The sequence below is a fragment of the Genypterus blacodes genome, unplaced genomic scaffold (genome assembly GCF_046128005.1).
Source record: "Genypterus blacodes isolate CSIRO-AG114 ecotype Tasmania unplaced genomic scaffold, CSIRO-AGI_Gbla_v1 ptg000156l_1, whole genome shotgun sequence".
Classification (NCBI taxonomy): domain Eukaryota; kingdom Metazoa; phylum Chordata; class Actinopteri; order Ophidiiformes; family Ophidiidae; genus Genypterus; species Genypterus blacodes.
The window spans coordinates 10,153,597-10,214,544 of NW_027466957.1; the positions used below are offsets into that span (position 1 = coordinate 10,153,597).

The 60,948-nt window shown below is 45.2% G+C and overlaps 5 protein-coding genes across 5 annotated transcripts in view; all 5 read right to left on the reverse strand.

Moving 5' to 3' along the window:
* cacna2d3a (calcium channel, voltage-dependent, alpha 2/delta subunit 3a) overlaps nt 1–4,312 on the reverse strand; it is a 74,874-nt gene extending 70,562 nt beyond the window's left edge. The window contains exons 1-2 of the mRNA XM_076167031.1: nt 4,038–4,312; nt 3,545–3,626 (exon numbers count right to left, since the gene is read on the reverse strand). Of these exons, the coding sequence (XP_076023146.1) occupies nt 3,545–3,626; nt 4,038–4,177 (222 nt within the window). The 5' untranslated portion in view covers nt 4,178–4,312. The remainder of the gene's footprint in view (nt 1–3,544; nt 3,627–4,037) is intronic.
* A 10,556-nt stretch (nt 4,313–14,868) lies between these two features.
* Nucleotides 14,869–18,259, reverse strand: LOC143012928 (V-type proton ATPase subunit S1-like protein). Its single transcript, XM_076166270.1, has 5 exons — nt 18,164–18,259; nt 15,852–16,090; nt 15,602–15,652; nt 15,281–15,524; nt 14,869–15,105 (listed from the first exon to the last, which is right to left on the reverse strand). The coding sequence occupies exons 1-5, from the start codon at nt 18,257–18,259 to the stop codon at nt 14,869–14,871; spliced, it is 867 nt and encodes a 288-aa protein (XP_076022385.1).
* A 9,072-nt stretch (nt 18,260–27,331) lies between these two features.
* On the reverse strand, nt 27,332–33,350 carry b4galt3 (UDP-Gal:betaGlcNAc beta 1,4- galactosyltransferase, polypeptide 3). The gene is given in 9 exon segments (XM_076166181.1): nt 27,332–29,595; nt 29,598–29,666; nt 30,040–30,359; nt 30,748–30,852; nt 31,746–31,868; nt 31,947–32,137; nt 32,239–32,474; nt 32,649–33,196; nt 33,279–33,350. Coding segments are annotated over 8 exon segments (1,422 nt in total). The 5' UTR covers nt 32,932–33,196; nt 33,279–33,350; the 3' UTR covers nt 27,332–29,500.
* Nucleotides 33,351–34,894: 1,544 nt separating this feature from the next.
* On the reverse strand, nt 34,895–47,416 carry bgnb (biglycan b). Its single transcript, XM_076167159.1, has 8 exons — nt 47,200–47,416; nt 41,368–41,623; nt 38,340–38,452; nt 37,549–37,762; nt 37,321–37,431; nt 36,689–36,782; nt 36,267–36,405; nt 34,895–36,177 (listed from the first exon to the last, which is right to left on the reverse strand). The coding sequence occupies exons 2-8, from the start codon at nt 41,606–41,608 to the stop codon at nt 35,980–35,982; spliced, it is 1,110 nt and encodes a 369-aa protein (XP_076023274.1). The 5' UTR covers nt 41,609–41,623; nt 47,200–47,416; the 3' UTR covers nt 34,895–35,979.
* A 4,691-nt stretch (nt 47,417–52,107) lies between these two features.
* LOC143012929 (extracellular matrix protein 2) lies at nt 52,108–60,329 on the reverse strand. The gene is made up of 9 exons (XM_076166271.1): nt 60,212–60,329; nt 59,829–60,053; nt 59,411–59,501; nt 59,082–59,197; nt 58,331–58,463; nt 58,072–58,229; nt 57,763–57,902; nt 52,831–53,157; nt 52,108–52,516 (listed from the first exon to the last, which is right to left on the reverse strand). Exons 1-9 carry the CDS (start codon nt 60,212–60,214, stop codon nt 52,339–52,341), a joined length of 1,371 nt encoding a protein of 456 aa, XP_076022386.1. The 5' UTR covers nt 60,215–60,329; the 3' UTR covers nt 52,108–52,338.
* Nucleotides 60,330–60,948: the final 619 nt, after the last annotated feature.

The window sequence follows — 60,948 nt, forward strand, 5'->3', positions numbered from 1 at the left end:
GAGAGGGAGGTAGACGTGCGGCGGTTACTTTCAGACAGGCGCGGTGACGAGCTCACAAAAGCGATCGTTTGTCTCGTATCTCCCATTACCACCAGGCTCGAAGTTACTTCAGCGTGACATAATGTCCCAGTACTTTGTTTCCAGGAAGCCATAACATCAGCGAGGTGAAAACTAGTCCAGCCAACAACATGTGCGCTCACACACACACACACACACACACACACACACACACACACACACACACACACACACACACACACACACACACACACACACACACACACACACACACACACACACACACACACACACACACACACACACACACACGGGCTGGCTCACAGTCAGGTTGCTCAATGATACATGAAATTAAAGATTTCAACAGAATAGCAGTGAAGAGGGTAAAAACACACAGAGCTAATTCTATCTATCAGTGGGAGATGTTTAATGTGTCTCAAACAGAAGTCTTCTGTCCTGTGTGTGTATGTGTGTGAATGTGTGTGTGGGATGCATGTATTTTATGTAAACAATGCCTCATACATCATGGGCACAACACTAAAAGCTGATTTGTTTTGCAAACCAGTAGGTCAGCAGGTTATTGATCATACTTTCCTTTCTCATACACACACACACACACACACACACACACACAACCTGGCTGAGTATAACCTTGAAACAAGAGCCGTTTCCTATGGATACAGGAAGCAGGCAGAGGGGACGAAGGGAGAAGGACAGATCAGGACAGGAAGTGAAATGTGAGAGGGGAATCACGCCAAATGTTGCACAATTTGACGAAAGAATATTTTTAAATTTTCTATTTTGCCTTTAAAAACAAGCCTATCTGTAAAATCTATTGGGCTGATTTGTTCTTAACTAATTATTTAGCTCATTAATTTTCAAATAATGAGATCCTCAATCTGACATCTAGCATTATTATTACAGATAATTAGATTTTGAAGTTTGCTTGATTCTGAGAATTGATTCTGCAAACCTGAAGCTGCAGGCAGCGTCCATCAAACTGTATCTGGATTAACATCCGCACGCACGCGCGCGCACGCACACACACACACACACACACACACACACACACACACACACACACACACACACACACACACACACACACACACACACACACACACACACACACACACACACACACACACACACACACACACACACACACACCTACCTGAGCAAAAATAACTAATCTATCCTATGATTTAATGTAATTGTGACTAAATTATCTTTAAATTCAATTTGATTAAATTCCAAATCAATCGACAATCCAGTAAGTAGATGTAGAATCAACATTAAGGTTTGTCAACATTTTATCAACAGTATTTGTCTTTCATGGAGGCACAATGGGTGCAGGACCAAACTCCTGGTCCATCTTCCTCAGTTGTGGTGTCTCAGGCTGCACGAAAGTGCTACTACTGTCCCCAGGAAGGGTTTCTGAATGTGAATCCTACTGACTGACTGTTAAAACACTTTTTCTTTAAAACATCAGGATGGCGAAATGTGTAATCTAAAGAAACCTGACATCATCATTACACCAGAATTCACTCAAAACCCCACAGCTCAAAACTCCTAATCTACAAGTTATGTGCCAACTTTGACACCTCCGTGACCTTTGACCTTTGGAGGGCCAGCCAACAACTTAAGTCAGATAACTATTGAGATCGTGCCAAGCTTGCTAAGGTCACAACATTTTGCCACACACTCCTCACGCATCTGCAGTTGCGTGTGTGTGTGCGTGTGTGTGCGTGCAGAGGAATGGTTTTGTTACACTAGGGTCAGAGAGACAACTCAAGAGAGACCGAGTTCATCTGTCCCCAGCCCAGGGGAAACACAAACACTCACCCACACATCACACACACACACACACACACACACGCTCCAGTCTTTCAGTGCTGTCCTCCTCTTGCTGTAAAACAGTGTGTGTCCATCCCTTCTTTCTGCCTATTGAAAAGCATATCGCGCCTGGGGGGGTGGACAAAAGCGGCCACTCAGACTGTATGGACACACAATACTACACAGTGCATGTGACATAATTGTGTGTGTGTGCGTGTGTGTGTGTGTGTGTGTGTGTGTGTGTGCGCACGTGCGTACATACATTCTGCACATTTGATATTCTAATCCAGTGAGTGGGCACAGTGAGTAACACTGCACTTTCCGAGGTGCAACACACACCAGATTGGGGTGAGAAAGATGCACTTTTCAGACAAAGAGGTCTCCACTCTTTTCTTTGCTCAATTAACCCGGCGGCCTTCATTTGCATCTCATAAAGAGGTCGTCGCTCTGTGGGGGGGTTATCGACTTTTGGAAGGCACAAAAAGATGAAAAGGGAGAACAGTTTTACCCCCGTCAAAAAAGATAACACCACTCCTCCTGTTGCCTTATCAGAGGCTGATGGAATCCACACTATAAGCCTGTGTGTGTGTGTGTGTGTGTGTGTGTGTGTGTCCATGTGAGTGTGTAACTCCAAGTGTGCACTCTTGCATACGAGCGACAGACACGGGCTCCGGCTACTCAACGTTTCAGCAAGTTGTGCGACACCTAACAGCAGCCCGCCAGTGATTTAGACACACACACACACACACACCGAAGCAAGAGTGTGTGCGTGTGTGTGTGTGTGTGTGTGTATGTGCACAGAAGGCACCATGCTCCTGACCGGCAGCACCTTCTGTCCACCGTCTATCCATTAGCCAGTTCTAAGTTGTGCTTCATCAACTGACCCTCCATTAGGAAAATTTGCATTCCATCACTCAGAGCGGCGTTACATTAAAGCAGAGTGGGAGAGGGACTGATACACACTGTGGAGATACACCAAAAAGGTAAGGGGGTGTTAGATATGTGAGAAATGTTTTGTTGCTTAGCAATAAAAACGAATGCTTCCCTGACTGCGTGTGTGCGAGCGCGCGTGCGTTTGTGCATGGCAGAGCGCGCGTGTGTGTGTACTCGTGCATCTGTCTATCTCAGCCCTGGAGTGCCATACAGAAAAGGACACCAATTTAAAAAGGCACATGTACCAAACAAGCTTTTAAATCTGTGCCTACCTCCTGAACCACATGCATTATCAACTCTGGAGTGGCTTAAAAGCACGCGGCCTGCAGCTGAAGGAGAGGAAGAGTGACAATTTTCTCAACTCCAAAAATGATTCCACATCGCTGGTTTCTGCTGGAGAGCCGTGATCTTTCAGAGCCACGCAGACATTTGAAAAGGTTAAAAAAAAGGCATTTTTAAGTGATTGGATAAACTGAATAAAGGCATCAATCCACATTTGTTAAATAATTGTAATATAGGGAAAAGCGTGCTTATGTGGGGTCCACATACACACACACACACACATACAATCTGACAATTACAAAAGCAATTTTAGAAATGGGAATCTCCACTTCTGCACAATTTTGCACAATATTTAAGTGAACATCTGATAAATGTGAGGAATCTTTCCAGCGCTTAGCAGTTCCTGCCTGCATTTTCAATTTCACACCTGAATTCAGATTCAGCGACAAAAAAAATACACAAACTAAATACCCACCTTCTGCAGCAGCTGGGAGCCAGAGTACTTTGCAGAGATGGACTTCATTTCACCACCAAATGCTGAAGCCCACAGCTTCACCCTGCACACAACCACACACACACACACACACGGAGAGGGAGAGAGAGGGGAGACGCAAGTGGAGTCAATGAAAGAGCTGTAAACAACAATCTGCTGAACTGAGGAGTCACTTAAACACTCCTCTACATCTGCTTTTTTAATGATGTCAAAAGAGCATATCACAATTACTCACATATTCTATTGTTTAACTTAATCTAGTAGTAGTTTACAGGCGGAGAAAGACTGAAATTTGGAAGAAAAAAAAGAGACACTCTGGGTCGTGAACGCACCATGGAGGGGTCTTAGCTGTAAATGGCGCTACACGACGTCATTTCTTTGCTTCTCTTAAGCATTACTGTTCAAACTGAGCCAATTTATTAGTGTTAGCTCAAAGTTGGACATGTCTGCAGTGAGTGGTCCCCCTGCTACTTACACGGCCGGAGGGATGCTCTGGTGCGAGCCCCCCGCCTCGGTGACCCGGGAGCTCAGAGCGGAGGAGAGCAGCAGCAGACACGCACACCACCGGGCACCGGGCACCGAGCCGGGCACCGAGCCGCTAAGATCCACCCGCATCCTGGGCAGAAGTTCCCTCCCGACGCGCACACGGCGAGTGTTAGTGATGGAGGGGGCGCTTAATGTTGCCGCCGTGGCTTTGCTACTCTCCGGAAGATCCCAGAATGGAAATTACAGATACGAAATAAAAACAGAAAAATCACAAGAAGAAGAAGAAAAAGAAGAAGAAGGAAAACAATCAATGCTGGCTAATAAGCCATGGTCACGTGTTCGGACGGCTCTCCTCTCTCTTTCTCCCTTCAGCGTGAAACCCGAGTGAGCAGCGTGGAAGGATCCTAAGCGGCGCGACTTTATCCCAAAGTGCCGCGGCTGCTGCGTGGCCCCGCTGACCGGTGTGTGGCGCGGCGCGGTGCGGAGCGGCGATGATGTCCGAGCGGCGGAAATCAAATTGTTTAAAAAAAAGTCCAGCTCGACCCGTTTCAACGCGGGCGCGAACCGCTTGACCGTGTGACCGAGCTCACCCACGCCGGAGTCTGGAGTGGGTGCGTGGGGTGGGAGGGGGGCAGAGCGGAGACCGTGGAGAACATCAAACGATACAGAGCACCCGAGCACGCCTACTCCTGTTGACAGATGCGACGAGCCTCCTCTCTCTCTCTCTCTCCTTCTTAATCCCCCCCTAGCTCCCTCTCACCCTCACTTTCTTACTCACACACACACACACACACTCACTCTCTCTCTCTCTCTCTCTCTCTCTCCCCCCTCTCTGTGTCTCTCTCTTCTTTATTTTCAGGATGGAGTGGATGCCTTTATTGTTGTTCCTTACTTTAGTCCTCCCTCTCTCTCTCTCTCTCTCTCTCTGACTCTAATACGGGGCAATAATAGCACAGCCTTCAGCTTTCATGTTAGATCAGGTCATGCACTGTATGTCCAGTTCAGTGAAGCAAGAACTACTGACAATGTGCTGAAGAAAGCATGCGCGAGAGAGAGCGGGAGGGAGAGAGAGAGAGGAGAAAAGAGTGTGTGTGTATAAAGAGAGAGAGAGGGAAGTGAGGGTGACAGGCTCCCAGGCAGAAGGAGGGAATGACCAGATGATAAGTACGTTATGCTGCATAAAGGCATGTCAATTAAATGCACTTCCCAGCAGCACTGATGTGGCAGTGACAGTGTGTGTGTGTGTGTGTGTGTGTGTGTGTGTGTGTGTGGCTATTGGCAGCCGGAGTGGATGAGAGCCCACAAGCTACCGACCCCATGTGACGGATCACATTTCCCACAGAGCTGGAAGGAGCCCTGCAAAGTCCTGGAAACATCAGATCAACACCCAATGAATATCTAGACTGCCGCAGAGTGGTGGGTGGGGGGCGGGGGGGTGCCTCAGCCTCTTTCACGGCAGACGTCGCCCGGTCACCTTTGACCCCAGGGTCGTTCGTCAGTAGATGTATCGTCTTCAATGTTGGCGAGCCCATCAAGCATCATCACAACTGAGAAATCCATTAGTTCATGGACATTTTGGGCTATGAGCCAATGAGAGAAATAGAGAGAGAAAGAGAGAGAGAGAGATTTTGTGTTTCCCACATTCCCTGGAACACTCAAACGAAGCAAATACGCAGACAACTGGTTGTGATGGTTTGCTCACAGGGTTAAAGACACCCCAGATAGCTCCTGAACACAACGTTGCTGGTTTGTTTCACGCTGCTCGTGATATAATAGCAATCAAACAAAACAACACAGTGGAAACCCTGAAACTCTCATTTAGGCCTTTAAGGAGGCATTTAGTGGACGTTCCCACCGTTACTCTCTCAGTCTTACCAAACGCGTTAATCCAAATCCGGTTTCAGTGACAGGTGATCATTAGCGTGTCGGCCTTTGTGCAACAGACCAAGTCTAGTGTAGAGATGACCCCAGTTTGGAGGCAGATCAGTCAGGTAGAGGTTGTGGGTGAAAGATAAGAACGGTTTGTTTTGCACTAATGAGGGACTAAGGAAGTAATTAATGGAAAGAAAGAAAATAAAAGGAACATCCATGTCCATCCATGTTTTCCAAAATTAGGCCTGCACACCTGGATTAGAGCAGCAGTTTGTGCCCATTTATTTATGATATCATCCTCAGTGGAGCACACCAATCCAGTAAATATGGGGTTTCCTTCTGCTGAGTAAAGGGAAGGATGGCAATGTGAGAACAACGTATGTCATCTTTTATAGTCTGCAAACATGCATAACAATACCAATAACTGCAACATCATCGCATACAAATGGATCAAAGCAAGTCCAGATCAGATCCAAACAGACCTGGTGCCTCACTGCATCATGCTGATGAAAGACAATATGGAAATATAATGCAACCATAAATCAACACATTGACATTCCTGACAGCTTTTTTCTCTAAAGTCTAACACAGATCTGACATATTCTGACACACTCATTCACATCCCGAGGTCGTGAGTTAACCATATTGTGGCGTTTGCTTCAGGAGGCATTTTGAAAACATGAACAACAGCTGTCGCAACTATCAGGAGCCTCTTAAAGACCCATAACATATCAAATGAAGCATCTGCGCTGTGTTAACACTCGTGTTAAACGCACAATTATCTCAGAACGATGACACGTTATAGCTCCATCACCATTCTACTCCCCTTCTTGTGACTTTAAACTGTTTACTTTGGGAAAAAGACAAACATAAACTCTCGCATCTCTTTGGAGGAGAGCCTGTCCTCAGACAACCTGTCAGCAGCGTGAGGACGTCTCCTTGTTTACATTTGCCTCGTCCTCACGTTGACCTCGGGAGAGACGCACTCTGTATCTCCGGCAGCTCATCAGCACCAAGGTCAGACCTGTGTGTCGTCACAGCACAGAGGCTCTCTGGCTGGTTGCCGGTTGACATGTTTAGACTGAACTTCCAACTCTTGAGTTTTCAGGGAGGACAGATGACGTCACTTACTGACAACTGAACAGTTTGCATAGGCAGGGACGTGGCTATACTGTAGATAGAAGACAAATTGTCCCTCGCGGTGTCCGTCTCTGGCTGTTGCTCTTCTTTTCCACTCTTGGCTTCCGTCCCATTTGGCTCTGGGAATTCCAAACACCATAAATAATTCTTTGCTACCAGGCACAGAACTGAACCTGGTTCCAAAAATATCTCCCTTAATTCAATTAATAATGAGACGCAGACTTTTCCTCATCAGCTGTGGCGGCAAAACAGCGGTCTCGCTCGCTAGATGGAACACAGCCACTTACGGGATATTGCACCGTCATGGATCAAAATATCCGCCGCATGCAAGATTCATTGGCCTCAGAAGCAAGGACGACCTGCACAGAAGCTCGGCATGACGCACAGCAGGGGGGAGGGGCAGGCAGGAAGCTCGGCGTGAGGAAGAGGAGCTGGTGTGAGCTTAGACCTGCTCATTCAGGAGAGGGGAAATTAATGATCGGGCATCTCCGCTGCCACCACATTGCCGGTGTGTCCTTGAACTAACCATTTCACATCAAACCAATGAGGTGGAAATATTATTCACAATTTCTCCAAACTTTTCTAGCTGGGGATCATCATCATCATTCACTTCATCCTCATTCAGAGTGTTTTGCTGGAACGTAACGGAAGTTTGTCTCTTTAAAGAAGCAAAAGTGTTACACTCCTGCAGACACCTCCAAGATCTTCACAGCTGCTCCCCATATCCAAGTGTGTGTGTGTGTGTGTGTGTGTGTGTGTGTGTGTGTGTGTGTGTGTGTGTGTGTGTGTGTGTGTGTGTGTGTGTGTGTGTCCAAAGACAAACGGGAGACGACACGGAAGCCCGCACAGTCCCCCTGTGTCGTATTTTTGACAAGTGGTAAATAGTAAAAAGAGACAAAGAGCTCGTTCAGCAAAAAGGAAGAGAGTGGGTGGACAAAAGCAGAGAGAGAGAGAGAGAGAGAGAGAGAGAGAGAGAGAGAGAGAGAGAGAGAGAGAGAGAGAGAGAGAGAGAGAGAGAGAGAAAGTGAAATGAGAGCTTCAGGCGTTTAAAATAAAAAAAAGATAACAGATTAATTTGTCATCATAGAAATGTGACGGAATGAGATGCACATTAGTGAACATAATTGTGATTAAAAGCAATTATAGCGCATTCATGTATTTTGCAGATACGGATCAGAACATTGAGCCATTTATGGAATTGAAATTGCTGATGGAAGAATGCTAAGCTCCGAGGAATCTAACAGTGACACCAGTGACCAAACACTGCCATTAAAGTGTGAAATACTGGTGAGTGGCTCGTCTTCATGCTGCGTGTTCAAGCATCCATCCTCTGGCAGACAAACACAACATGAACCTTGACCTTCACGCACTCTAGAGGGGGCCGGTAAACTTTTGCCGCCACCAAAAACTCTGCCAGCTACAAGAACCACAATTAAGCGAGTAATTAGGTCATATATCAAAACAATGGAGAAGCCGGGCAGAGCAGGGATAGATGGAGGTGGAGGGAGAGGAGATGAAAGCGGCGGCGGCGAGAGAGCGAGAGAGAGAGAGAGAGAGAGAGAGAGAGAGAGAGAGAGAGAGAGAGAGAGAGAGAGAGAGAGAGAGAAGGTGGGGAGAGATGAGCGAGGAGAGACGGGAGAACAAGGACAGATGAGCTGCTGAGAAATGAGAGGCTCTGATAACACGGGAGGACACGCAGAGGAACGACTACAGAAGAGAAAGAAAACACCAGAGGAAGTGTTAATCATGTAAAAAGAAGGAATGGAACTGAAGATTAGACAATCTGGTGTTTTTGTGTGTATGTGTGTATGTGTGTGTGTGTGTGTGTGTGTGTGTCATCCTGCTGACAAAACAGCACAATCTTTACTCCTCTGGTGTGTGAGGAGATGCAGGCGCTGAGCTGCTGTTTCTGTCTGCTGCTGTCTCAGTTATCGCACATGGGCAATTATTTTGTACATATTTTACATCTCATTTCCAATTATTTCCTGTTTTTGTCACTCATCCCGTCGGGCTCCTGCTCCGTTTCATTTAACTGCTGCGTCACGGAAGTTTTTCATACACGCGCAAACGGACCTGCGCTCATGAGGCAAAACGTGTGTAGGTAAACAAACGTACAGCAAGTGTGTAGTGTAGACTGAGTGTGTGTTAGTGAGAGACACACACACACACACACACACACACACACACACACACACACACACACACACACACACACACACACACACACACACACACACACACACACACACACACACACACACACACACACACACACACACACACACACACACACACACACGTCTTAAACAGAGACTAATACTAAAAGCACTATGACATCATGCATAATTAAAGGCACTCTACCTAAAATAGAAGAGAGGGGGGAGGGGGTGAAGAAACAAGAGATGAGCAAGAAATGAGAGGAAGACAGGAAGAGAGGGAGACAGTGGGCGGAGCCGTGACGAATACAGTGAGAGAAACACACTGATTGTGTGTGTGGCACCAGTTCACTTCATGTCAGTTCTCTTTTCTGTCTTCAACCAAACTGTGAGAGAACTCAGGCAGCTGGAAAAAGAGAAACTTAATGGCGGCGGCGGCGTCATTATGTGGAAAAGTAGCAGACGGCTGACGGAGGCGTCTTCCATATTTGCATGAGTTTTTGCAGCCTGGTTAGGAATGGTGCTGATGTGCTCTATATTCACCACAATGCTCAGAACTGTTTCCGCCCAGAGCGTCTAATTCCATTTCACATTCCAGGCCTCTTCAATTAAAGAAAAAAAACAACTTGCGGTGACAAGTCCATCCCTTTCTCCATTATTCTGTCTCTCCTTCCCTTCAACAGCTTATTTCAGATTTGCAATCGCCTTTTTATCTTCTTCTGGTGTCTGGTTGGCTGTGCCTCAGTGCACCTTATTAAAATGTATATTTTCAAATCATTCTTCAAAGCAGAGCTGTTTGCCCAGAGAAGCAGAGCCGAGCGCCACGTTACAGGAAATTACAGTCGGACTGTTTGGACGCAGATAGTCGACTGCTGTCTGCTGCTTTCTCTGCGGTCCTTCATCAATGCAGCGCCACACCAAGTCATCAGTCAGATGAATAAACGTGACATACTTTACATCCATTCCATTAAGGTTTATCATCGTTCCTTCAGACTGCATATGGAGCCCAGACACCCCACATGAGAACAGAACTCACGCTGCACCTTATCATTTGTTCACATTAATCTCTGTAGAACTCAACCTGTGCAAAGAATTTAAACAGACGTCACCATGATGACTGAGGAAGTGTAACTCCTCTCTGTTCCATCCTTGGACTGGTTTGCAGAGCTCACAATGAGGCTAAAACGAGGTCACTCACTGATGGAGGATAGATCTGCCATTGGCTTGGTTGTGATGCTCCATTAAAAGTCAACTCGCCAAATCCTTCCTCACATCAAAGTGTCCCATTGGGCCAAATCAATGACTGACAGTGCAGAATAATCCCAGCTACTAAAGAGCTGAATAATATTATCTCTATTCACCCCTGTGAGCACACGGCAGATAAAAGGAGGAAGAGAGAGAAACGGAGAGTAAAATGTAGTAAATGTATTTACTGTATTCAGCCAATTTCTCTTTATTAGCTGAATTATGCCATCCATCCTGCAGGCAACTGAGTAAAAATAGCACAGATTCCTCAGAAAGGACCCAACTTTACCCACAATCCTTCGTGCCTTTCCGTCTCGTGGGTTCCCACAATGCAAAGCAGCTTAGACAGTGGGACTGTGCCACAGTTTGGATGCAACAAAGGACTTGTGTGGAGTACCCTGCGGGCCTGTGCTTTCTGCCTGGCAGCTTTACATATAAAACAGGCGGGCCTATCAGCCTCTGCACAGGCTGCGGCTGCAAAGTCCGAATCCCCGGCTTTGAGCACTCAGAGGAACTTGCTCTGGAGTTCTGCACGGGGAGAGATTAAAGCAAACACTGAACGGTGCGGCTACACTGTTCATGTCTGAGTGACGGAGGGAGACTGTGTGATGAATGTTTGCTCACATAAAAGTCCCAAACAAAACCTTTTCCTGCTGGTGAACAGCTTGGATGACGTCGCTTGAATATTTTGCATACTGATGGTTCACTTTGTTGTGCAGCTGTGGCAAAAAGCAGCTACTGACGCTGTCCATGGTGCTGAACTGACGAAGGAGCACATACAGGATCTCTGGATTTCGTTAGAACAAGTCTACACCATTTGAGTCGTGTGTGTACGCTTAGCTCACATCATAAAGCATTTCATGTGATGATTCGGAAATGCAACAAGAATATAAACGCAACAGACAAAAAGGACAAAACAGGCGAACACTGACATCTAGAGGATGATACTGTAAGTGCAATTATATTAAGTCAGACGAGACAAACAAAGAAAAGTGGATAAGAGGATCCTTGACAAATAATTATGAACCAGGCTTTTGAAGAATATGCAACCTGCCTGAATTTGGAACACCAGCAGTGTGTTAATGTTGAGACAAATACTTTATAAACCAGTTTGTTTAGTACATTACTAACCTGCCTTATCCTTGGGGGTATGTTGAACCAAAGAGCACAGAATTCCCAAATATAGACTCCTGGATGGAACTTTCCTCTGTGGACAAAATGAATATTGTATTATTTCATATTTCCATCAAACATTATTTGCAAAAACGGAATAAAGCATAATCATCTGGAACATAACAGCACAAAGGCTTTATTAAAAAAATCCAAATATCTTCTTAGAATAAAGAAAGGGAAAAAGAGAACAGTCTTAATAATATTATCTCTGTAATTCACTTTCTTGTGCGGATGTAAGTGGGCAACATATTCAATGTTTTTGCAAGCACATTTAGAGAGAACTTACATGAAGGATCACCTCACACACAGTCCATCCATTTATGAACGGATGATTCATGAGGTCATAATAATGGCTGCATTCCCTTTCACTGGTGTGTCCTGTCATCCCGCCACACCTAAATGGAACAGAGTCATCAGTCACATCTCTGCTCTTCCTCCTACGAGACAAAAACTATATAAAGCATGTCATGAATGAAGTCTCTCGACAAATACTCCTCCAGACCAAGATGTATGTGTATGTGTATGTGTACGAGATAACCTGCCCTGGATGCGTTTGTTAACAATTTTCCATCGGGTCTCGTTACCTAATCATTATATTTGACCATTTGGAAGCAAAGAGGGTTGTACAGACCGGCGGTTCCAGCTCAGCGTTGAGTGCGTTGTTAAACTGACATCTAGTGGCTATTTGATGACAGTGCATGCACATATTTGTTTTCGGTCTGGGGGTTCCAGAGTGAGTTCATGTATGTGAAGTGAACGAGACAAAAATGCCAAGCATAACGTAAGAAAGTGAAAGTTAAGTACTTACAGCTACCAGCGGTCCAACTTCACTCTTTGCTTGCTTTTGTGTGATACATTTCACACACAAACCGCTCTTCCTGCTGGATCACCTGGGATTGAAGTCACGTGACTCCTGTGTCACGTGACAAATTTTATCGCTTAAACCAAAAACGGGGGAACAACAAAGAATCAAACACACCTGATGCTTCTGATATTTCACTGTTGGAATAGCTGCTATACTACTGAATTCCAACTTTAACTGTAATTTATTCTAAAATATTGATTTATTCACTTTTTGCATGAAACTATAGCTTCTACCACACTGTGTAGCATCACATCAGAGTGGACTAAACCAACTGCCAGGGGTGGTGACACATCCATCCTGTTGGGTGGAGGACGTACCTAGTTCAAATCAGAGAGGGAGATTTGTGTTGTGTCACTACTCTATCTTGATAAACTTCATCTCAAGATATCTTAAATTGTTACACAAATAACTTGACTGGAGTGAATTTGAAGTTCTGTCTTCCCTGTTGTCATTTACGATTTGAGGGTTCAGCGTGTCGTCTATCACATCACAACAGCATTATTAAACATATAAACACAGCACACCGATTCCCCTCAATATCATTTATTGTTCAATCTACACCAGTTGGACCAACCGCCTCCACTCGTTTCATAGTTTGTAGGATACATTTATGACCAAAGAACACATTTCACACTGCTACAGATTGACAGAACTGCCATATCGAATGTTAAGATATCTATTTACTGTCATGCTGGGTGTTTTTTTTATTTATTATCAGTTAATGGCTGACCGATGCTGATACTGCTGCTAGTGTGTGGCTTCTGGTATAATAATGGTCTTTAGAAGTTCCCGGTGGGTTGGACGGCATTCCGTAGTATCGTCCTTCTATGGTAGGAAACTGTCCTGTCATTTACAGTTTGATGATGAAACTGGACCTTACATTGTTTTGGGCCATCTTGAAACAAATAAAGGTGTGTAATATGTTAATACTTAGTAGAAAAACTCATATGCGTTGATGCGTTCACCAATCCTCATAGCACAATGTCTTACTTGTACCTATGTGTATTAGTTGTGCAGTATTTGAAGATAGTAAACAGCTATGATCATATAGTGATCTTAATGTACCGTATCTACAGCTTTGTATATCCTTTTGGTTATGAGGATTAGCATAGTCATCCTGTACCTATGTTTTCATGGTTACATTGTATATAAAAAAAAGACCTCCGCAGAGTGACACTTCTGTACATGTTTGTTTTTATACATAGCTGTAACTTTAAGCCTCCATGTTCACATTGTCTCGCCCTTTTGTTATGGCAACTCCTTTATAGCTTCACTTTGGCAGTCAAACCCCCTCAGCGGTGCGTGTGGAGGATCCAGGGCCTCCGTGTCCAAATGCTCGACTCTCACAGAGCCGCGTCGTCCCAAAATCCGTCAGCGATTCCCTCCCCTGCCCTCAGTCAGGCCGTCTTTGTGCAGCATAAGTTCCTTGTTTTCGTCTGAAAAGTTTGTCAGTGCCTTTGCAGCTAACAAATGTTGTGCTAGATTGTAGAACCAACTTCCCCCTGTCCCCCTTTTTGCTTGGCTGGTGTGTGAAAAAGGGCATTTCACAGTAAAGTCCCAAGCAGCAGAGGTAGGGTGAGAGACGTCGGAGTCTCTGAAGGGCCTGTAAGCCTCTGTCCAGTCACTCCAGCCAGATGGTTCACAACTGCTTCCCCATATCTGAGCCTGTCACCGTGTCACTCCTGATTATTTTTTAAGCTGCAACTCATGCAAGACTTCCTGTTAACTCCGTCTGGAAACAACAACGCTACTCCAAATAACCAACCTTTGACGGCATGCAGCTAGTACGGCTATTTCAGCTTTAAAATTGGCTTTTTGAAGTGTAGTATATTTCTTGCAGCAGTGTTGGACACGGTATGCTGTGATGAAAGCAGGAAGGACTCGATGTGTCAGATGGAAGCCTGTAATATGAATCTTGTGAGCCATATAATACATACATATAATCAGGAGCATCTGGCGGGCGGCTGCCGTTAGCGACCGTTGTGGTTTTTGAACACCTGGCTGGAGTAAAAAAAAAAGGCCTAAATACATGGTTTGCCCTTCAGGGCCCCAAGGGCTCTCCTTGACCTTTGACATTAGGATCACGATCCATCTCTCAGGGAGCGTCCGGAGCATCCAGCGGCCTTATTCCAGGTCTGGATGCTAAGATGCAGGTCAATGAGGAAAAGAAGAAAAAGTATCCTACCACAGTCTGCTTTTAGAGACCACGTAGGAGGTTTTTCGTAAGCACAAGCACAGGTTGTGGTGTTGTTGATGAGATTCTGTGAAGGATACTCTGTTCCTCTCATTCACTTGCTCTCCCCTCTGCCTTGCTTTTCAGCTTTCCGCCTCAGTCTCTCCCGCTGTCGTCTTTCCTCTTCTTTGTCATTTCACAGGCTGTTCTTGTCCGGCAACTCGGCCTCTGGACTACGAGGGAAGTAGACCGTGGCTTTGTGCTCCTCGTAGCGGTCGATGTGCTTTAGGTGGACCACCATGTGCAGCGCATAGGCTAAAACCAGGAGAAGGATCAGAGACGTCACCAGGCCCATGAGGATGGCCGGTGTGAGGAACGTGGCGCAGTCGCTGGCCGAGGCGAACTTGTCGGACTGCACGTTGAAGGCCTGGATCTGGAAGAGGAGAGACGTTGGAGAGATTAAGCTGAACAAAAAGGTCACAAGGGGCTCTAAACGTGCACGAAACACTACAGGTGGACAGCGAAAGGCTCGGAAATGCACATGCACACCAGTAGGAAACAAGAAGGGGCGTGTACAAAACGCAGCCGGGCCGTGTACAGCAGTGTACCTGGAAGTCAGTGAAAGTGATGTGCCAGTTAGCGGACGTGTCAGTGTGGGAGCTGGGGACTAGCAGGGTGTCGTATTTGTGAAGGCTGCTGACGTGCTGACAGTGGTAGGACGAGGTGGCGGGAGCGTAGACCTCGCTGGCATTGAACGTGGCCTCCTGGGTCCAGTTGTAGTGGATGTGAACGCTGTCGAGAGTGAACCAGTTCTGACCGGCCGCCTCGTAAAACGTGTTGGACATCTGAAGCCTGGTGAGAGCCACAGGGAGGTTAGCCACGGAGACGACGGGTGTTTGAGAGCTATGAGGCGTGTGAGTGTGGCGTACCTGATGACGAGGCCTCGCAGGTCCTCCACATCTCCAAACCTTAATGAAAGCCTGCAGAGCAACAAAATAAAACATGATTTAGCTCCTGCTGCTTTGATTGACTTTGTATTCACTGATTAAATGAGGAATAAGTTATTAAAATGGAAGAAAGGGCTAATCAATGCAGATGTAAAGATGATGTATTTGTTCTTTTTGCTTCATCATAATCGCTCCCTAGAAGTCACAGTAGTCAAACTCTGTTCAGACTTACGTGGCTTTCTCCTTTGTGCAGATGGAGCCCTTGGTGTCCACGGGCGAGGTGGGGTTAAAGACCCGCTCAGTCAGGTCGATGAACGTGTGGTTCCTGTAGCGGATGGCCAGACGCTTTGCCTTGAACAGAATGCAGCTCTTCCCATTGTAGGTCACGCTCAGCGGACCATAAGGCCCCATGACGGACTGGAGCAGCTTCCTTTTACTGTGAGACATCCCGGGCTGGTGCCAGTTAAAGGGCTGCAAACAGACGAAGAAGAGAAAGGGATTAAGCTCAGCGGGTGCAAACATCACTGCAGCAAACTGGCAAACAAACGCAGGGGAGAAGACAGGATGCATTTTTGTAAGTGGCCTCTAGAGGGTGATCAAATTCTTAGAGAGGCGTACACGCACAGACACACACACTGCATACTGTGGAGCCTCACTGCATGCAGCCATTTGAGTCAGAGTGTCTTCTCCAAAGTGTGTGTGGATGATTGACTGTATACCATCGCCTAGGCGCTTTCTCATGCATGTTGGACTATTTCAGATCCCAGAAAATGCTCTTTCTCTTGTTCGGAGCAGTGTTGGTACTCAGGAAGAAGCAGTGTGTCCGAATTCCCCTGTAATGGTGCAGTAGCTGTGGGACTGCATTGATTGTATTGTGTAGGTGAAGTGCCGACACAAGCTTTTTTAATCACCTCGCTTAGAGGACAGGAGTGTTTGGGCTAAATCAGACACGACATGCAGACAGACTGAACTCATGTTAATGTGACGCATGTGAGCGAGACTTGGGAAACAAAGGCTGGGCTGACTGATTTTAATCCTGAAATACTCTTAACAGTACACAGGAACAGATAGTGTGAGGATTTAGTCTTTTCCCTGAGATGAAGTGGATGGTGGGTGTGAGTGTGTGGGAAGGGAAGCTTTACCTCTGAATGTGAGATCACAACGTGCCCCACATGCAAGGTCATGCATCAAGTGTGCCCGAATTAGAATGTTGATGTTGTCAGAGTGTGTGGGTAGGTGTGTTTGTGTGTGTGTGTGTGTGTTTGAATGTATGGAAGTAGATGAGGATGAGGATGAGCTGACAGTCGGAATGAAATGTACCTGCAGTATTCTCCTGAGTGGGCTTTCATCTTCAGGTGTCAAAATAACCTCTTCACTTTCTAAGCCGATCCCACCATCTTGCCCTGAAAGCACAGACACACACACACACAAACACTAATTACCGCATCTTAAAGCTTGGAACAGTTAACATGAAGCTCTTTGTAACGCTGCATTGCAGAATGCTACATAATCATAAAATTCCAGCCAATTTCCTATGCACACACACACACACACACACACACACACACACACACACACACACACACACACACACTCACCCACAGCACAAACAGATTGTGCACACACCTCGATGCTCGGGCTCCTGTCTATTTCCAGTTGTTTTGCGTCATCGCAGTGACTCATCAGCAGTTTGTTTCACAGTTACGGTACTATTGTGCCGTGTTTACAAATACTGTTAGATCATCTCGCCCCACAATCAGACTGTATAATTCATAAGGTGTTTAGTCCCCTATTATTATTACTTTTTTGCATTAATGCCCGCAAGTGCATCACACACGTCACAGACTCACACAGACACACACACACACACACACACACACACACACACACACACACACACACACACACACACACACACACACACACACACACACAGATTACTAAGAGCAGAAATGTCTCCAGTCCTCAGTATGATGATGTTGTTGTTCAGAAGGATCAAAGCAATAACATCAGCAACAAAAGCAGCGCAGCAGCTTTGATTGAATCATCATCATGTCACAGCTCATTTGATACTTACTTGCTGTGACTCTTGTTGCATGTTTGGGATTCTCTCTGCTGTGGGAGAAGACAGAAGACGCATTAGGGACACAAGCAGGACTTATGGACACATGCATGCATCATCTTCCATGTGTTTACTACACTTTTTGCTTCAACATACACAGAAGTACCGTATACAAGCATAGTGTTTGCACATCCATGCACCAAAGTGCGTTATCACTCTGTATAAACTCTGAATGCTTCACTGACACAATTGATTTATTTGCCAGAAAGAGAGAACGATTACAAAGTGGAGAGCACCTTTACTGTTTGATTGTGTGACTGACCTACATAGACAAGGTGGAAGAGAGGACACAACAGTCCGTTTCATGTGTGACCGGATGGAGCCTGGCCCAAACGTCCTGAAGCTAATCCTGACCTGATCCTTTTAACTGTCTAATCAAAGACGTAAAACACCAGCAAATGGGCTTACTGAGCGCCACTGACCTGGCCTGTTTCTGCTCGTAAGCGAATGGCCGAAGCCGCTGTCCCGTCCTTGTCCTGTCCGTCACAACGGTCTAGGGCTGGTTTACTAATCTCCATGGCTGTAGCCAGGTATAATGAGCTTTGATAGAGGCAAAGCTAAGACCTGTGGGAGTGGAACAACCTCCCCCAGTGATGGAATGAGGCAATTCTGCACTTCAGTCTGTTTGTCTCTCTGCTTTTGTCTCAGGGGGTTCAAACTAATTTCTTTGTGAATTGCAGCAAGTCCAAAAAGCAACATCTAACACAGAGCCTCATCTTTGATCACCTTAAAAAAGAAATCCTGTGATCTTGAAGGTTTTGCAAGAAGCTACACACAACTGAAGATGACCTGCATGTCGACTCGCTGGGTTGTGATGGGTGTGCTAGGTGTGACTGGTGCCGCCGAGCACTCTTCACACCTCCCATGTGGTGACCCAGACGCCATTGGAGCTGCCCCACATAGTTCAGACACTTACCCAGAACAACTTCAGTCCACACAGACAAGAGAGAAGCATTCAGCAGCTTACAACTGATCTCAAATCCTGCAGTTATATTCTGATAGACATTTGTTTCATCCTCACAGGTTATCTGTCTGTCTGTCCGTCTGTCTAGGTTACAGTTGCCACCTGGGCCATATTGTGTAGTTTAGTGCCAGGTGGATTAGGATTAGCTGTAAGTAGGAAGTGCAACCGCAGTCCAGGACCACTGGAGTCTGAATACGGGCAAAGGCTCCAACCCAGGTGAACAGATTTAACTATGATGTCACAGCCTGCAGCGATCTGGGCAACTGCAGTTAGAAGATCTGAGCTGAACAAGTCCCGACTTTGACTGAGACCTCTGACATCGAGGCCCCTAATCCAGTTTAGTAATATTTGTCAGTAAAATGTGTGTAACCAGCTGATTGTTGTAACACTATGAAGCACAAAACAATTCTTCCTTCTTCTTTACTTTTGCATTTCTGTGGAGGCTCATGCAGGTTTGATGCCGAGCTACAATTCGACTACTGTTAAACTCAAAACTAAAGGCTGTTTTCTATTGTTGCCAGCGCTTCATAATTGAGTGTGAAAAAGCTCCTTGGAACAGTGATCTGTACAAATTGGCAAACATGGCGACGATTCCAAGCTGTTAAACAATCAAACGGCAAACAGGTTTTAGCGAGCAATTAGTGGGCAAAGCGCTGAATGACAATGGCAACGTTTAACTTCATCCCACCAAGAGACGGAAAGAATAATGCCCAGATTGAGCAGCTAATCACCGCCCGGTATATTGGATGACATACAGGAAATTAAAAAACAATGTAAAATGTTTCTCATTATCCGTGGAAGTGCTTAATGGTGTCAACAAAATGAGCACAACAGACAGGAGTCAGATGTAAACGTTTACCTAAGATTAGCTTTCTGTGTTAAACGACTTGGGTATTGTTGAGTCAGGATACACTAAAGGCTTCTCTCCTCCAGAGCTCAACAGCTTTAACTCTGACGTTGGATGATTGTGACCTGTTACACCGCTGTGGCGTGATCTGCTGGTTCCTTTCAAGGAATCAAACTAAGCAGACGCAAGCTTCAATCACTCACAGGGGAACAAACGGTGGCAGGTGGATGGATGAAGAAGTTTTCCAGCTACCTGCAGGCGTGTTTAAGACTGAAAATGTTGCTCGAACGAGAAGCTGGGTAGGTGTGTGCGTCCAGGCACGACTGTGTATGGTTACATGCAATATGAGTTTGGGTACAAGCCAAAGTTAGCACCGCTCACAGTATGACAGAGTAGGTGCACAATAAAGCCACATGTTAGGGTACATATGCCCAGGTGCATGCTGGGTAAATCACCTGTGTTGACATGTGCATATAAACAAGTCTTCTAACAACAGAACAGTTTCAAAACTATTTTATAAACGTTACATTTAATATTGGATTTCCATATTTATGAACGCCTGTAAACACAACACGACTACAATCGGCGATTTACAACTGTGAGTGCGTGTGTGTGTGTGTGTGTGTGTCACTGCGCACTTGCATTCACACTCGCACGCCCCTCCCAAGCACAAGTGAATAAGCAATCCTCCTCTGCGTCTACCCAGGCCTCAGCTGGCTAAGAGGGGGCCGGAGGAGTCTGCGTTATGGGTGTGAGTGCGAGTGTGTGTGAGTGCTAACCAAAGCCCAGTCGTTTGTTCCTGTGCCAGTTTCGCGAGGTCAGCAACCCAGGACTGCTGCGGCCCCGTCATTGGCTCAGCCTGTCACACAGTGCCTGGGTGCTGAACAGGCCCTTTATATAATCAAAGCCATGCCAGAGCCACTCCTTGGCTCCACTCGCTCTCTGCATAGATCCTTAAATATGGACGCCCAAATATGAGAGGAGGAGGAGACGAGCACAACAGTTCCTCTGATAGCAGCTATTTTGGATAATAATTCCATTTTAACGCCGCTTTTATCCGTCTGATCGATGCATTTTGTAAATTCTTCTCCGAGTGCCCGTAGATGTGTGATCATCCCCTCCATCTGCGGGCCTGCTGGGCAGAGAGGAAGGTGTGGTTGCTACCTCAAACTTGTAAACAAGTCCTCTTCAGTCCATCCAAACCCTCTGCTACAAGAGAAATTAAGCTGTTAAACGGCACGAGAACGCAAAGACGAGGATATTTCAACACAAAATGGATGTTCGGCCATTTGAAGTGGCAAAAGTGGAACCGTAGCCACAGTGCGTATCGGTGTCCGGCTCCATAGTGACATGTACTTGTAGTCGTATTTCCGACATGAAATTTCAAACCCAGCCATGATAATATTTCACAATGTACAGCATGAGGTTGAGCTGCCTTTGCAAATACGCCTTACAGCCTTAGGGACAGTGTTCTATCTGTCCACATTCTATCCATTTAAAAGGTCAATTGTAGTAAAGCAAAACAAGAAAACATCTCTCAGAACCAAACAGGGCAGAATATGAAAACTAACTGATGTGTTGAAGCTTTAGGGATTTTCCAAGATGCCAAGTTTTCACCGGCCAACTTTTGAATGATTTCACATACAGTAATTGGAGAGTTTACAGTCAGATCAGCCTCATCATTGCTTCCCCAAGGTGTTGTGGGTTTTGTCAGTCTGTTGCATCTCTAATATTAGCAGTTGGTTTTGTGACCTTTTAACGCGTCTTTGAAAGCAGCTCAGAGTACAAACTCCAACTGGAAATTCAATACAACGATTCTCAATCTGTGTCTATATTTAGGTCACTTTGTCAATGTTTATCAGTTTTGTGGTAAAGTTAAAAAAAAAGGCTACAATGAACCTTCACACTGCGTCACTGTGTTCAATCCGCTGCATGGCAAACAACTGTGTGTGTGTGTGTGAGACTCAAAACAATACAAAGGCTTCCAGGGCAACTTGTGGCTCAGGCACATTGCTACACAAGGGTTTAACAATCTTACCGTTAAGGTGTTTTTAATAAGAAGAATTTAATAAGATGTTTGTAGATTGATATGAGAAAATGCTGCTCTAGGAAACTCAATCATCCATGTTGAGAACTCGATTTGCCAGCGGTCCTTTCCCGTTGGACAGTGATGAATGATATAGACATAGACACATTATAGTTTATAGATTACTAGGCCATGTTGACAAGACGCAGAGCCTCTTCAGGACATGAATTCTTCCTTCTTACCCTGTTTTGTAAATGGGTCATATTGTTAATAGTGTCTGTAACATCTGTGGAAATCAACTCATCAGATGTTTAGAGCTGTGACTGACTCAATAGTAACTCTGGCTCTAACAATCCACCCACTTAAATCTTTCCCTCGCTGAAGTTCATGTTACACTTTACAACATTTTCTTTATGTAGGACAACCATTTTATTTCTGCCTGCTCTCTTCAGAGTCCTGTAATAAAATCGCTTACAACAGCATCAACACCCTTTTTCATTATAAAATCTACTGAATCAACTAAATCTCATCTTGCAACAATTTCCTTTTCATAGATCATTTCTAAAGTTACAACTTGGTCATTTTGACCCCTGTTCTGTTTATGTTTGTTTGTTTTAGGCGATGTTGATACTGTTGATAGACAGACAGAGTGAGTGATATTTTGAGCCATCACTCCTCTCTTCTAACTACCAATCATCACTGCTGATTACACAGGGATCTGAATGTGTCATGGATGAAGATGTTAGACTTTTCAGGTTTGCATTTTAATTACTTTAAATGCCACTTGGCTATCAACTTTAACTGGCCCATGCAGGTCGATTTAATGCATACCACACATCACTCTGTAAACTGAATGCAGCCATCTCTTCATTATCCTCCAGTCCTCCTTCCCTTCAATCTTACACTGTATTCCTGTCTGCTTCCCAATGTTTTATACTTCTGAAATGAGACGCTTGGTAATGAAAGATTGCTGTTATATAAGAGTATCCTGGAGTGTGTCAGAGCTGAGACTGAAGCCGTGACTTTGGACAGGGACTGTTACGTGCAGAGTTATGTACAAAAGTTTGATCCCTGGGAGTTGGCCGACGCTTAAATCAAAACCCCAGAAAACATAAATGGAGCTGCTCCCTGCTGTAAAGATGTAAGATATGGAGCTGTGTGGGGTTTACAGCCAATAGACAGAACTGAAATGAGAAAACTCCCTTGTGACTTTGGAAATTGAATTCTAAAGCCAAGCATTCATGGCCTGGACTTGTGAACATGTGTACAGATAAGATTTATGTCATGACTACAAGCTTTCCTTCTCTATTGTATCAGAATGCTAAAACAATGCAATTACCATGACATTGTTGCATGGTTACTAACCTAACACATATATAACAATAATGAACCAAATGAACAATACTAAGTTAAGAGGTTGTTGTTTGTATGGCAGAGCTGCAGCATATTAAGGTTTTAAAACATTTGCACTGTGGAACATTGTGAACCATCGTGCTCGGCTTTGTTTCCAGAGTCTTACATGGTTTTGGCACAACACTCGAAGTCTTTGCCTCTGTGTCAGTGCTGACAAAGGGCCAGGATGCCGGTTTAGTGCTTGAGTCTCCTTGCTATTGTGTGTGTGCGTCTGTAGGTGTGGATGGTGAATATTTCATACAGATTTGACCCGCAGGACTGCATGTGCATTATGCAGACATGGCCGGGTTGAATTCCCTTCCCTCTCTCTCTCCTTCTCTCTCTCTCTCCCTCTCCGTCTATGACTGCATCAGTAAACAGACCCCAGCAGACCATCCCTGATGCATCCTCCGCTCTCCTCCCTGTCCCATCCTTGTTTACCTTCCTTCACCACTGACCCCCCCCCCCTCCCCCCCCCCCCCCCCTCTCTTCTCAAAGAAAGAAAGGAGAGAGGAAAGGAGGAGAGGAAAGGACAGGCCCCACTGCCTGCACACTGCCCCAACCTTATTTAGCTCCCTCCTGCCCACAGACCAAAGCTACTGTACTGAGACAACGGCCCCGTCTCTGATCGATGAGCAGCGTCTGATGCAGTCTCCAGGACGAAGACAAACAAAGCCGTGCAGCCCGGCTCTCAGTGATGCAGCGGCACTGCCTCATTCATGATTTGCAACGTATCCAAGGTGAGACAGGGAGGAAGGAGAAGAAAGAGAAGGAGAAGGAGAGGAAGAAAGAAAGAAAGAACCTCACAAGGCACATCAGCATCCCAGCATCCCTGCATGCATCTTCTTATACCCCTCCCTCCCTCCCCCCCTTCTCTCCCATACAAGCTCTCTTCTGTTAGCTATAGATTTACCTTCTGTCCAGGATTTCAGGCACTTCTTCATAGGTAAGTCCCGACTGCACCTCCTCCTCCTCAGGGAAGGAGAGTCCGGGCTGGCTGAGGGCAGACAGCAAGGCGAAGGAGCAGAGGAGGAATGCGTGTGCAGCCATTGAGACAATGAGAGGAGACTGCCGCTGGTTGAGATCCGCTTCATAATCTGCTCTCCCAGCAGCGCCTGACTCCAGCTCTGTGTGACCGGCAGGCACGGCGGCCAATCAGCAGCGAGCATAGCGGATCAGCGTGCGTCACATTCTACCCCTCCTCCTCCTCTCCTCTCCTCTCCTCTCCTCCCTCTGCCTCGGCTCACCCTCCCCTCATCCCCGCCTGTGCTCTCTATCCTCACTGACTGTCTTCCATGCACACATAGCTGCAGGCAAACCCAAGTATAGACAGCAAGCGGCTCATCCTTTCTCACAGCACATCTCATCATACCTTTACATAAAATGATCAAATTCAAAAACACACTCTCACACACACCGGCACACCTGTTCACACACAGACCCCCCCACACACACACATCTGTGGAAAATCACCTGGGGTTGTCAAGGTCAGATGGTGCAAGGATAGGATAGGATGGGATGGGATGGGATGGGATGGGAGGATGTTGACTGACATTAGGCGGCTACAGGAAAAAGAAAAAAGGCGGCGTGACTGCGTGACCCAGATCTCCAGTGTGCTGCCACAATAGCAGAATTAATTCACTTGATCTATGTGTTGTTGTGAGCATGCAGAGGGCCTGCAGCTGAGGAAATTGTCCACCGAAGCTGCAAATATGGATGACGGGAGCAGCTGAGCCGCTACACAGGCTGAGACAACAATGAGGTTTCCACGACTCTTGACAGCTGATCCCTGTTTTCCTCCACCAGCTCTTCACACATACTCTCATAACTTTTATTTCCATAAACGCAGAGCAGAGTTACATAAGCAAATATTGTGGCAGAGTTTCATATTAATGATTCACATCAATGGGTCTCTTGCGCAACTTTCATAATGCATTACTCGGTCGTGAATTCTGAAATAGCCAGGGCATTAGTCATCGTGTTATGATGATATCGTGTCTGTCTGTCGTGATCGTTGTCGTTTACATGATCAGTGTTGGAGCTTCTCACTTCACGTTTGCCAAATAAGTGCATGAGTGGAGTGTGTGACTCCATTACATGCTTCCAGAATGCCTTAAAGCAATATGTGAACCATCAATAATTTAAAACTAGTTACTGAAATTCAATAGCTCTCGTAAAAATTCTCTGGAGAAACATGCAAATGAATGTACTTCTCTTTTAATATTCAATGTTGTTCCTCACATCATACAAGTTAAATGACATATTATGTGTTGTTTTATGGAACAAAATTGTTTTCAAGGATCAAGTAATATCATACTTTGATGTATAGTATCATGTTTATTAAAAATTTGAAACTGCAGCATTAAATCAAACTAGAATCCACATCATTTCGTCTCATGCAAATCATTGTTTCATGTTCTTTCTTTTGTTTGTTTCATTTCATGACGTGAGAAGAGTAAAGATGTTGGTCTAAACTGTGCTAAGCAGTGCAGTCTTCCTTTGTAATGCTTCGCCATCAGTGAGATACCTGCAGATTACAGAGAAATTTAGCGTTACAGTAAACATTGAGGCAAAAACACACTCATTAACGTCTCACACTCAACGCATTTGTTTATGAAATGAAATTGAAAACACAATCGGGCAGTTTTACATTTTCTCCCATTTCTGTGTGTGTGCTTATGTATGCATACTTGTCTGCTGTTATGTAGATCTAAATACATCATTCCCCCTTTGTGTGTGTGTGTGTGTGTGTGTGTGTGTGTGTGTGTGTGTGTGTGTGTGTGTGTGTGTGTGTGTGTGTGTGTGTGAGAGACCTGCGGTAGAGCTGTGTGTATAGGAGGTCGGCTGTGTCTCGGGGCCGCACCGTAACAGGGAGCGACTAAAGGCTGCCTCAGCCCTCTGTGTCTGCCCACTCTGTCACTTCAGCAGGCCAGTGTGTCAGTCTGCTGCAGGGAAAGTGCAAAGTAGACTGTCACTGCTGCTGTCATGGCGTCACACTCAACACAGGGAGACGTGCAGGTGCTCTCTGGTGACGTTTAAAGGAGATATTATGCTCTCATGTCTCTCAGCTAGCTTTAGTAATCCAGATTTATTATTGTGATAAAGCTCTACTGAAGAGATAGAGAGAGAGAAGGACCTCATCAAAATGACTCACATCGCAACAAGTGGGTTTCATGTTTCATGTGTTTCTTTCCTGTTTTGAGATTCCAACAAAAATCCTGAAGCACATTTACTTGTATTAAAAGTTGGCTGAAACTAATTTCTATAAAAATATACTTTTGTCACTCACAAAGTCACACACTTTAGAACTTTCTTATGGAAACCGGTCTCATTCCTGAAATAAGCTTCCTCAGAATAGGTGTTTGGGATGTTTAAGCCTCAACCATGCAGTTTGCTCCAACTGGAAAATAGATTGAAAAACATGCTAATATAATGGAAAACAAGATCTTACGCCTTCCTTGGATGCTGCTTTCCAAGGTCATTTACTCAGAGCACACACCACAGAGGCCACGCATCTTCCCATAATGCTTAGTTAGCATACAGAGTTTCCAGCCAATGCACCCTCCATATTCCTGGTGTCCTATTATAGTTTCCTTTGCAGCTGTTAGGAGAAGGAGTGATAACTGTTGGATCAGCTCCAGCTCCACGTCGAATCTGATACCAGGCACCAATAATTCTGACGGTAAGGCGAATTAGTAAGCAAACAGTTTGACAGTATTGCATCAATAAGCAGTAAATGTTCAAAAGAAATGATATCATGTGAACCAAATAAGAGTGAAAACCTGCAATCCAATACAGTAAATGCAACCTGTTAAAGCTTATAATGCTCCATTTGTGTTTGGACTGATACTGAGAGGTGTTGATTGAATCCATAGTAGTTAATGCGAGTGTGTTGCTTTGTATGGTGTGTATCTTATGCCCCTAACCCCTTTATGACTTGTGTGTGTGTGTGAGTTTGGTCAAACATTAGCCCTCTCCCAGTGAATCATCCACTATTTGAAGATTATAAAACAGATCAAACATGCAACACTGGGGTTACCGTCTATTTATAGGGATGATCTCATATGCAACTTTATAATCCTGTTCTTTATGCTGGCATAGAGGAACACTGAGGATTGCCGTAACGAGCGGTGATGTAAGAGGTTAGTGTGGCTGCAGATTTCTTTACAGCATGTGTTGATGATGATATATGATCACTAATCTACAGAATACCACAGCAGATCTGTGGAACATTAAGCTGGAGCAGCATTTATAGAAACACTAATGTATGTTCCATAAGCTTCTACTGCATGTTGAGGTCATGTTCAAACATACGGAGAGATGTTTTGACGTTTTTATTGGTATACATATTTGCTCTCTGTTATAACACTGGTGTCGTCGTAGGTTACCATTTATGCTGACATGTTCTATAAGCATACACATAAACACGTACACACACAGGCATGCAAATCAATCCCTCGTCTCTAAGAGCATGTCAGTAGGTAAGACAACCGAAGACGACGACAGGCATCACCATTCATCATGAATCATGTCATCTATTAACTGCTCATGCCATAAATACATCAACACCCATTCTTCCACGGTAAGCGGCGCTTTTGTCTTAATACTCATCAGTGACATCATGAGCTCCATCAAATGAAATATTGAAATCAAACACAAACACTCTGTTAAATCCCAATGCAGTTGATTGCATTTGCATTTGACCACACAGTAAATATTTCTGACACGTATGCAAATCATCCTTTATAAAAACTAGCCTACGTATTAAATATAGAACAATCTCCAGGTGAGCACACGGTTTGTTATGATTACTCTGCTGAGACTTCATACTGTCCTGTAAAGCTCTCGGTGTGTGTCCCAGGCTTGGTGTTTAATGGAAAATATGATTCTCTATTGATATGCAACTAATTAACGTATGTGAGCACAAAGCCAGTGAATCCTTGTTTGTACGAGACAATTTGTTGGTATGACACAAAATAATTCTCCATTAATAAACATAGATTCCTCCTATAAAACTATTACTATTCACACTGCTGAGGCATACGTTCTACCTACTGTTGAAAAACAAAAAAGGATCAATGATGTTCTCCTACGCCTTCCTCAGACATCTGATTGGCGGAAAGCTGTGAATGGCGCACATTAGTGATCAACATTCAGGTCACGTCACTGCAGTTTCATTCATTCGCTCCTTTGATCCTTCGAGCTACGCGCTGTTCCACATGGTACCGCTAGATGGTGCTCACGTACAACTCAACAGTACACCTACGTCACAGTCTAAACAGGCTGATGTCATGAGGCACGACGTTAACAAAGAAACATAGGGAGGTAAATATAACGGGAGAGTAATCTACACTACAATGGAAACACATCTGCACTCAAATTCAATGCAACACAGCTCTGCCCATTAGCTCTATCAATGATGCAATACGTTAAATTAAATAATTAAATACATTCAGCTTCTCATAAGCAACGCAATACCTGTTAGTATAATAAAACATAGTTCCACACTATAAAATTAGTATTACAATATGTTATTTTTCAAGCCATTTAATTATACAGTTTAACATTTTCCTAGTCAAGTAGCAGCAGGAAATCCTCGGGCCTATGAGTGAGCCCATACACACAACCTCATCTAAAAGTGGTCATTTTACATTCCAAATGACTGATATGGAACCAAACCGTATGTCTAAGAGATGAAGCATGTGGATCTCCAACCCAACCAATACAATTAGAATTAATCTGCCGACCTCCTTATAAGCAAGGCGGCAATGTGGCAGACTATTTATCATGAAGCGTGTCGCTCAGTTGGAAACACCTGCTCCTCTTCAACACGCATCATGTTGTGGTGAATGAGGAAAGACAAGACAAAACAAAACATGCAGATGCGCCACGTGGCTCATATTGCACTGAAAGACTCTGTTTGAAGATGTCAGGTCTGACCTAAAGCTATACACAGTGCTGCATCGTATACCACATTTGATACTAAAACACAGTCTGAATGTGGCAAATATTAAGTCACATGTCTACAATATGGTATGTGAGTCTGTTTTTCTCCAAACCTGACTTATCATAAAGGTAAATAAAGTCACCAGTAACATCAGAAGCAATGGTCTATGTATCGGGAGTATAGTCAAACTACACAACAGCTATCATGCCGTGTCTATGGTTATGGGACAGGCGCAATAGATGATAGTACTACCAACCACCTAACAGTACTTATTATGTGGTTGAGTTTTTATCTTCTCATATTGATTGTCTATAAACTAAAAGTCAGAGAGAGGCACCAGACAGTAAGGATGAACGAGTAAAACAAACCAGTAGACAAATAAAGAGTCTTTCTATATAAATATAAACTCTAGAATTGTCCGATCTGAACTATGGAGTTGGTCAGCGCTGATTAATGCAGACAAATATATAAAACGGCAGTCCTGGGACAAATCATTTGCTCTGATCGAGGATCAGCTTTAGCCGCCCCTGAATTCCAGTGTGTCCCATGAGGCAGGAGAGGTAAAAGTGACCCGGGTCAGCGTCTAAAAGCAACTATATCAGTCTATAAAATGCGCATAAAAGAGAGAAGGCACAGAAACACAAACCCACCATGGAGTGGGGTGGACTGGCAGCAGTTTTTGGTAGCAGACTGGATGAAGCTGCAGGAGTGCTGCTGGCATCAAATGGGATCCGTACACTTTGTAATGTCTAGAAAAGAGAAGATATTGGTTGGTTTGTTTTGCAGTCTCATTGTCATCTAGTGGGTTTTGGTACTTCGATGTGGCTTTGACTAATTCAACAGCAGCACGTCACTGAGAAAGAGCCGCCACCCTTCAGCTGGTTGCAGTCTTGTTCTTTGAGAGAGACTACAGACTCTTGTCAGTGCAGTTAAGTCGCCATCAGGGAAGGATAAACCTCCAGTTGTTCCTGAATGCATCGTTGTAGATGAAAGTGGTTCCTTTATTTGATCCTAAAGCAGAGGAAATCCACACCCATCTCCTCTAGTACTGAGTACAAAGGGAAGCCACTTTATTCTACAGGTGGGTCCTTGCTTATTGTACCTGGTTCTATTTCATCACACCAGTCTTCCCCTGTGTCGTCTGATTGGACGTCTTTGCCTGGATGTGGGTTTGATCTGCCACAGTCATGTTTGCCGCTTTGCTCCCCGGCCTCTTCTCCTGTCCAGCTGAGCCTCTGTCCTTGTCGGCGCTACGTTGTTGGGTAGTTGGGGTCGTTTTCACAGGAATGGGTGCTTTCCCCCGGGGGAGACGGGGGTCCTCTCCTATGTTGACAGTCAGATTGGTGTAGAGGGGCTCCAGCTCTTTGGAAAGGAGGTCGTAGGTCAGAGAGTTGACACCGTCAGAGCGCCAGTTGAGTCGGGTTCTTTTCAGGAGGTCAAACCTGAATGGAGGAAAATAAGGATGTGATTGTGCATGTGTGTGTGTGTGTGTGTTGTGTGTGTGTGTGTGTGTGTGTGTGTGTGTGAATTTAACTTGTCACACTACAGCTGGTTTGTGTGAGCTTGTTTCCATGGCTTTGAAAACACTTCCAGAGCATTTTCAGTGAGAAAAATGTTCTGTTTTTGGTTTGTGGAAACGGATTTCTGTCCCTCTGTGTGTGTGTGTGTGTGTGTGTGTGTGTGTGTGTGTGTGTGTGTGTGCGTGCGTGTGTGCGTGCGTGCGTGCGTGCGTGCGTGCGTGTGCGTGTGTGTGTGTGTGTGTGTGTGTGTGTGTGTGTGTGTGCGTGTGTGTGTGTGTGTGTGTGTGTGTGCGTGTGTGTGTGTGTGTACCTGCGTGGGTTTTGTTCATTCCCTCTGTCTCCTTTATGCTTGATCATCTTATAATGGCCGATGGCCACTGGGGGGCGCACTATCTTCATGCCAGACAGACGCACTCTGAACAGGCAGCACAATGAGAGAAGACAGAAAACTGGGAAATAAATCTCATACTGCTCACTGTTGCTCCACTCTATTATAAACTACACCAAAGGGCAAAAATAATGTGGCTTATTAGCAAATGGCATGTCTATAACCAAAATGTTGGGTGAAGTTATGAGAAGAACATACTTTTATAAGGCCTATAGGTGGTGTAAAACACTGTGGTTCCCTTTTTCCATCTCTGGACCTTGTGCACCATTCCAGTCATCTGAGTCAATCAAAACAAGTATCCAATATAGTGTACAGTATGGATTGTATAGCATTTTACCCATTTGCAAAACATCATGCACAAAGGGCAACAAAGTGTAGTAAGTAGGGCAGCAGTGTCTCCAGTTTACTTACTTCATTTACAAATGAGTGCAAGCTTTTGGATTTTGATTTTTGTTTTTGTTTTGCATCCAGTGCCTCTCATAACTGATTGGCACATGCTAGAATAGAGCCAGAGAGTGGAGAGAGGGGGGACCGCAGCACAGAGATGAGATGGACCACAGCCTAAACACCAGTGAGCGCAGACATACTCACTGAGCCCACCGCTGAGAGACACACACACAGCAAAGCCACGGCAGTGAGGCGTGAGGGGGGCGAAGATGAAAGACGATGTTATAACAAAGACAAAACAAGAAAGAAAAGGGGGAAAACGTGTGGTGCTGATATTGTAAATATGAGGGGAGAAGATGAATAAGAAGAGCAAAAGCCAGTAAACATGAGAAGTAGAGAGGCTTGGATGACCGCATGGAGATGTGAAGCTGTCAATGAACACACATGCCAGGAGGATCACATGTCAGCATGCAGGCCTTTGTTCACCCTCATCATGCGCTCCATGGGCCACTTCCCCCATTCAGCCGCCTTACCTGGCAGCGATGTCGTCGTCCTCGCCGCCCCAGCCCCAGTACTGGTTGGGAAAGCCGTTCATTTTCATGAACTGCTCCGGAGTCAACGCGGAAACGCCACCAAAGTACTGCGTGTACGGCAGCCTGGAAGGATCACAGCCATCTTGAAATAAAGTCTCCGGCAAGATTGCATGGACACGGATTCAAACCTCTGCTTCTTACCTGTAACGGAACTTGTCCATGGCCACAGACAGGTGTGTGGGAAACTGTTTGTGGCAGGTGTAGGTGTTGTGGTCGTTTTCCGGCAGCAGGTCGACGTCGTGGAGGAAGATGCAGCTCCAGTCTTCATCTCTGAGGGCCTCACGCACCCCCACGTTCAGCAGCTTGGCTCGGTTAAACGTGCCGTTGCCCCACTGGAGCCACAAACAAAAGGCCCAGGGGTATGTTACGCAACACGTGTTAAAAGAGAGCATTACAACACACTTATACCATCATCCTGCACACACACACACACCTGATTCACAATGTAGATGCTATAGTGGATCTGCTGCCTCTGCAGAAAGGGGTGAAGGTGGTAGAGGAGAGCCCTCAGGTGGGTCTGCCTGTTCCTGTACGGCACCACGATAGCTGTGTGGTGCCGGGGCTCACAGTCAGGAGGGCGGTAACGTCCGCCCGGCAACACCAGGGGGTTCCTCTGTCTTATCTCCTCCAGAGAGAGGGGAGACGAGAGGTGGACAGAGACGGGTCCAACTAGAGGGGAGGGGAGGGAAGGAAAGGGTTGAAGCCATATTGTTCATCTGTTAGTGATCTTACAAATGCCACTTTACCACCCCACCCCTCTCTCTATCTCTCTCTCTCTCTCTCTCTCTCTCTCTCTCTCTCTCTCTCTCTCTCTCTCTCTCTCTCTCTCTCTCTCTCTCTCACCCAGCAGTGGGGAGGGGATTTGACAATCCTTCAGCGGTGGTCCAGTTGCAGGGAGTCCCGTCCCGGAGTTGCGCGGCGGGGGAGGCGGCACTCCCAGATGACTGAGGTTAGTGTAGACATCGTGGGGTCGAGAGTAGTCGAACTCGGGCTCTGTGGTGTGAACCAGGACGGACACCAGGCCTCTGAAGCCCCCCAGGGAGAAGTAGAGCACAAAGGCAAACTGGAAGCCCACCAGTAAGGCCAACGTACACGGAGAGTCCAGAGAGCGCCCGAAACACGCCATAATAGAGATGCTGGGAGATTCCAACGAGGGCGAAACTGGGCCAGGGGAGAGACGGGCAGGGGGGAGGAGCAAGCGGCAGTGGGATGAAGAGGGTGAAGGAAGAGGAGGAAAATGTTCAAGGGGAGGCAGAGGGAGAGGCGGAGAGGTGGGGTGGTGGGTGCAGGCTCAGGGGCGCAGGGCGAGGCTGTCCATTGGTAGGAACGGCTAACAAACGTGGCAAAGATCAGTCACCACCACTGCCATCACCTCCAAACCACACGAGTCACTGAGGAGGAAAAGAACAAAATGGATGAGTTCAGTGAAAAACATCATTACATAGCAATTTGTCTTCTTCATGTCTTCTGTACCTGTGATGTCAGCCCGGATCCAGGCTGGCTAAAACCTGTCCTGGGCCAGGGAGGGTTGACCCCACCTCTCTCCTCTTCCTCCTCCTGTCATCATCACGCTCGCTGTGCAGGAAAGATAACAACATCTATCTCAAACAAGCCATGAACGATTACATATGCAGATGATCTCGTTTAGCCTCATGCCGCTACAATCAACAACTAATGACAGGCGGCTACAACCAAATGTCACTTTGATGCTGCGGATCAAATTCAGCCTACATCACTGTTCCCTATTCGTCCAAACAGTTACCATGCTGCACAGAGGGGTGTGTGTACTGAGACAAGAAGCAATGCAAGGATGGAGCAGCACATAGCCGAAGCAGCGCCATGTCTTCATACACACGCACGCACACACACACACACACACACACACACACACACATGCATACGCAGCAGCTCCCCCATCCAGGTGATTAGCCTATCAACATCTGTGTTTGGCAGTGCAGTCTTTACATAACGCACAACGGCGGAAAACGTCACGTATTAATCGATATATCATCAATCAAGTAGAAAATCTGTCAGCTGCTGTGCGGAGTTGATTCCAGGTAGCAGCCCGGCGACTCACCAGCGCGTCCCTGCCTCATTCCTACTCCAGCCCGCGGCTTCACGGAGGATCAACGGGCCGCGGTCACAAAGATGCGATGGTCCAAAGGATGCAGTAGCTTTCTCAGCCTGTGCGCTCTTCCTCTTCTTCCTCCTCCCCCTCCTCCTCCTCCTTCCTCCTCTTCTTCTTCTTCCCCTCCTCCTCCTCTTATCCTTAATCTGTCATCCCAGTCGAAGTCTCCCCGTAGCTGCTTACAGAGCGCCGGAGACGCTTTGACACGCAAGAGCATCGCCGTGTTTCCATGCCGGTGTCAACACAGACAGCGCGCGCGCGGCCTCAGCGGAAGGAAGCGGCGGCGCGGCGCGGTCACGGCACCGCGGTGACGCGCGCGCGGAGCGGCACGGATGAATCTGATGATGTTGGTGATGTTTTGATGGTTAAAGCTACAGTATGACAACTTTTAAAACATAATAAATGAGTGTAGTATTAGCGGAAATCCTCATTACTCCCTGATAGGATCCATGCAGTCAGGCCTAAATGTAAGTTATTTGAGGATCTATTCACCCTAAAAAAATATCACAATTTACTACAGCGTCGCTTCCTCAAATGCCTATCTTGTTTGATGTCCTCAGGCAGGACTAAGGTGCTGCAGGTATGGAAGTTGTTCAAATCCTCATTTCCACTGACTCAACCTTACACACTGCTGCTTTAAGGCCCTTAGCAGCGTACCGACCTCCCCCCACTTAAAGCACGACGGCTTGCAATTAACTTTCAGGTCACTACACACTTTTAGTATCCCAGGCTAAACAATGTAGTGTAGCATTTGTCCTTGTTTGCAGCTTGTAAATAATGTCAAGGATTATGTCCTCATGTTACCGAGCTAAAAATGCTTTAAAAAAGTTACAAACAGCAGAATTTGATATATTCCTCTTGAGTGTGTGTGTGTGTGTGTGTGTGTGTGTGTGTGTGTGTTTGTGCGCGCGTGTTCTATTTCTCACCAAAGTGTGTCTCATTCATCAAAGAATTTTCCATTATTGAAGTTTCTTCTTTATTACTCACACAACATCCAGCCCAGTTGTATCTTCTCTTCCCTGGCTTTATGCAGCAGGCTAAATTCAGTCTTAATTCACATGCAGCAGTAGCTTGTCAGGTTACAGAACAGATATAGGACAGAGTATTTACGGCTGAAGTGGCACCACATAGCTCGACAACTTTAAACAGGCTAACCCCCCCCCAAATGACCCCGAAGCAGATGAAGCAAGACAGAAAAATTGTGCAAAACAATGCATTAATACTACTATTGCTGCAGCCCTACGTGAACACACTGCTCCCTGTGTCTCAAAGCATAGCGGATGTGTTTTCACTGCCTGGGGCGAATCCCAACTTTACCTCTGAGGCCCCGCAAGGAACACTACTAAATCACAAACAGCATAATATTTAGGAAAGGCACACTGGTGGTTCTGTTATATCAGATCAATGAGTAAAGATGACAAGTGTACATAATTTACTTTTTTGTGGCTGTAAATGATGAAAGATAGTCCCAGTTCTGTAACTAATAGATTATTAATCCCAAAACTGAACTCCCCCTCTGTGGCTTTAGAGCAGGAAAACAGCATCAATGTAAAATGTATCTCCCAGATCAGCCCACACAGAAATTAATGAAGAGAAAATTAAAATAAAAAAAAGAGGATAACAAAATAAAACGGCTTCTGTCACAACAAGGACTACTGTATATAAAATGGAATGAAAAGCTTTTCATGGATTTCCGTAGGGGGAAAATATTCCTTCCAGCATCTTCTTTCTCACAAACCTTAAACCTTATATAATCTTAAATCTGAAACCGGGAAAATTTAGAGTACTGCAAGCGCTTTGCTTTCTGCTCCTTTCAAGTTCTGTCATTGTATTTTTCAATTCCCTCTCTATTTCATCAGTTTATTTATCTTCTCAATTACTCCCCCTTTCTCCCAAAATAGAAACAGAAACATGAACAAAACAATAATAATCTTTCCCATGAACTCTCTTCCTTCCATCTCTCAAGTCCTCTCGTTATTTAAATTATCTCCTTCTCCTCCATCTCTCATCCACTTTGCTCTCCCCTCACTCTTTCCATCTCTGTCTCTACTTTTTGTAGTTGCCAAACTGGATGGCCAGTCGGTCATTGACACAGCGGAAGGTTGCAGGCTGCACCTCCCAGTAATTGACAGGGTTTCCAAACAGGCTAATGCCGTTATAGAATGTCCTCTTCATGCCAAAGCCACGGGGGCAGAAGTCATCGACTCCCACCTGGTTGATGTTGTTGGAATGCAGGTACACCACCTAAAGCACCGGGGTGAAGCATGATGTAAGTGCCTGCTGTGCTGAATGTTAAATTGGAAATCACATCTTTTGTAGTTGAGTTTATTCACCTGTAGGTATTTCATATCTGGGAGGCCTTTGGGGACCTGAATGAGGCGGTTGTTGTCCAGATGCAGCTCTCTCAGTCTGGAGAGGTAAGCCAGGCTGCCATTCTCTATGTTACGGATATGATTGTAGCCGAGGCCCAACCTGGAAAGGACAGGAAGGAGACAGATGATGTCATGGTACATTTTACATTAAGCTGAAGGTCTTAACCAGCGTGACCTAGAACAAATGCAAACTCCCTGATCGGTATCAGTGCAAGAAACTGATACCAGGGAAAGTGAGGATGAGGACCACAGGATCCTGTTACTGTCAATGATCACATCAGCGTTATGTGATATGTATAATCTATCTATTGTAAATGTTTTTCCAAAATTCAAGCAAAGGCTGAAATGGAAGAAAGATAGATGGTTAGTTTGGTTAAAAGCACCTGTAGAGATGTTTGTAGCGGCTAAGGTCCTCCAACTCCACAGCCTGGATCTGGTTGCTGTCAAGATGGAGCTCATGGAGACTGTCAGGGAGGTCTGAGAGAGAGAGAGAGGGAGAGAGAGAGAGAGAGAGAGAGAGAGAGAGAAGCATCTCAGGGTAGGATAGTAATTGAGTTTGGACATGTTGACGTTAATCCATTCCTCCTTAACTCACTGATTAAAAATGCATTTCCATTCATTTCCTTTCAAAATGATAATCAATATCACTTAGCAGGCTCATGGAACTTTGGGATGGATGATCTCTAAAAGTGAACATCAAGCCCGCATTATGTGTCGATCCATTATCACTGCCTGGTAATGCAGTGCAGTCTGTTTAGATCACGCCATACAATATTAGAAATTCAAGTCTGTAACAGTTTCACAACTTGGGGATCATTCCAAAGTATTGCACGTGTACATGTGAGAAGAATGCAGTGAGGGTGGATGGATGATGATGAGTGATGGATTCAACAACTCAAGCATTCTCAAGCATTTCAAGAGAGAATGCAGGTTGATTTTAATATCATACAGACGTTATTGTTCCCGTATGAAGAGTTAGTCTGAAACGTCACTATGGCCCCCTGGTGCTTGATACCTTTGGGCACTCCGGTCAGCTTGGCATCTGATATACGCAGATAATTGAGTTTGAGTCCCTTGAACGCCCCAGGCTCAAAGCCGCTGTTGTGGATTGGGTTCCCTCCCAACTCTGTGAAATAGAGGGAATATTTGTGGTATGTAAAAATATGGAGCCTTTAATCAACAACATGCTGGGGCGATTCTGTGCATGCAGTCAGTGGTGAGCACCACAGTCATCATTCCTGACCTATGCAGTTCATGTTGCCCAGGCCTGAGAAGGCTCCCTCAGGCACCTTCTTGATGCGGTTCTCGTGGATCCTCATCTCCACCAGAGAGGAAGGCAAGTTCCTGGGGATGGTAGTCAGCAGATTCCTGGAGAAGTAAAGCTTCTGCATGTGCTTCAGAGGGATGAAGGTTCTGGGGTGGACTTTGGAGATTTTGTTATTTACCAGAGAGAGACCCTGAAAAATAACAGTAAACAGACGGAAAAGACAGCATGAGCAGAATTATAAATGAAGAAAGGAAGAGTTTGTGTTAGCACCATGTGTCTCTGAAACATGTCTAATGGGATTAAAGAGATGCTGTGACATCTCACAGACCGACTCCCCACCTGCCCTGGCAAGAAGACAGAGACAGATGCAGGCGGAGGTACACAGGTCTTAATAAAGATGTTATTGTGTAATGGCATGGCAGGAGTTTCCTATGCCAGCCTCAATATTGCTCTTGGTCAGCGCTCTTGAATGTGGGTCAAGAGTGAGCAAAGCTTTTCTGTCGAGACGGGCACGGATGTGAGCTGGTGCTTGGCTTTGGGCTCCACATTTTGCACAATTAAAGCTCTCAGAGAGGAGGGTGGTGAAAAGGAAGGAACGGAAAGGAACCTCTAAAGTCTGAAGGAAACGAGGGGGCGTAATGATTTTTCACACTACTGAAGCCAACAAAACCGGCTGAGCTGAGTCAGTTTTGCATGCGGGAGAGCTGCTGAGAGGAGTATGGTGAATGTTATCCCACTGTGTGTGTGTGTGTGTGTGCATGTCTTACATATAAGTTAGACAGGCCTTTAAAGTCGTTCTCTTTAAGCTCGGTGATGCGGTTGTTCTGCAGGTCCAGGAACTTGGTGTCTGGTGGAATATTCTTTGGAACTTCGCTCAGACCTGGAGAGGAGAATGAAAACACAGAGGGAAGTTGCGATCCATTAACTGCTGCCATGGGTGATTGTTAACCACCACCCTAAAACCAGTTTGTTTTCAATGGGTGAGCTCTTAGGATGTCTCAGGCAGAGTTAAACCTCGGAAAATAAATAGTCACTGTGTATCCTAAAACCTCCATCAGGCCGGAAAATGAAGCCAATCACACAGTCCCACACTATGTCTAATGAGCACTCTGGGGCTGCTAGACATAGACACAACCATGGAGGTCACACACGCAGCATCACACACAGAACATTACGGGTTAGTCCCCGACAAAGACGTACACACACAGAAACACACATTCCCTCACACCAGATGGGTACAGCAGATGGTTTCCATCTGGTTTCCATTTGACAGATGTCCCAAAGACTTAAATACCATCAGCAAAAATCACACATCAAATGAAAAGGAGGCGCAGACAAGCCAGAAAGCGTGACACCCTCACACATACAAACTGACTTATACAAGCTGTGTGCGTCAGTGTGGAGGTGACGTCGTCTGAGCTCAGTTTCACTCTCTCGGACAAATACACCTGCTAACGAAGAGACAGACCACAGATTGTATAGATCCGACACAGCCAAAAGCGCAAATTAATGTTGAGAAGTGATTGTGATTATTTGTAATAAGTGTACTAATGGCGCACAAGTTGGGAAAGGGTTAAAAGCAGGCAGTTAGCGTTAAGAAATACACCTGCATTATCCCATCCAGGCATGCCTGTGGAAAATGATTCAGCGCAACCAGTGATCCTTAACAAGACCACATCACACAGACATGTGTATGAATGTATCAGATGTGGTCGGTGGGGCAGACAGGCCACAGGATCCCCACCTTCATCTGGACACAAAAAGCATGATGCAACGTGGCTCATGCAGAGCGAGCACCAGCTGTCCCACTGGGACCCAGTGTGCCGCGGACCACATCTGACCCAGGGGACTGTACCAAGAGCTGTCCGTGTGGAGTTAAGTTTGGATTGAGGGCTTTGGCTGAACGGAGCCACACCCTCCATGTCACCACGCAGGATCATACCTCAACTGCTCCATCTGATACTTCTGCTCTGAGTGCTCAGAGCCCAGGGAAGAGCTGGAAGCAGCTTTGGTCAAATAACAATGGTGAAGAAAAGTTTAAATAATAATGATAATAAAAATAATAATTCTTAATGAAAGGTCAAACAAATCCAGACAAGCATTGTGCTCTAATGACATACTGGCCTACAGAGAAAGAAACTGCTTTGATAATAACTAAATTACTAAGACAACAGTCTTTCTGGGGGAAGATTGGTAAATGATTTTTCTCTCAATATCAAAAAATCATTTCAAAATTGCCAGATGTGATCCAGATGTGCACCCAAATGTAATGAGTTCTCTCCTGGGTTGCCGGCTCTTCCACACAGTTCAATCCAAAAAGGTTCAGCATAGTGCAGATCAGAATGTGTGTGAGACACTGTGTTGCTATTACAGCTGTGGATTGCGATCCACACTGAACTTCTGCTGGACACCTGCAAACAGCTGCAAACCTGCACAACTGTGTCGACCTTAACAAACTCAAAAACCTGGCACAGCTTTTTCCACCATCTTGAGGGAGATCTGAATCTCTTCAGCTGGAGCCCCCGAAACCTCAAACCACATCGCTTTGCCTGTCTGCGCCACAAATCTCCCAGTTTTGAACCACAGACTGACAAAAGTTGCACCCTCCTAAACCCCAGAGCCCCTCGACATGGATGCAGGCAGGGATGCACAGTGAGAGCAAGCAGACGCCACAGCCGAAATACATCTGTTCTAAATAAGCACTTGACATCTCGCAAATTATACGCTTCCACATTTACCCGCAGCAGAAGAGCCAGGGACAGTAAATATACAGAGGTTATAAAATGATGATTCAACAAAACCATTATGTCTAAACTCAGACGGCTTATTAGAGTTATAGCCAATATGATGGGAGGCTTCTTTATTTCCAGAAATACTATAGTCTTTTAGGAAATCATGCACTCATAATAGTATCATAATATATCTACAAAGAGGCTAAATATACGGTGGAGCATCATCATATTTTTGAGATAATTTATGTTATGTTGATATCCAAGCTGAGCATTTTTGCAGCAACCCTTGATTACAGCGTCTAGTCAGCACAGCAAGAGAACGCAAATTCACTTTTTTTTCTCTGCTTTCAACTGAGAATATTCATGATTCCCAAAATCCTGAAAATCTCAGCTTTAGTCTCCTTGTTTTTCCGTCTCTCACTCCCTCCTGCTTTGGTTCCCATTCAAAATCCTGCACTTGTCCTAAGTCAGCATGAAACAGGTCAAAGAGGAAATTACAAACTTTTCATTTCCTCTCATCAAAATGCCCCCCCTTTTCATCTATCCCCATCCTCTCTGCCCTCTCTGACTCCCTCCATCCTTTCTTTCTCTTGATCCCCTTCCAGCTCTCCCATTTTTCTCTTTCTCCTTCCTTCCCTCCGCTCCGTCTATTCTCCTCCTCCTCCACCTCTCCGGCCTCTCTCCTCCTCCATCGCTCTTCCTTTCCCACACGCATGTCAGGAACACAAAATCCCTCACAGGGAGGCCTTTCCTTGTCAAAATATACCAGCGTTATCCCCGGGGAGACATTCCTCCCTTTGACAACACATCTAAAGAGCGATTTCATCTGTGGAGCAATGAAAGTCATGCAAGGTTCAACACATGTTTGCTCTCCTGCACTGAATCATTTCAGTAATGTATGAATAAATCCCAGGGATCATTACTAACAACAAGCAACTGTGAACCTGCGTATTCACAAATATAATGTGTTTATTATGTGTAGCTGTAGAATCTATGTAACTTTCCACATTGATACTGTAACAAAAACATGCACACATAGAGTTTTCACGTGATTCTGTCCGACCTAAGTCAGAACACTGGACGACTCGGAGCTGACAGTGGCAGCCGAACGGGCACATGTGCACATGAGGCGGTGGGTCCTCCCCGATGGCCGAGCCTTCCTCCTCGTCCCTCATCATCCCGCCGCTGTCCATGCTGTCCATGGCGAAATCCCAGAAGCCTTTCTGCTCGAAGGGCAGCGCAGAGGACGGGGAGAGCAACCTCGTCACGCACAGCAGCAGCAAGATGGAGCAATGGGGCAACATGTTGGAGCTACACACCTGCGAACACAAGAAAAGCATCACATACATACATATACCTGCACATTTATATGGCTCTTATATTAGAATATACACATGGAAAATGTAAAGAAAAATTCAATGTCTATGATACTGTAAAATGATCAAATGGAAATAATTAAAACATCATGTCACGGTCTGCTTATTCTTCATTCTAAAGTAGCTTATACCACACCTAACGGGCAGACATGAGCTGTGAGGAGGAATGGACTCATTCCCCCTGGCAGACCTGCCAGGAATCGACTCAGGGAATAAGAATCACGTCAACCACTGCTACAAAATGTCACTGTCTGCTTCCTGCACACAAGGGAGACTCCCAGGAGAGCAAAGTCTCCACCGACCAGCCAATCATATACTGTAGAAGACAGAACCTCAGGGATGGAAAACGTTATTCCCACAACCTGGTTGAGTCAAACAAAGCCACCATTCATTTACAGGGGAAACTGAGTGTGCAGGCGCGTGTACACGTGTATAAGTGTATGTCAAGAAGCACTGATGTCATAGCTGTGAAAACACTTCTTTAGGTCACCAGAAATACTGTATGTGTGTGTGTGTGTGTGTGTGTGTGTGTGTGTGTGTGTGTGTGTGTGTGTGTGTGTGTGTGTGTGTGTGTGTGTGTGTGTGTGTGTGTATGTGTGTGTGTGTGTGTGTGTGTGTGTGTGCGTGTGCGTGTGCGTGTGTGCATGTGTGTGTACCCTGCCGCCGCTAACATAACTTACAGCTCATTGCGGCCGGAGCTTCGCTTAATCAAAACTTTAATTGCTAGAAAAACAAATTACGCCTGGTCCAGTTGGTTCAAATAGTAAGAAGCTCTAGCTCTTAACCTGAGCATATAATCCCATTAAATACACAGCAGTCACACTCTGGACCCTCAGATTGACCTTAAACCCATATATCTAACCCTGTTGAGTTCATTGCTGTCTGATCTCCATCTTTGTGATTCTACAGGTGCACAAATAGTCTGGGTTGGCACTGGATAGCACGCAAATGGGCTTTTCAATTGCAAACCTGAAGAATATGGGAGAATGTAAAAAAGAGGAGAACGCAGAGAGATGAACAACGAAACAGAAGAGACAGGGCTCATTTAATCTGCCAGAAGCCATAAGAGGAAAATCTGTGTTGGCTTTTGAGATTTGGGTGTTGGTCTTCCTCACCTCGTTTACCCAACATCTGTATTTTTGTCTGTGTGCGTGTGTGTCTGTGTTTGCACATGAATCACAGACGCTTTTCCTTTGCTGGCATGCTCCATTTTCTATCCTGTCATATTTCTAGCGGCACCGGATGGCCACATGACTTAAACGTCTACACGGAGGCAGTAATAATGGAGACTGTGAAAGGGCTTTTAAGGGCTTTTGATGTGGGTGTGATCCTTCTCATCCCACACTAATAAAAGCCTAAAGCCACATTCCATAATACAGTGACTTATTATAAAAATCAAACATCTCCCCTCGTCCACTGCTCGTCTCTCTATTGTCTGCTTATGCAATCCACTCTCCTGTATTGAAAGACATTAGAGAATAAGGTAGAGATTTAAAAGTCAGTCAAACAAAGCGTGTGTGAATGATGTGGAGCTGCTGGCCTGCACACACACACAAACACACACACACACACACACACAATCTTACCCTAGCAATCTGCTCCCTGCTGTATAAATAGCAGCCAAATTATACCATTTTGGAGAAAAAGAAACACTGCTGGCCTTGGCCTGGCCAGAAGAATGCAGGCGAAGGGACAGCAAGGGCACATACACACTCAGCATTATACAATGACATACAACACACACACCAGGAGTATTTATACACCTACAATTGCTGGAAGTTGTGCTGTGCGACAGTATGGAAATAATATAAGTGAAACGGGTACACGGTGTATCATGGAGTCGAACACGTGGCACCACAGCTGTTCCTCCTGGTCAGCTGTTTGTAGGATACAGGCCGGGACAGGGAGTTGGACGGGCTTGAGTGTTGGGAGTGATGGATGGGAAAGGAAGGAGACAGGGAGAGGCATAGGCTATCATCACCCAGGAATGACGAATGAGGTGGGTGTAAACACAACATGACGATAAGACTAAACTACATCCCACAATCAAGCAGCCCTTAAACCTGTAATAAGCACCTTATCTCGCCCTGGTTCCTCTCCACTCTTCTCCTTCCTGATCAACTGCACGACAAATAATCCTCACGCCACAGGTGAGACGCAGACCTGCTAATGTCTCAGTTAAATCAACTTTAATCTCAACATTCAACGGGACGGATCAGGCTCCTCGTCTCTGATGTTCTCTCTCATTTGCAACAATGATTATTTTCCCTCCATAAAACGTCGAGGCGAGGAGGCAAAACTGGAAATTCCCCATCTGTGGTAAAGGTGTGTCAGCCCAGGGCCACGAGTGCAAATCATCACACTCACACACACACATAACATGGAGCTCTTGAGGTGGTAGAAGCTGGCAAAGCAGGTGAGCAAACAGCAGGCAGAGAGAGAGAGAAAGAAAGAAAGAGAGAGAGAGAGAGAGAGAGAGAGAGAGAGAGAGAGAGAGAGAGAGAGAGAGAGAGAGAGAGAGAGAGAGAGAGAGAGAGAGAGACGGTGCAAGCTGTGCATGTATGGATGAAGAGAGGAAGAGGCCAACGACAGACTTATAGATGTCAGCGGACTGAAAACTCAATCTAGCGAGCGATACATCTGAGCAGACGATTGTTTGACTTTCCCACACCTCACGTCTGAGATCATCTTTACATTTCCTCTATGCACTATCCATCAAGTGGCGGGTTCATGTCAGCCCTCCCATCCTGGGCAATTACACCGATGCCACTGCTCTTCCCACAAAGCCACCTTCACCCCCTGTCAACCTAAACAAACACATCATTTAAGCTATAAAGTCGACGCGTTTGCCATGAATAACCGTCTCCTTCGCGATACTACACACAGCTACAAAAATGTTTGGTCTCCTCTGACCGCGGAGGAGCCAGAAGCGATGACCATCACCTCCAGCTCAGTCGCACACACCCTGCAGCCCCTTTAGCCACCACATCTCAATTTCAGAGATCACAAACATCTAATTCTTATCAAAAAAGAAAAGGAATGATTCTTTTAAACATCCTATTTCCTAATATATTTGTGAATAATTTCTTAAAAAACAAATGATTTCACTAGATTTCACTGACTTTCCACTTCACAGTTTGAGAATCACCACAGCTGAACGAGGTGCTACACTTAAACCATACATAAAAACAAATATTCTTTATTCTCTTTGAAGCTCCGTCTCTCTAAGCATCAAAGCCATTAAGGCAAGTGCGTATCAATCCAGACATAAAATCCATTGTGTTCATACTCATTTATTTGTAAGCAATATGGAGGCAGATATCAGCAGTATAATTGGATTCCTCTTTCAAAAGCACGTCGGAGCTGCTGGGGTCGAGTGAGCAGAGTTAAGGTGGGGCTGAGGGCTCACCCTGCTGCCAGCTGGCACCATGCAGGGCGCTGGTGTATTGGCACTCGCCACGTCAACACTCAGCGCCCATAACATCCCGGAGAGGCTGGAAGTGATCACAGTGCTGACACAACACAAAAGGGCCTCACGTGGCTCTGGACTGTGTCGTTCTGGATTGTGTCGCTCCGTGGGTATATTCTCATATTTTCTCAAAGCCAATCGCACCAGGAGGAGAGATGTTGAACTTTATGAAGTGTGACAACCAAAACAACACACATGTTAACAATCACACGCATGCTCTCTTCTGGGAAATGACATGCTAAGCAAAATACACACACACATACTGTATGTAAACCATCTACGTGAGGGGATCATGGTTTGTAAAAGTCCCCCTCCATATGACCTTTCAGACCATTTTCTTAGTTCATTTTGCTGCTCTGGCTGCCTGCATGCGTGAATGCACACACATACACACAACCCAGATGCACACACTGTACAGACAGAATGGCAGTACGGGCTGGGGCGGGTCTGGTAGGAGTGCTCGGGTGGAGTTAACTGCACCAGCGGCTGTAATTTGGTGACTGCTATGCCTAAAAAAAGGAACTGTTTGGCAGCTCCACTGTTGCCGCTGAGCTTGGATGTGGTGGCCAGCAGCTCAACACTGCAGAGACTCGGCCTGACCAGAGAGCAGAGACAGGAGCAACAAAAAAGACCAAATCAGTCCACTGCAGATGGGCAAGCAGGCCGCAGATCCGGGCCTGTGGGCAGATGAGCTCCATTCAGCCTTAAAGTATTTGGAATATTCCAAAACTTGAGCCAGTCACAGAGTGGGCTATGAATAGAGAATGTCAACAATGGCTGCTTCAAACAATTACAGACAATAAGCATTGCTACATTTGACTATAAATCATGGCAAAAAAACAAAATCCTCCTGAACAGCTCCTGAATTTGCATTCACGACGCAATTAATCAATCAGGGAGGGCAGAATGCTGCAGGGAGGATGTGGGTCGGGAGGGAACATTGCGTCTTAAGTAAGAATAACAACACAAAACACTCCACACCCCACAGAGGGGATGATGGACAGAGCAGCAGGTGTAGGACGGTCGGCCCACAGCTTCGGTAATAAGCAGGCAGACGAGTAGGTCAGGAAACAGACAGACGGAGAGTCAGACCATCGATTTGGCCGTCTGTCACTAAGGCGGCAGCAGGCTCACACTGTCTCCTCTGTCCTGGTACAGTAAGGTGACTCACAGTTAAGCACACTGGTATAAATGGAGTTCTGAATGTGGCTCATACGTGGTAGTGAACCATTGCAGGACATGAGGTCATCAGTACGAGACAGAATGAGGCCTTTGAGGAAAAATCTGTCATTTACTGCGTGTGACAAAACGGCGTGAAGGGAAGTGACACGAATATCAATCTGTGATCATCTACAGCCAAGAAAGTTTGGCAACCCATAATCCTGTTAATACACACTGCAGAGTACACTGTTTGTGAGATGAAGGTACAGTAAAGGGTGACTTGATTGGCACATTTCACTATGATTATTCTCCCTGAATGATGATGCAGGGACGAGAGTAAAAACAGCCCCTGTAGACGCTCTGTTTCTGCTCAATGAGAGAATAATGCTGCATTGATTTCAGGGAAACAAAGGGCTGCTTAATCTCATTTATCTATTATCTCCTCCTGCCAAGAGTGAGTGACCTGGAGACTCCTTAGCGCCATCTAGTGGATTTGCAAAACGGCTGAGCTACAAGTTACAGCATCAAGACGCATCCTGGACAACATGGTGCAACAGGTAAAGTGAGGGTACAGATTATACTTTCATAAAAAAACATATAACATGCATTGTTAAATATTAAAATGACATGATTGATTGTAGATTTAACTGAAAATAAAGAATTTGACATTAGAATATTTGCGAGTAAAGCACAGAGAAATGTGTCAAAAACAGTGAAAGGTGCTATAAAGAAGAATCAGTAAATGTTATAGATACTTCAGAGTATTTAACTTTATATCACTATAATATTCACATTGTAACTTTTCTACAGCATAAAAGCAAGAAAGTTGCAACAGGCCATTTGTAGAATCTTGGGTAACACATCAAATGAAATAACCCATCTGCCCTACCTTTGGAATGAAATAAGATATTAATTCCAAATTCAAAAATAAAAAATGGAAGTGTGCCTCAGATTATCCTGGAGATTAAAAATAAAACTGTCCTATATTTTCATCACATTTAGGGATTATTGCAGTATTTCCCTGTGGTCCTCTGACATCCAGCCCCAGTTCCTCCTGCACCGTGTGCCACAGTGAGCCGTGTGAGCTCGCCTCAGTCCAAGCCCAGGAAGTGACTGAGCCAGCCAGGGGGGTCGAGCCCGAGAAGTTAACAAGCCAGCGGGCCGGCCTTCTTTCTCCCCTTTTTGGATGCACACAGTTAGGAGGAGGAGGAGGAAGAGAAGGAGGAGGAGGAGGAGTGAGGATGTGGGTATTACAGTAGCTCTTGCAACACACACAAGCTGCAATATCAGGAGGAATTCTATAGAAATAGTTCTCATAGCAGAAATACTGTAAATAAACAAAGTGTAAGGCTGTAAATCTTCACCTTACGCAATCAAACACAGTTACACCCCAAACTAAACTAAAAACTAAACATTACAAGATGAAGACATAATTCCTATAGATAAGGAATAAACAACACAGCTTTGAATGCCAAACATACTTACTGTATTGTGGCTTTTCTAAAGACAAAGATGATAGCATTCCCCGTTTCAACCTCACGCCTGAGGTCTGTCATTACCAGGCTTAATGGCTCTAGACGATGATTTAAGATAAAAGAGGTTTTAATTTGAGTTCTACCAATTAAAAAGACAAGCTTAAACACGGCATTGTCTCCAATACTTGCCTCTCACTTGTCTCTCATTGCAAAAGTGATTGGTAACCACCCAAACAGAGCCTTCACTGTGGCTCAGATAATAAAAAGTTCCATTAAAAAGCAACAATAATGTGACTAGAGACACCAGCAGGAATGTACTGGAGTATAAACCCACATAAAATTAGATTTAAGAACTTTTTTATTCATTTTTCACCAGTTTAATGATGTTTGCTGAGTCACAGTTAACACATTTTCTGTTTACCACTTGTATATCATTGACTGCTCGTAAACAATTCCTCCTATCCCGGCTCTCAGAATAGGAATATCCCACAGAGCTGCACTGACATGGTGGCGAAAACGTATTGCTGAGGCTGTGATTACAAAACGTATGATTTTGCCTCTTCTCATGGTTTTCTATGAAGTTTTGGCAGGATGAAGTGTTCTCTCTCTCTCTCTCTCTCGCTCTCTCTCGCTCTCTCTCGCTCTCTCTCGCTGCCTCCTCTGATTTCCTCGGTGTCGTGCCAGCACCCAGACTGAGGCAGGGAGCTTTGGCGAGCCGCCGCCATCTGGGAACTTTTTTTGTCAGAGGACAAAGTTGGCCACACAGGCGTTTTCAGTTTAAACCGCAGATTGTCTATGAGCTCCGCTGGTCCAGCAGTTTGAATATGTGATCGCTGTCATCCATAATACTGCCTGAGCTGCTTCTCCCATCTACAAAGTGCCCTGTGACGACGTGCAGAGCAGATCAATGACCTGCATGGGTGCTGGCAGGAGACAGAGTTCTGATAAAGGCCTATGCAGATGACACATTTTTCTCTCTCTCTCTCTCTCTCTCTCCCCCCCCCCTCTCTCTCCCTCCCCCTGTCTCTCTGTGGTTGGGCTGATTATGGTGTTGGTCCGTAGCTAGAGGGCTTGGCATCCAAATTAAAACTCTTTTTGTCGTACAAGTGTTCAACTTAAAGTGTCTCTAGAGATTAGCACACCCGCTTGTTAGCTCGCGTGTATGTGCTGCTTATGTGTGTGTGTGTGTGTGTGTGTGTGTGTGTGTGTGTGTGTGTGTTTGTGTGCAGTAAAGAGGATATTGGAAAAGTGTTTTTTTTGCTCTGCAACTGGAATTCAGCCCATGAGTGTTACAGGCTATCAGTGATGAGCGCTTCAAGGCTGATGGCCGAGCGGTTTAGCTCATCTCGCTGGGCTCTCCTACACACTGTAGTAAGCACATTCTTGGTGACCTCAAATAGATGACCCTTAGCACTGGAAACCAACCCCATGTTCAAGCAAAAGAACATCTTCGTGCTTCCACGCTGTCAATCCATAGACTTCCTCTCTCTGTGTTTTTGCTTTATCTGTTCCTTTCTAGGTCAAAACAGAAATTCTTTGGTGGCGTGCAACTGGGTCTTTTTATTTTATCAGCTCGCCCCCCCTTCTCTTCCAATAACAAACACAGGAAGCTGCTGTCGCCGGGTAGAACAGGCAGGTCACGGCAGAAAAAAAGTATTAAACCGCTTTCAGGTTGGGCATTTTGCAAATGGGCTGTGGCCTAGCCTCTGCTCGCAGGGATATGAAACATCTGTTGGGTGTGATGCGATGTCGGTTAAACAATTTAACATGTCACACTTTGTATGACGCATGATGCTGAACTGGCAGGCTTGTCAAATAAAAAATTACCCCAAGTCAAAGATTATAAAAGCGGGATGTTTTAGGGTTGAGGTTCAAAGCTGCAAGCGTCCATCTGTGTCCAACTTCAAACACGGAGTCAAGGACTAATGAAGTTTGTTTGGTGCAAAGCTACAGCCTGTACATGCAGCAGCAGGAGTGTAAATGTGGACGTGTGGTTTCTTAGACAGTAATGTGCCGTCTGCAAAATAACTGTACAATTATGGAGAAAGGAGACTGTACCACATGCACAAGACTGAAAGAAGAAATCTAACATGTGATTACACGCCCATGCAGAGAGTGAAAAGTAAGTCTGTTCATATAACATATTTGGACCATGCATGTGCTTTGTGCGCCCTCGTAAACTCGCTGCTCTCACAGCTTCTCCCCTCGGATACCCCGGCTTCTGCAGCTTTCCGCCTCCGTCCTCCATCCTTCCCTCTCTCTTTCTTTCTCTCCGAGCATATTTGTAAGTCTAGAGTCTGCAGGGGACCTTCTGTTCCTCATTTAGCGCTGCAGAAACACTGCTCTCTGTTGAAACCTTATACCTGGAGCCAGTAATAGTCAACGCAGCAAGTGCACAGCATGTAAACTACAACTTTATATGCCGGGCACATTTATGCATTTTATCATTTTAATGTGACACGTTTGTGGGTGTGTTGTGTTTTTGCATGGGTGGAATACAAATGTAAGAGACTGGAGACTGGATATCTGAATTGCCATTGGTTGCATCAGCTTAATTTCCATATTAAACATATTCTGTTACTCTTTTTTCTGTGTGAGACTGCAGTCTGATGTGAGATTGTATCTGTACGATTTAGTTGGAGGAGGATTTAAGATCCAGCTCGCGACAATGATTTCCACTCAACCTCTTCAAAGTTATTTATCATACTACACAATGAGAGAAATGAGAGAATAATGAGCAATGAGACAATGCAGGAAAGTCTGTTCCTATATGTTGGGGTTTCATCAAGATTGACTAAGCGGAACTGATACACGCGCACATATTGCTATTGCACAGAATCTCTGAAGGGGACAAAGCCATAGAGACAGAAGAATGTGGCATTGTTAAGGTTTTTTGTTGTAGTAATAGAACAGCGAGAGACGAGAGAAAGAGAGGCAAGGGAAGAGGGAGAGAGCAGATTGACAGAGAGATAGTGGGGACAGATGCAGAGAGAGACAGAGACAGAGAGGACATTGAGATCTGAGATGTGATTTTGTCAATACGGTTGGCAGGACACCAGAGCTCCAGTGGCTTCAGTTCCCAAACGGGGAAAAGACTTTTGAACGCTCTCCAGCTCTTTGCTTCCCTCCTTTTCCATCCTCCATTCTCTCCTTTCCTCTCTGCCTCCGAGCCAAAGCTGTTACAGAACTCAACTAGATGTGAACTGTGTGTGTAGCCTCTCATCTTTCATTGATTGGCTTAGAGACTTTCTAAGAACAATTGTTTTATTGTCTACAGTGGGCTCATTGTTTGTTCCTGTGCTCCTCCTCTCTCTTTCCCAGTCTCATGCGTAGTCTACATACCCGGACCCCCTCTACTGTACACACTGATGTAAACCTTGAGCCGCGTCATCGCCATAAATTGAGGCCCTGAGCGGGGCCCCCTTCACAGTCACAGTGACCCGGTACATTACTGGCTGAGCGGCTGGTGGTGGATGTTTATGTTGGAGCTCATCTGGTGATAGGGACCCTGCCTGATGTTTATGTTTGGTTTTCCAGTCGCCCCCTGCAGCTCTCACTGTTGTCGCCAGACATTTTCACTTTCACAGTGACCTCAAAGTCAAGGCTCCAGCTATCAGACTGGACTTTCAGGCTTCACTGACTCGATCCTCAACCTCAACCTCATTACATCCAAACAACCCTCATTTATTCCCTTTTACTTGGCCCCATGACCCCTCTCTCCTCTGAGAAACACACCTCAGTCCTTCAGTCCTGTGTGCTGGGTTCATTCATTCCTGTAAACATATTCTCAAAATATAAAAACCTGAATAATGAAAGAGTAAAGAGTTTCGGATTTTTCTGCTATTCGTGAATTTCTATTATCATAATAATGGCAGCTGAAGTTGATAATGGACCAACTCTCTGTGCAACTGGAGTGTTCACTAAGTATCTATCTTTGTATCATTAAGTGTTGCTGGCAGCTTTTCTACATTCATGGCTAGCTACAAAATAGCATTGCCTTCTTGTCCCCAACCTTTTACTCAACAAGATATCAACAATTCATTCACTATGTTGCAATTAATGAACATTTGCAAATCAATGTAACCCTAAATAGGCAACATATGTAGCTAGTGAGTTGCTTCATCTCTGCTGCCATGGTTTAGGGAGCAGCACAGTTGCTAGGCTAGCACAGAGTAACAGGATATAGAAATATTTTTATCCGATTAGAGTTTATTTTTAGTTTTCTTTATTGGATAGATTTGACAAGACAGCAGGAGAGTAAACAAAGAAAGAGGGCAAAGCATGAAGTGGCAAAGGTCCCCAGCTGGAATCAAGCTCAGGACATTAGTTTATGGCCATGCATGAAAATAATGTATTATACTGTATGTACTGAAGAAAATTGCTGATGTCCATGCAAACCCTGTTGGATTTTAGGATGTTGAATCGTACATAGGTAAAATATAATAGAAATTCAAGATAAATACTACATATATCCGTGTAGCTGTTATGATGTGTGCAGTTGGTGTCTACATCTGTGTGTGCGTGTGTATCTGAGTGTCTCTCCTCTGAGTGTTCTACGGGCCCGGTGTCTGTCCCTGCTGTGGCTGGAGGACCAGGCCCTGAGTGTCAGTCAGACAGGAGAAGGCTTTAGGGGGAATCTTCTCCACCTCCAGCAGATTGTTTTCCAAGTGGACCGAGGCCAAACTGGAGGCAGAATTACGAGGGTGACACACTCCCCACTGCCTGACCAACCTAAAACAAACAACAACAACACACAATTTGAGTTGATCCTCTTTTCGTTCTTCGTGTATCCTCTTAACCTCTGCCCCTCAAAAATGGTATTGAGTCAAAGTCAAAGCTGAACACAGACTTGATCTAATTATGAACTCTGAATTGCTGAAACTAGAAATACATTTCAGTTATTCGCTGTCAGGCTCTCGCACAAACTTTGACAGTAATTGACATTGACTGCTGTTGAAACCACGATGAACCACACGGGCATGTCTAGTAGCAGCAGGCAAGAAATGAACAATCAGTCGTTGTCCTTATAGAAAATGTTGCTCTACCTGATCTGGTTGTCGTCCAGCCTCAACACCTGTAGGTTCTTAAACTGTCGAATGGCGCGAGGGACCTCCCTGAAGCGGTTATTGTCCAGAAGGAGCTCACGAAGGGAGCGGTACGTTCCAACAAAAGAAATTCGCTCTAGACCCTCGTTGCCTAGCGCGTTGTGCGACAGCTGGAGGGACTGAAGGCCAGGCCGCATGTGACGGAACGCGAAACCAGGGATTTGACTGATGTCGTTGTGATGTAGGGTCAGTTTATGGAGAGGACGGGGCAGATTTGAGGGGACTGCGGTGAGCTGATTGTGAGACAGGTTCAGGCTTTCCAGAGAGCTGCACGGAGGAAAGACAAAGAACAATCATGAGACCCAGACAGTTTTAAAGAAAAAAGACGATTAAAGAAAAACTCTAGTCTGGGAATGTCAAAGAGTAGTATCACATTCAAAGACCAAATATGCAGGGAGCTCAGAAGAGGTTGACTAATGGATCAGACCAGGAATCTGACAACGTCCACAAGTGATTTACATGTCTCCAGGTGAGATATAATGATGGTTGCCCACTTCCACCCTGATTCAAGGGCTTTAAACAAGAGAGGATATCGGGTTTTATAGTTACCGTCTGGACTCCTGCACAGCGCTGTTGGGGATGCAGGGAATCAGGGAATCAGCAGGAGAGAAAATAAGGGGGAGGGGAACTGCGGGGAGTTTGGGGCTGAGAGGGGATAAGAAATGTTTAGGTTGAAGGATAAAGAATATGAATGGCAACAATCCGGGGTAGCTGGAGGATCAGATTTAGGGAGGGTGGGGGGGGGTTCCCTGGGGCGAATATGCGGGATAGGGGACTTTGGTGTTTTTGTTTCAAGCGGGTAAAAGATCTCATACAGCTGTTGTGAGTTTACAGCACTGCTCACAGGAGAGTTGGGTTCGTTTCCTGTTTTACCACAATTCATAGACCACGCAGAAGCACCAATAGCTCAGAAGACCACCAGGTGACCAGCCAACGGCCGCACGATGTGGGGGAATCGAGGACCAATGAGGAGAGCGAGAGCAGGGGGGGGCGGCATTGATGTGGTGGATACTGGAGCTGACTAATCCCAAACACCTCAGCCTCTCTGTTGCTCGTAAAGGTGAACTTACTGCACCAACACCCTGACGTGGCCTCTTTCACGTTCAGACCTTTGCATTAACTCTCCAACCCCATGACCCCCAGATTACATGAATCATTGTTGTTTTTGCAGTTAGATGATTTATGAGAACATTGAGGAGAGGTAACGACCACAGGCCATCAATACGGTGCATCAATCAATGTCCAGAGTTTGTGGAATTAAAACTTACAACCATAAATTGTTTTCACACAAGGGGAGAGAGGGGAGTGGGCAAAATGACAGATTTAACTCAAAACACACAATCACACGGTGCACAAGTAAACACACAGGAAGGCTTTTGGTTGACTGTACACACACACTGTGACAGTTATGGATTGTTTGCGATTGTTTCTGTTTGAATTTTAAGCTCTCAGAAAAAGAAAAAAAATCACAATTTCCATGTCTCAGTACCAGTTCAGACCAGTTGTGTGTGGATTTGTTTTCAAAATCGTTGCCAGGAAGTTCAGCACCACTCCACCAATGCGTAGAGCCCCACATGGTATTAATGAACAGAGAGACACAGAGTCCTCTCCTCTCAAAGTCCCCCACCCTGCACACCCCCACCCACTGACACCTTCACAGTCACGCACACATACGTGCACACACAAACATGCAAAACAAGCTCTAAAATCAGTTCACACTTTCACAAAGTACCCCACCCACCCTCGCCCGTTGACAGCTGGGATTGGCTCCAGTGATCCCGTGACCCACTAGTGGATAAGCGGTGATGGATGGATGGATGGATGGATGGATGGATGGATGTGCAGAAATACAAGCAGAATTTCGAAATGTGCAGATGCAAATGAAGAAATAGATTCATATTTTCAATCAAATATGGATACACACTCACCAGGATTCCTTTACAGCATTTGTCTCTCATCCCAAGGGAGTCAGTTTCTAATGAGAAGCAGCACACTGGGAGGGCCCACTTCTCTCTCTTTCACTCTCACTCTCTTTCTCTCTCTCACACACACACACTTCCATCTGTGCCGAGTCTCATTCTGCCAGTGCAACACAAGCTTTTGGCAAACTAACCATGATGGATAATCTAGTCAGGCAGAGTCGCTGCACCAAACAGTTGTGCCAAGCCGAGACTAAACTTAAACACTTCTGACACTCCTGAAGGATGGAAAGCTGATAGATGAAGAAGGCTTCAGCCATATTACATCATTATGCCGTAGGCTTCTGTATATTCAAAATGATTTAATGCGAACTGATATCTGGAAATATTCTGAGTCATTTGTCACAGCTGGTCTCAACAGAGCACATTTGGATTTGTTTAAACATAGAATAGAACCTAAAAAATGGACTGAAGCCGCAGTAAAAATTTTGCAAAGTATTTGTTACCAGCAGCGTAAATGTGTGGTGTAGTAGTATAATGTGAAACATGTGAAATAGTATATTCTCAAGTCTGTGTGTGTGTGTGTGTGTGTGTGTGTGTGTGTGTGTGTGTGTGTGTGTGTTTTATCCCTTTTAAACACACTTGTCATGGAATCACTTTGTGCTGATCCAAAGACAAACAAGCTTCTGTTACACGTCTTATGAGTGTCATACAAGGATAGCACAACACATAATGCAACACACACACAAACAAACAGTTCTCTGCTGTGTTGATGACTGAATCTGCGCCTCTGTGCAGTCAGTCTGAGCCTGCAGCCATAATAAATCTACACCACTGCAGCTTTTCCATCACAGAGACAAATGATAGAAGCCAAAAGACTGAAAAACATCACTCAATCTGCCCAGAATGTTTTCTACTTTAGCATAAAATCTAATAAAATCATTAAATACATTGCTTCTGTGCCATTAATAAACAGTGTTCATGTTAGTTGGTGAAATATGTCAAAGCCTGCAGTGTTTCATTGGAAAAGCTGCATCATCATCAAGTCCTACCTATCAAATTTCCCTACCAAAATCATCTCATAAATCTGTTGTAGCGATCACTGGCAGCTTTAATAAACTTAAAGAAGAGGAGATATGGAGGCATTAGAGACGATAATTTGGTCTGACAGGGTTGAAAATGTGTGTGTGTGTGCGTGTGTTTTATAGTTTTTATAGTTTAATAGTTATAAGTACATCTGTGAGTATTAAGATGAAAGCAGGGAGGTTGTTATTCATGCCCCTCCGGAGTTAGCAACTCATTTCATGGCTTCTTAGTGCAGCAGCATACAGTTAAAGCTGCTGCATAATCTGGTTACATCACACACATATACCTGGGTACACGCACACACAATTTGCGGGTAAATCCACAGCACAAAAATCTCAAAATCGGATTAAAAACATTGCAAACGCTGATATATTCTTAGGTTATACTGGTTAGATCTGCTCCCTCTGTGAAAACACTCGCAGCAGCACACACAGGCCCACGCACACACACATACATGCACGCGCACACACACTCATGCACACTCACATCGATGAATCATTTTAACAAGTTTAATAATGAGGTGGGATGCTGGCAGTCTCCACATACCCACAGATTGGTCTGCCAAGAGACAGATCCCAGCTCCAAGCTCTGCTCCCCGACTCCCTGTAAACCCCAATATCCTCCACTCAGACCTGAGGCCCAGCAGGAGGTCATGGACCAGAACACACACACACACACCAGTTTGTTTTGTATTTAAGTCATTAGTTGTACACAAGCTCTGACCATTGCTCTCAAGCCTCAGCTGAGGTGTAACTGTTTCCATCAGCAAAGTGGAAGTAAGTATATTCAGTTCAGTGAAAAATGAAGAAATGATGGTCTGGTTCTGTTCCCTCTTGGGTCCAGTCCATCAACATCGCTCCTTTAAGTGTTTTCTCCAGCTGTGTTTGTGGAGTAATGAGCCAAGGTCAAGATGAATCTGCCTAAACTATGTCCCTCTCTGTCTGCGCCGTTAATAGGGAAGCTTTTAAAATAGCACGACTGCTAATAAGCGTTTAACACCAATGGGAATTCTGCCGCTCTCAACACTGAAAAGGTTCAGGGTCAAATACATGAGTCAAAGGTCAAACGAGGAGTGCAGCTGGGGGAGACGGGAACGACGAGAACTCCTTTTTAACTTTGCTCAGACTCTTTATCTTCTTTAGATTTGCTTTGAGTTACACTGCTGCCTTACTTCTTAATTTGTTCTTCAGCATTACAAAGTACAATCCAACATATCTCCAAAGGCACTTTCCTGTCTCCTTCCTTCTCTCTTCTGCCGTTGCTTTCTCTCTGTTTACCCTGAAGCTCCCACTGTGGTTCACAAGGATCCCAGGGAGCAAAGAAAAACCCACTGGAATTCACTATATTTAAACGACACACACACACACACACACACACACACACACACACACACACACACACACACACACACACACACACACACACAGACACACACAATTGACTGAGGTCTCCCTCAGACGCCTGTTCATTTCAGAAAAGAAATTCAGCTGTCACAGTTTCTGTGATATGTGTGCACTTGCATGTGTTTGTACAGGTTTGTGGGCATACGAGTGAGTGTGTATGTGTTTGTGTGTATGTGTGATATGCATGCACATACTGTATGTGAGCATGATAAAGATTAGATCTGGCTTGTGTGTAAACTGTATGTGTATATAGTGTGTGTGTGTGTGTGTGTGTGTGTGTGTGTGTGTGTGTGTGTGTGTGTGTGTGTGTGTGTGTGTGTTAATGATATTAATGACAAAAAAGAAAACATTTGAATTCTGCAACAGCATGTCTACCCTCTTGTGACCAACAAAGGAACTACAGAATATTGTCTTGGAAAAATTAATAACTCTGGATGGATGGATGGGTGGGTGGATGGACGTACATGAGGTGGCTCCAGGCGTGCGGTGCGATGAAGTGCTCGTGCAGCACGTTGTGACTCAGATCCAGCCCTTTCAAATTGACGCACCCTCTCAGTGCCTCCTCTGTCACCTCCTCTATTAGATTCCAGCTTATTTCCAGCTCCTGTGTGAGACAGACACAGACAAGAAGGGGAAAAGCACACACATTTACACATTCATAATACATCTACAAATCCAGCAAACAACCATCTTGTTCATTCTTCTTCCTCTTCTCCTGAATCCCAGACCCTGAACTCTGAGCTCAAAGGAGGGTTCGGCAGATTCAGACTGACCTGCAGTGAGGGAGGAAGGCCCTGAGGGAGGGAACGGAAGAGATTGCTGTCCAACTGGAGCTCCAGAATGCTTTCCAGTGGTTGGAAGGCTAAGGGTGACACACTGTTCTCGTGGAGACCGTTCTCCCCCAGCTCCAGAGTCAAAAGGTTTGTCAAACCTAGAGAGAGTTCATAATCATCGTGGTCATTTAAATTCTTTCTCTGCCATTTTCAGACAGACAGACACACACAACCACACACACACAGACACGACCTCTACCTTTAAAGCAGTGGGGTGTAAGTGCACCGAGTCTGTTCTTGTTCATCTTGAGCTCCTGCAGTGATGGCGGCAGTGCTGGGACCCTGGTGAGGAGGTTTTCATCTAGGTTCAGCTTCTTCAGAAAGGCCAGGTTCTACATAAACACATAGCATGAAGAAGAAAGGTGAAAAGGCCAGAGAGAGAAAATGGACAGAATGAGTCCTCAAAATTCTTATGTGTCATTCCCAAGTGGCCAAATCCATTCATCTCCTCTCCGTCCCATATTTTTGGGTGAAGCCTCTTGACGTGGCTCCTCAATGAAAGCTGCTGCGGTTAATGTCTGTCAAGTCGAAGAAATGGACTCGGTCTCTCGCCGTGTCCCTCCAGCCAGTCCATCACTCCTCTGTCATTACCGGGAAGTAGGAAGAAAACCAGGGGAAAAAACAAACTAAAAATAATTCCCCTTTTATCTCCACTTCATTGGCTGCAGCTGTTTTCCAACACATCTGTCCAGCCAATGCCAAAGCAGTGGGTCCAGGGCGGCGTGTGGTGATTGGCCAGAGTGAGGTAGGCTGACTCGGTGTGGTCAGGGTCTGTGTTTGGCCTGTGGTCGCTGCCTTATGGTGCTTTTGAGGTTAACCCAGCATTTATTCTTAGAAAAGATTAGTTAATGCAATTCAGCAGTGCTCTTATATCACAGCAATGATGCGGGACAGAGGCTATCCATCTATCTATCTATCTATCTATCCGTCTATCTATCTATGTGACTTACAGACAGCAGGTTTTGGCTGAGAGACTCGTCGTCCAGTTTGTTCTTGCTCAGGTCCAGTGTGTGGAGGTTTGGCAGACCAGACAAATCATGTGGACTGATGCTCCCGATGTTGTTCTCTACAGAGACACATTAGACACACAGTATATGATGTGGACATAATATAATAATATTTTCCTGTCTTACAGAACAGCGAAACATTGAATCATTGGCAAACGTAAATGTAAATAAAATCATAATGTTCATAATAATCATAAAATCTAAGTAACAGAAGTTAATATTTATATTTGGCATAATTTTCCTTTCCATTCCTCCTTTTCTGTTCCACACACCTGCCACGTCCAGCTTTGTGACCTCCAGGTTGTGGAGAACAGGCAGGTGAATCAAACCGACGCCCCTGCAGCTGATCACTGTGTTATCGGTCTGACACTCAGGGGGGGGCTCTATGATATTTGTGTGCGTCTCTGTGATGCTTGTGTGCGTCTCTGTGATGTTTGTGTGCGTCTCTGTGATGTTTGTGTGCGTCTCTGTGTGATTGCTGGGAGCCTCAGTCGCTTCTGCTTCTTCTTCTTCTTCCTCCTCCTCCTCCTCCTCCTCCTCCTCCTCCTCCTCCTCTTCTTCTTCTTCTTCTTCTTCCTCTTCCTCTTCCTGACATAGAATAGAAATAAATCCAGTTTCAAGTCAAGTTTTCTCCATAAACATAAACAAAAAACTGCAAATACAAACCTCCTCCTCCTCCTCCTCTTCTTCTTCTTCTTCTTCATCGTCGTCGTCGTCATCATCATCGTCGTCATCGTCGTCGTCGTCATCATCGTCGTCGTCATCTTCTTCTTCCTCCTCCTCATGTGTTTTCCCTTCATCCATCAGCCTGTTCTTCTCAGCATGAAGATCCTTCAGTGCAGCCATGAGAGCACTGGCCTCCTCCTTTCCCTTTGCAGGCCTCCTCCAGCCTGGTAGGGGGCACCCCAGGCCTGCCTACAGGAGCAGGCAACCACTGACATGATCAACCAGTAGACAGTATCTCAAACAGAACATGGATATAAATCATGGCAAAAGGTCAAGGGTGAAGATGATCAATCAGTTTTTTAAGTATTTAAGTATTAAAAAGTCGGAGGTTATTTGTGTGTTTGTACCATTCTGTATGCAGTGGCCTCCGCTGTGGCTGCGTGCTTCCTCTTCCCCCACGCTCCTCTTCTTCCTCTACCAGCCTCCTGCTTTATTAAGTCAAATCTGCCCTGCTCCCTTTCTTTCTCCTCCTGTGCTTCCATTTGGAGATGTCCATCCACACTTTCTGCTTCATAGAGACGAGAAATAAACAGGCAGAGGTGCTAATGATTGTTTCCCCCAGAAGAGATCATTCATATCCAACATTGCAATTATTGAGATTTTAAAACATTTATTAGCCAAGGAATGGGAAACCACAATTAATGTAAAGGATAATGACTTTCTTACCTGTAGGGAGGCCTGTATCTTGAGCATATGTATCTAACACAGTCACTCCTGTATCCATGCCTGGTGAATGACTGCCTGCTGTTTCCAACTCATGAGTCTTTCCATGAGATTTGAGGCTTTGTGCTGAGAAGACTGTGCCACTCAGACAAACACACAAGATCCATGTCCTTAGCCCCTGCATCACTGAATCCATTTCAGTTGGAGAGTGATGTCCAGAATCCCTAGATCGGAGGATGAAGAAAATCCACAGGAGGCGAGGAAGGTTATACCATGAGGGTTGAAAAGAATCCTGTGAGCATAGTGGTTAAAGTCAAAGTGAAGATGAAGTGTTTACAGAAAATAAACTTCCAAGAACCCTCTAACTTTTGGGTTATGGTGCACGATTCCTCTTCTGTAGGTCTAAAGCAGCGTTAAAGTC

What these genes read in the sequence shown, in the direction of transcription:
- bgnb (XM_076167159.1), bottom strand. Translation starts at nt 41,608, where the DNA reads ATGTTGCCCCATTGCTCCATCTTGCTGCTGCTGTGCGTGACGAGGTTG. An exon ending in AAGGCCTGTCTAACTTATAT is followed by an intron (nt 37,763 to 38,339) that starts GTAAGACATGCA and finishes GTTATTTTTCAG; the next exon opens with GGTCTCTCTCTGGTAAATAA. An exon ending in GCTGACCGGAGTGCCCAAAG is followed by an intron (nt 36,783 to 37,320) that starts GTATCAAGCACC and finishes TCTCTCTCTCAG; the next exon opens with ACCTCCCTGACAGTCTCCAT.
- LOC143012929 (XM_076166271.1), bottom strand. An exon ending in GCCTTCCTCCCTCACTGCAG is followed by an intron (nt 57,903 to 58,071) that starts GTCAGTCTGAAT and finishes TGTCTCACACAG; the next exon opens with GAGCTGGAAATAAGCTGGAA. An exon ending in CACGCCTGGAGCCACCTCAT is followed by an intron (nt 53,158 to 57,762) that starts GTACGTCCATCC and finishes TCCTCCGTGCAG; the next exon opens with CTCTCTGGAAAGCCTGAACC.
- LOC143012928 (XM_076166270.1), bottom strand. Translation starts at nt 18,259, where the DNA reads ATGGAGATTAGTAAACCAGCCCTAGACCGTTGTGACGGACAGGACAAG. An exon ending in TACGAGCAGAAACAGGCCAG is followed by an intron (nt 16,091 to 18,163) that starts GTCAGTGGCGCT and finishes GTCTGTTTGCAG; the next exon opens with CCCTTTAACTGGCACCAGCC. An exon ending in TGCACAAAGGAGAAAGCCAC is followed by an intron (nt 15,653 to 15,851) that starts GTAAGTCTGAAC and finishes GTTGCTCTGCAG; the next exon opens with GCTTTCATTAAGGTTTGGAG.